The sequence below is a fragment of the Rutidosis leptorrhynchoides genome, chromosome 1 (assembly GCF_046630445.1).
Source record: "Rutidosis leptorrhynchoides isolate AG116_Rl617_1_P2 chromosome 1, CSIRO_AGI_Rlap_v1, whole genome shotgun sequence".
In the NCBI taxonomy this organism is placed as follows: Eukaryota; Viridiplantae; Streptophyta; class Magnoliopsida; order Asterales; family Asteraceae; genus Rutidosis; species Rutidosis leptorrhynchoides.
In genome coordinates, this window is record NC_092333.1 from 495591110 (window position 1) to 495663198 (window position 72089).

A 72089-nucleotide genomic window follows, 5' to 3' on the forward strand; every position below is an offset into this window, starting at 1 on the left:
GCACCCCACACGAGGATTTGGGTTAACTGCAGCACCTCTTGCAGCCTCGACCCATAACATTCTGTCGTTCACTCACTGATTGATGAGTTCCTGGATTTCTTGTTCCGTCATTCGGTTCAATCGCGCCATAATCTTCAATAAGAATGAAAAAAAATAATTATTCACATGGAATATTATAGATGTAGTATGTATTTACAGTACATCGTAGCTTATTAATAATATGAACCAGTTATTATTATAAAAGCCTTTTCTTCTTATTAGCATTTTATAATTATATCTAGGGTAGTACCTACCCGTTAAAGTTCATACTTAATAGCTTAGTACGAAAATCATTTACTACCACCCAAATAATACTTAACCATGGAAAATTATTGCATTTCACACTTCACTATTTTACATACGCTTATCTTACATCGAACATTAAGCAAACCACACTAATAATATTATACAAAACATTATATGATCCCATGGTTTAATACGGCAGCGCATCGTTTGGTCTATTTTCTAGGACGTTTAGGTTCAAGGAATGGCCTAACGCTTATCCTAGCTGTCTGCCTATATTTTGGCTGTGGGTCTGAAGAACTAGATGCCGGGATAGAACGAATAGGAATAGCGGGAATAGGGGTGGTAGTGTCTAGTGGAGTTGGTGCCACATCATCCTTACTAAACTCAGGATTTGAATTTTCTAATTCATTAGCCTTTCGTTTCTTTCCTAGTTCGAACTTGTCTTTCGTAATTTCTTGTATTTCTTCCTCGGGTTCACTTTCCTCCTCGGGTTCACTTTCCGGGTTCTTTATAGTTGGTTCATCCGGAATTTGTGAGTCTTCCCCAAAGATATTATTTTCGTCATCGGATAGGTTAATGACTGAAACACCATCTGAAGATTCTGATTCGGAGTCGCTGAATGTGATAATAAGTTTTGAGCCCGACATCTATCACACAACAACTAACCCATTAGTACTACATAATATTTACATATAAATTTTAACCAACAATGATAAGCAATGGTTTTTAAATCAGACCCGGTCAAAGTCCAGACTTACTAATGTATCCTAACGACTTATCAGTTAGACACACTAATGCAAACCTGGTTCGCTAAGACCACCGCTCTGATACCACATGTCATAACCCGTCCTTAACCATAAGAACGAGTTAGATGACGTATGATTTCATTGCGAGGTATTGACCTCTATATGCGACATTTTTAAAAGAACAACTGCATTTATTTTACATTACAAACCATAACTCTTATTTTAATACAAGCTTTAGACAATATAAAGATGATTATCGTTTAGCGATAATCTTAGACTTACAAACTTTACATGTGATGATAACAATACGATTTCTAGCATATTTTACATTACAATTCCTCGGATATGCAGTTTTATTTTTGACACAAATATGCATACTCAAGATCTTGCTTAAATTCAACATGTTGCAGCGGAAGCTTTTAGTTATCACCTGAGAATAAACATGCTTAAAACGTCAACATAAAGTTGGTGAGATATAGGTTTAATGCCGGCAGCAATATATATATATAGACCACAAGATTTCATATATAAACATTTTAATAAAAATATTCTAAGTGGTTGAGCACTTGGTAACCATACTTAACATTTAATCACGTCGTATATTCCCTTTATTATGAAATCTTACTACACCGTACCAAGTGTAGTCACGAAACGAAGTACTGTGCAACCGTTGAATACTGGTCGTCCAGTCCGGTTGGGGTTGTCAGGCCCGATAGATCTATCAACAGGATTCGCGTTTACAATACCGCTGTAAATAATAGTTACCAAGCTACAGGGAAGTATGCCAGTGGTACAACTCAACGTAGAATATATTTTTCAGTTACTTGTGTCCATATCGTAAGACATAAAATACATGTATTCTCATCCCGAAATATTTAGAGTTTAAAAGTGGGACTATATACTCACTTTTGTCTTGAAGATATGTAATTTCGACTTGGTCTCCGATTGATATCACGAACCTATCCATATATAATATATCAATACCTTTTCTTTTTAAAACAATCGTCACATATATATACTTATTATACTTTTAATACTTTTAATAATTTCTTAGTCCGTAGTTAGCAGTCCGATGTTAGTAATTCAATTTTAATGGTTCATTTTTAGGTGTTTAATAAACCCCCAATGAAATAAATAAAACCCCCATCGTATATGTATTGGTCGAGATTAATCTTGACCCACGGTACCGGTGTTGTCAAATGACGTGTTGCGTACATAAAGTACCGGTGTTGTCAAATGACGTGTTGCGTACAATCATGGGATCTTATGATTAATCTTCTCGTATTGTTTACGGGTGATCCTGAACCATATAAAATTAAATTATGAGTACATATATATAAAATATCATGTTATTTTAAAAAGATGTGATTTATTTAATTTTCTCCAATTATTTTCGTAGCTAAACTAGTCTTGGATATCCGATTTTGTTTTGGTCGTAGTTTCTTCGTTACAACTCCGTTTTCGTTGATTCAACTTGCCACTTCCTTGGATCGAGTCCCTCTTTAAGACTATGAACTGTAAATACCTTAGTTTGTATTCGAAATCACAGGTCATAGGTCAAACATTAGTGAAACTTATGAAGTTAATCATTTTCCATCATGTAAACAACCTTAAATGATTATTTTTCTAAAAATACTTATACTTTGAGTTAAATCATGAAATTTTTATGTGTTATCATATTCATAGTAAAAATCATTTTTCCAGAAAATAAACCTCCAATTCAAAGTTTAAGATGGTTTTTAATTATCCAACCCAAAACAGCCCCCGGTTGCACTCCGACGTCGTAAAAACAGTTTTTAAGATGTTCTTTGAAAAACCAAGTTATACCTTGTTAAATTAGCATATATTTAAGTTATATTACAGGTCTTGAAGTATTTTAAAAGTTAAGTTAGAAGGATCTATTTAGTTTGCAAACAAGTTTGAAAACATTCAAACTATGTTCTTGTTGTTAAAATTTTATACCACAAAATAAGATAGCTATATATATATGAATCGAATAAGGTTATGAACAAAGTTACTACCTCAAGTTACTTGGACAAGATTGCTGTAAAATAGGAGTAAGAACCTAGAACCAAAAGGGTGATGGAATTGGATGAAAGATTGGAAGTAAACTTGTGTTCTTGGAAGGATTCTTGAAGTGTTTTTGTAAGAGTTTTCTTATGGTGATTAAGTGATGTTTTTATGGCTAGATATTCATGGATATTAGCTGAATGGTTATGGAGGTTAAGGCTCTTAAAAGTGTGTGTGTTTTAGTTAAAGGAAATGTGTAGTAAAATGAAAATGGAATGGAGTATAAATGGTGGTGTAAAAGGTGTATAAGTTTGTAATTTTGTGAAAAAATCTTTTAATCATGTGAAATTGTCATACTAGATAACAAAAGTAGTTACCTTATACATAAGGCATTGAACAAGGGCTGGTTGGTGGTGATTTGATGCGTATATACCAATAGTAAATACGTATAGAGGTTAGGTATGATACGAGTACATGTACTCTAGATATACGTATAGAAATCTTGTGAAAAATGGAATGAGAATTCAAATATAGCTATCTTTTGTGAATATACTTATATTGTTTTATGTATTTAAGTCCTTAAAAGTGATTAAATACATTACTTATACGATATATGTATAAACATTATAGGTCATAAGTATTTATGTCAAATAACGTTACGTATGGTTATCGTTTTGAAAACTTAAGTTAGTAGTTTCAAAATATACTTGTAACTTATTGTTATTAATACAAAATGAGGTATTAAAACATTCTTAGATCATGTTAAATATGTATATATACATATATATACACAAACGTATAATTATCATATGTTATATAGTTCGTGATATCATCGGTCAAACTAGACGGTCAAACGTTGTGTAAAACTCTTTTCGAAGGCATAAGTCTCAACAATTTGGATTGCTTGTCATGTTGGTAAGGTTTAATTTATGTAAATATTAATCTTATAAGTATAGAATGATCGAAAAAGTGCGGGTCATTACAATATTGAATATTGCCAGTGTTTATTGTCGTGTCTAATACAAAGAGTGTTACATATAAATAGCAGAATGACCTACACAATGTAAAAGGGCTTGGCCCAATGGACTAGATACATGGACTAACAAATATCACTAAATAATATGTCTAACATCCCCCCCGCAGTGAAAGGACCCGTCCTAATCCATCCGGACGAAGTCCATATTGATTATAGACGATTCGTAAAAGTTGATTACATCGCGAGGTACTTGACCTCTATATGATAAATTTTACAAACATTGCATTCATTTTTAAAAGACAAACTTGCTTTACATCGAAAGTTGACGGCATGCATATCATTTAATAATATATCCAACTATAATTGCCTTAATAATAATCTTGATGAACTCAATGACTCGAATGCAACGTCTTTTGAAATATGTCACGAATGACTCCAAGTAATATCTCTAAAATGAGCAAATGCACAGCGGAAGATTTCTTTCATACCTGAGAATAAATATGCTTTAAAGTGTCAACCAAAAGGTTGGTGAGTTCATTAGTTTAATATAAATAATCATTTCTATCATTTTAATAGACCACAAGATTTTCATATTTTATAAACATCATTCTCATATCAGGCATGTCGCAAACTGCATAGAGATAAAAATCATTCATATGGATTGAACACCTGGTAACCGACGTTAACTTAATGCATAGAATATCCCCAAAACAGAACCTCTCGTCAGTATAATAATCTCGAAGTACTAAAGCATTCGTACCTCGAATGGGACTTGTCAAAGTCCATAGATCTATCTTTAGGATTCGCGTCAATCAGGGGCCATTTCCCTAAATTCTTAGGTTACCAGACTTGAAGGGCGATATTCGGTTAATAATCCAACCATAAAATGTAGTTTTAAGTACTTGTGTCTATTTCGTAAAACATTTATAAAAGCAGCGCATGTATTCTCAGTCCCAAAAATATATATTGCAAAAGCATTTAAAAAGGGAGCAAATGAAACTCACAATACAATATTTTGTAGTAAAAATATTCATACGACGGCACTGAACAAATGCAGGGTTGGCCTCGGATTCACGAACCTATATCATTTGTATATTTATTAATACACATAATCGTAATCGAACAAGTTTATGTATTATTAGTAATTGTTATTTTAGTAACTTGTATGTTTCATTAATAACTAAATTAGCTATATTTATTTGATATACTTTAGGTAAAAAATTATTATTTATTATAAAATATTAATGTTGTTTTATGATATGTATTAAATATATTCTTATATAGTTATTTATTTGACAAAATAATAATAATAATAATAAATAAATAAAAATTTGTATCTTTTTATGATAATAATAATACTAAAAATACTTAAATTTAGTAATGATACAGATATTAATAGTTTTGATAATAATACTATAATAATAATTTTAACATTAATGATAATGGTTTTAATCCTAATGATACTACTAATAATAACCTAATTGATAACGCTAATAATAATACATAAATAATAATAATAAAAAAATAAAATAATAATAAAAAAATAAAAAATAAAAAATAAAAAAAAATAAAAAATAAAAAAATAAAAAAAAAATGATAATTTTTCTAATAATGATAATAATAATATTAATGATATTTTTTTTTGTAATAATAATAATACTATCAATAATATTATTAATATTAATATTAATAAAACTAATAAAAATGATAAGATTTATACCCTCATGTATCATTATCGTATATCGTCGTTGTTATCATTATCCTCATCATTTCCATTATCATACTATCATCACCATCCCATGATGATCATCATCACCATTTATCTACCCATTATCATTATCATCAGTGTCATAACCCTCACTATCATAACATGTTTTATCATCCGTCATCTTGATCTTAATTCGTTCATCGTTACCTCTAATCCATCTATAAGTTTACTAATGTTCACGGGCTAGGACAAATATGGGCCTCGACCACAAGTTAGGCCCAAAATATACTGAATCATCTCGACCCAAAAAAAAAATGAATCATCATGGCCCAACAACACCAGTAAATACTCGGCCCCATTTACAAACAATAGAATGTCGATAGGTTTTCAGGAGAATTTGACTAGCAGACCAATAATCGATTTCTCTTATCTTTAATAATCAAGTGGGGTTCTTGTGGACAAATGAATCGAACAACCCTTCATTAATTTAAATCGCCCCACCAATTTAAGCGGATGCCAAAATGTCTACCACCTCTTCCTTTCTAATATACAAATGTGGCCACTTTTCTTTTTACTACAAAAATGTCGGCCATAGAGTATAAATGAGTTGCACTTGCAAATTGTATATTGTATACTGGGTTTTCTAAAGGAGCTTTAATTCCTCCAAATTGAGGACAACTTTGTGAACTTATATAACACGTGACCCACGTTTAAATATATAAGTCCAAAAGGTTTCGATAAAAAAAATAAAAAAAAACTACAGCTGCCGAATATAATTGCTCCCATCATCTTCTTTTAAACTCTATTCAAAATTCAAAAAGTGGAGAGAGAAAAAAAAAATATTCGATGGTGATCAAATGGTGGAGTTGTTTGCTTTTTTTTTATCGGCCAAGAAGAAAACACAGAAGCATGCTAAAGCATTTTTATTTGATAAAAGTTATTTGGAGGTTTTCCATTCATATATATATTGATAGTGTTGTGTGAGAGTTTATATAACTTCAACGGTTTTTGATTATAATAAGGTGGGTGGTCTTCGAATCCTAAACAGAAATAGATGGACGATAAAAAAAAATAGCAGCAACAATGGTATTCGTTCTTTTGGTTTTTGCAAGCGTATTCGTGGGTGGTGTTCCGGTTTTAAATAAGTAGACATCAGAAGGAGTAGCTCAACGTGATCAGAAACGAAATGGTTCAAAGTTTGCAAATGGAAATAGATAGCAAGGTAGTGGATTGTTACGGTTCATGATGGATGTTTACGAAAAGAAGCTGCATTCGTATAAACAGAAAACAGAAAAAGAAATGTAATAGCAGCAGGTAGGAATATAGGGGTCTGAACGAAGGTACGTTAATATATATTATGATGATATAGAATAAAGCAAGGAGTTAAAATAATATGCAAATCATAATTTAATAAACGTGTAAAAAAAAATCTTTGTATATATATGTATATGTATTTTATATAAATAGAGAAATTGATAATTGTTTTGAGATGATAGTGATGGGAAACAGAAAGATTTCATAAAGAAGATTGTGGGGATGTGTTGATGTTGTTTACTCAACAAAAAGAAAGATAATCAAGTAGACAAGGTGGGGTTTTCTTGGAAAGGATTAGCAACGGAAATGAGGTGGTGAAAGATGGTCCATTATGATGTTGCATATGTATATATATAATATTTAAGGTGTTTGATTAGATGGTGATTCATAATTAAATAGCACCAAATATATGCAAGTGGGGTTTGTAAGAGGTTTTGATTGTCAACCTGGAATCTCAGACATAAACATAATGACAGAAAAATAAAAGCTGAAACTGATAGGTAACATCACGGACGTAATTTAACAGATTAAAATAATGCTATAAAATTAATAATAGTTAATAATATTAATAATAAATAATATAATAATAATCAAAGATTTATAAACGTGTAACTTGTTAACCGTCTTCTACTATTGGTTTAATATTTCTTTCACGAACTGAAATTTGTACTCCGTTGATACTCAGTGGGGAATAAAAGTCTTCAGAAAAATTCCATATTTTTAAATTAATTATATTTTTTTATTTTAGTCATTATGGTATAAAACTCAATCATTAATTTAATAAATAAAAATTACATTAATTATTCACTCCCATCCCCCAAGTAAAATATAAAAAGTTTTAAAAGTTGACAAACAACTTCTAAATATATTATTAATAAGCCTAAAATTTATAAAACTCACTTTCGGATCATCGTTTATTTTAAAATCATATAAGTTCGAATTAAACTTCTCTAATATCAATCGGAACATCATACGAGTATTACAATCATTTAATATTTATTTTTAATATACTTTTATGTATATATAGATATGTTTTAAATAATAATAATTATTTTTACATAATTAGTTTCTAACAATTACATCGTAGATTATATTTCAAATCATATATATATATATATATATATATATATATATATATATATATATATATATATATATATATATATATAATATATATTTAAATATATACATACCTATTTACAAATAGTTGTTCGTGAATCGTCGGAAATAGTCAAAGGTCAAATAATTTTATGTAAACAGTTCAAAAATTTTGAGACTCAATATTATAGACTTTGTTTATCGTGTCGAAACCATATAAGATTTAAGTTTAAATTTGGTCGAAAATTTCTGGGTCATCACACGCAGTTGGGGCGGGAGTTCGCCGGACGCTCAAACTGGATCTGAACTCATCAAATAGTGCAAATGGGAGGCCCTTAGTGAAAATGTCAGCGAACTGAAATCTGGATGGAACGTGTAAGACCCGTACCTGTCTCTGAGCAACAAGATCGCGAACAAAGTGAATGTCAATCTCAATATGCTTGGTGCGCTGGTGCTGAACCGGATTTGTAGATAGATAGACAGAGCAGACATTATCACAATATACGAGAGTAGCAGATGAGAGAGGACAATGCAGTTCTCGAAGAAGGTTACGAATCCAACACATCACGGCAACAGCATTGGCAACCCCACGGTATTCTGCTTCTGCACTGGAGCGAGATGGCGTGAGCTGCCGCTTGGAAGACCACGAGAGGAGGTTGTTGTCGAGAAAAACACAATAGCCTGAAGTAGCTTATCTGGTGGTGGGGCATCCTGCCCAATCAGCATCAGAGTAGGCAACAAGACTGTCGGTGGTGGATGCATACAACTGGAGTCCAAGGTCGGTGGTGCCCTGGAGATACCGAATAATCCGTTTGAGATCAAGCATGTGCTGCTCGCGAGGATCGTGTATGAAGAGACAAATCTGCTGAACGGCATACGAGATATCCGGTCTAGTAAACGTGAGATACTGTAATGCTCCGGCAAGGCTCCGATAAAGAGTCGGATCCTTGACAGGAGAGCCATGGCTCGTAAGTTTGGCACCTGGTTCAACCGGGGTCCGACAGGGATGACAAGTGGACATATCAGCGCGCTCAATGATCTCAGTTGCGTACTGTCGCTGGGAGAGAAAAAGGCCTGTGGAAGAGCGAATAGCCTGAACCCCAAGAAAGTAATGAAGGGAACCCATATCTGTCATAGCAAATTCCTTATGCAAGGAAGAAATAATCTGCTGAAGTAAACCAGTGGAAGAAGCAGTCAAGATGATATCATCAACATATAAAAGTAGATACGCAATATCGGATCCCTGTCGGTATATAAACAATGATGTGTCACATCTACTCTGGTGAAAACCAATCCTCTGGGCATAGCCTGAAAAGCGCTGGAACCACGCGCGAGGTGCTTGTTTAAGGCCATATAAAGATTTCTGCAATAAGCAGGCATGATCCGGATATCTAGGATCCCGAAAACCTGGAGGCTGATGCATGTAGACAGTCTCTGAGAGCTGTCCGTGAAGGAAGGCGTTCTTGACATCTAGCTGATGAATGGGTTAGTGTCTGGAGACCGCCAAACTAAGCACAGTGCGTATCGATGCCGGATTGACAACCGGGCTAAACGTCTCATCACAATCAATACCGACCTGTTAGCTACGACCGTTAGCGACAAGTCGAGCCTTGTACCTGCTTAAACTACCGTCTGCATTATACTTGTGCTTGAATAGCCACATGGAGCGAACGATGTTCGTGTCCGATGGGCGAGGCACAAGTGTCCAAGTACTGTTATTAATTAAAGCATTATATTCATCAGTCATAGCTTGTTTCCAATTAGGGTCATGAAGGGCGTCAGGGTACGTGCGAGGAATGGGGGAGACAACAGAGATATGAAGGTTAAGGCGTTGTACAGGTTTGGTGGTACCTACACGGGTGTGGGTGATCATGGGATGGGTGGAAGTGGAAGAAGATGTAGCCTCGGAAGGAGGAGGCTGTGTCTCCGGTAGGTGCTGTTGAGTGGTGGCAGTGGCGGTAGCCTCAGTAGGAGGAGGCTGAGTCTCCGATGGGGGATCAGGAGAAGTAGTGGTGTCGGTAGCCTCAGTAGGAGGAGGCTGAGTCTCAGGTGGTGGAGTATGAGCGGGAGAAGATAGGTGGAAAGAGCGGGAGAATAGACTCGTGGAGGTGGAGGGTCAAGGAAGTCATATGAGTGTGGCTCAGTAGGCGTCATGGAGCCAAAGGGAAAGGAAGTCTCATCAAACGTAACGTGACGGGAGAGAATGATTCTGTTAGTGGTAAGATCGAGACAACGGTAGCCCCGGTGATTGGAGGGGTAACCGAGAAAAATGCAGGGAGTAGAACGAGGGGTGAGTTTGTGAGTTGTGGGTAGATGTGGATAGCAGAGACATCCAAACACACGAAGAGTAGTGTAGTTAGGTTTTTGGTTATATAGGCGAGTGTAAGGGATTTCGTGATTAATTGCGGATGAAGGGAGTATATTAAGGAGATATGCAGCCATATAAAGAGCTTCAACCGAGTAATTGGGTGGAAGATGAGCTTGAAAGAGGAGGGTGCGAATGAGGTTATTGATGGTTCGAAGCATGCGTTCTGACTTCCCATTTTGTTGAGAAGTGTAAGGACACGAGAGGCGAAATTGGATACCATTAGTTTGAAAAAGGTGATGAAAGGCATTGTTGTCAAATTCCCCCCCATTGTCACATTGAAAAGATTTAATTTCACGTTTAAATTGGGTTCGTACAAATGTGCGGAAGGTGATAAAAGTATCAAGTACATCAGATATATTGCGTAAAGGAAAAACCCAAACATAGTGCGAATAATGATCAAGAAAAATAACGTAATATTTTAAACCACTAAGGCTAGGCACAGGAGAAGTCCATAAATCAGAATGAATAATATCAAAAATAGCATTAACATTGGAACTAAAAACAGAAAAAAGAAGTCGCACATGTTTGCCAAGCTGACAGGCATGACAAAAAATTGGAGACGACATTTTATTACATATAATATCTTTATTAGAAATAAGCCTTCGGAAAACGTCTTGTCCAGGATGTCCAGGACGCTGATGCCAGGTGACAGGGTTGGTGATAAAATATAACGACCCGTCAAAGTACACTTGACGACCATCGTTATCTTGGTCCCACAGCTTGATCATAACTCTATATGAATTTGATAAATAACTTTGCATTCTTTATTTAAAAATAATTTCCCATAAAGGAAACCTACCAAAATATGTAAGTTTAGAAAAACCATACATTATTACTTAACCAAGAGTTGACCAAAACAAGTCAACAACATACACTATTAAATGTATCAAAATAGAATGCAAGTTAATGTTTAACAAAAGCTGTCATCATAAATATGCAGACTCTCTAAGCACAGCGGAAGCAATCAATCATGAACCTGAGAATAAAACATGCGAGTAACTGTCAACAAAAATGTTGAGTGAATTATAGGTTTAATATTGCAAACAAAATTTAATTTAAACCATAAAATTTTATGTTTGAAAACATAAAAACCTCTTTTTGGACCACAAAATTATATGCTAGAAAACATATAAAAACATTATTCCATTTACCGTGAGCCACCTGGTAACCACTTAACCATTTATTTACCCTTGCCAAACACAATAAATAATATACACCGAATAAGTGTATCTACAACAAATTATGAAGTACTAAACATTTCGATTATAAATTGCTAGCGCGACTAGCTCGAAATGGGGTTGTCAAACCCGATAGATGTATCCGTAGGATTCGCGTTCACCAGTAGAAACCAGTGATTACAATTACCAGATTAGAGAATATTTTTGTTCGACTCACAATGAATAATTTAAACCAACTTCCACTTGTCCAAAATATAAAATAAATTGCATGTATTCTCATCCCAAAAGATTTAAAATAGAAAAATGGGACTATAACTCACCTTAATAGCAAATGAAGTAACCACACAAATATGCGAACAGCAAATGAAGTAAAGTGATCAGGAATGATCACAACGCCGACCTATAAATAAAGCAGCTCGATATAAATAACTAACTTAGGTCAAGTCTTAGTATGATAGCTATTGTACATGTTGCAAGTAGACATAGAACAATACTCAACATGCATCGGTTTGATCGAAACAGCGTACAGACACACACTTTATATTTTTAGAAAGTTTCTATTTTTAGTAGGTTTCCATTTTTGGAAAGTTTCTATTTTTGGAAAGTTTCTATTTTTAGGAAAGTTTCTATTTTAGAAAAGTTTCTATTTTTGGAAAGTTTCCAAATTTAGAAAGTTTCCATATTTAGAAAGTTTCTATTTTTAGAAAGTTTTTAAGTTAGGAAAGTTTCCTTAATTAAAAAGTCAACAAAAGTCAACTGAAAGTCAAAGTCAACCAAAAGTCAACTCAAAAGTCAACCTTGGTCAAACATAGTCAACGTTAATTTTAAACGTATAAGTTATAATAATAATATAGGTTATAACGTTAATTAAAGTCATATATGTATAATTATGTCATAACATAAGTTTTAATTAAATTAAATGAATTATTAAAGTTAACATAAGTTTAAATGATATAATTAATATAACATAAGTATTGAATTAATTAATTATAAATTAGTCATAATATAAGTATTATTAATTAATAATAGATTTTAAATCATATCATAAGTATCATTAATTAATAATGAATTATTAATCATATCATAAGTTTCTAATTATAATTATTAAATCATAAGTATTTAATAATTAAATTATAATTAAATAATAACTAAGCCTTATAATAATTAAATAATTAATTAATTCTTATTATAAGTCTTATTATAATAATCTCATAATATAAGTTTAATACTTGCCATAAGTATTTTTCATTAATAATAAAAGTATTATTATTCATAAGTTTAGTTAAAGTTCCATTAATCATAATTAATTAATAAATGATATAATAAATATGTATATCATAAGTCTTAAATTAAAATAATTACTTTTTATATCATAAGTAATTTATTAATAATGAAAATCATTATTTTTATCATAAGTCTTAATTAATAACCATAAGTTTTAATTAAAAGTTCATCGGGTCATAACTTGAGCCCCGGGAATCTGTTTTCGGCGAGTCTTATATATATCTTCGCCTAACCAACTCATCCGACACTTTAGTGTGCTCAAGAACATCCCAAGAACAGCCACCAAGTCGTGACTTACAGCCATTAATCAGCTTGGAGCTTTAATCCGTTCAAAAACATGTTTTAGTCATAACGGGTGATCCGTGGCTCGGATTTCGATGACCCGAACATTAAAGTTCATCCCATCATCAATCCTAAAACACTAGTACACCCTAAATACTCTAAAAATGGTCACAAAGTCAGACCATACCTGTACCAATTCGTTTTCACATTTTAATTTCAATTAAACACCTTTTTGATCATAACTTATGTTCCGGGAATCGAAATAACATGAATTCGGAGTCTAAAATTAATGTCTTGATGAGAGGAACTCATATAGACACTTTAATTTCACTTTTATACCAGTTGGGTTTACAGAAACAATCAAACAAACCGCTGTCCCAAATTAATCAAACCGAAAACATGAATTAACGAGCATTTCTACGCATACTATCAATAATACAATAGCATACAATCATCATACTGTAATAATATCATATAAAACAGTAAAATTAAAGAAAAATCAAAAAGTTAGGGTTAGGGTTTATACCCTAATCAAGAATTGAGAAGAAGAGGATGGAAGAACGCGAAAATAGCAACCCGGTTATGTAACAAGCCTTGAGAAATGATGAAGAATTGTATTCTTGATGTTGGTGGCTGAAAATGATGATGAATATGATGAAGAAGTCGGCCAAGGTGAGGGGAGAAGGAAAAGAGAGGAGTTTCTAGGTTTAGGTTTTTAGAAAGTGGTTAAATGAAATTACAAAAATCAAAAATGGGAAAAAAAATGAGCCTAACACTCCCTCCCCATGGAGTGTTCGGCCAAAAATGGTATGGGGGTGGGCCTCACTAGCCCAAAATGGTAAAAAGTTAATTAGATTGTGGCCCGAACGCCCGATCGAAGCCCAAAACGCGAAAACACCGCTACGCGATAAAATCTTCGGAGAGATAACAAATACGCGACGAATAAAATATATAAACATTATATATAATCATATGACATCAAAATATCATATTTAAAATAATTTGGATTTAAAAATCCCAAAAGTTTGACCGTTGGTTTAAAAACCGAAAAGATTCGCCCGATAGAAATTCACGACACGTAGAAACGTACAACTTTAAATATGAATACAAATATTCATATAACACATTATAATTAATATATTATTACAAAAATAATAATATAGGTCATAGAAATGACGTGACATGAATAAAAATTAACGGGCGTTAAATAATAAACGGTAAAAGATAACGGAAAAAGTAGGGTCGTTACAGTACCTTCCCGTTACGGAAATTTCGTCCCGAAATTTAAGCAGGTGCAGGGGTTTCCTCGTCATTTGGGAACAAATGCGGGTACTTCTACCTCATCTAACCTTCACGCTCCCAAGTGAACTCGGGATCTCGTCTGGCGTTCCATCTAACTCGAACAATAGGAATTCTACTCTGCTTAAGAGTCTTAACCTCTCGATCCATAATCTCGACAGGTTTCTCAATAAAAATGGAATTATTTATCAACATGAATCTCCTCCAGAGGAATAGTCTAATCGGCCTCGACCAAACACTTCTTTAAATTCGATACATGAAAAATGTCATGAACAGCACTGAGTTCTTGTGGCAATTTCAAACGATAAGCCACGGATCCAACCCTCTCAATAATATCAAACGGTCCAACAAAATGAGGATTCAAGTTTCCACTTTTACCAAAACGTATCACGCCCTTCCAAGGTGATACCTTCAACATAACACGATCACCGACCTGAAGTTCAATATCATTCCTCCTCTTATTGGCATAGCTCTATTGCCGACTTCTGGTGGTTCTCAATCTTTCCTTAATCTGTACGATCTTCTCGGTAGTCTCATGAAAAATATCTGGGCATGTGAGTTGAGCATCCCCAACCCCATGCCAACATATAGGAGACCTACACTTCCTACCATACAGAGCCTCAAACGGTGCGGCCTTAATGCTTGCATGATAGCTATTATTATAAGAAAATTTTGCCAGCGGCAAATATCTATCCCAACCATTACCAAAATCAATAACGCACGCTCGTAACATGTTTTCTAACGTTTGAATGGTCCTTTCACTCTGACCATCTGACTGCGGATGATAAGCGGTGCTCATATCCAACTTAGTTCCCAAAGCTTCCTGTAAGGATTGCCAAAACCTCGATATAAATCGACTGTCTCGGTCTGAAATAATAGATACAGGAACACCATGTCTAGAAATAATCTCCTTCAAATACAAACGAGTAAGCTTCTCCATTGAATCCGTTTCTTTAATCGGCAAAAAGTGAGCCGACTTTGTGAGTCGATCTACAATCACCCAAATGGTATCATAGCCACCCGCAACTCTCGGTAACTTTGTAATAAAATCCATCGTAATCCCTTCCCACTTTCACTCGGGAATCTCAGGTTGCACCAAAAGTCCAGATGGTTTCTGATGTTCAACTTTAACCTTAGCGCAGGTCAAACACTTAGCCACATACGTAGCCACATCAGCTTTCAAATTAGGCCACCAATACAACTCCTTAAGATCATGATACATCTTTCCTGAACCAGGATGAATAGAGTACCTAGACTTATGAGCCTCAACTAAAACAATTTGTCGCAGATCACCAAACTTCGGAACCTAAAGGCGTCCCGTAAAATACCGAGTACCATCGGTTCGTACCTCTAACTGTTTACTCAAGCCTCGGACCTTCCCGTTACAAAATTCTCCTCCTTCAAGGCTTCTTATTGAGCTGCAAGAATCTGCCTTGCGAGGTTTGTTCGAATTGTCATATTCAAGGCTCTAAACCTGCGAGGTTCAGCCCTTTCTTTACAACTTAACGCACCGGCCACAACGTTGGCCTTTCCCGGATGATATAAAAGTTCACAATCATAATCATTCAACATCTCAATCCATCTTCGTTGCCTCATATTCAACTGTTTCTGATCAAGGATGTGTTGAAGACTTTTGTGATCAGTGTACACAGTACTTTTGACCCCATATAAGTAATGTCTCCAATCCTTGAGTGCAAACACAACAGCTCCCAATTCTACATCATGGGTTGTATAATTCTGTTCATGAATCTTCAACTGATGTGACGCGTAAGCAATGACTTTCTTTCGTTGCATCAAAACACAACCAAAGTCTTGACATGAAGCATCACAATAGATAACAAAATCATCGTTACCCCCAGGTAGTGATAATATCGGTGCAGAAGTTAACTTCTTCTTCAGAGTTTGGAAATCAGACTCTTGTTCACTCTTCCACTCATACTTCTTCCCCTCGTGCGTTAAAGCAGTCAGAGGTTTTGCTACTCTTGAAAAATCTTGAATGAACCTTCTATAATAACCTGCCAACCCTAGAAACTGACGAACTTGGGTAGGAGTTTTCGGAATTTCTCACTTTTCAATCGCCTCAATCTTAGCAGGATCAACTTGTGTTCCCTGTTTACTAACAATATGACCAAGGAATTGAACTTCTCTTAACTAGAAAGCACACTTAGAGAACTTAGCGTACAAATCTTCTTTCCTCAACAGATCAAGCACTAACTTCAAATGTTCTTCGTGATCTTCATCATTCTTAGAATAAATAAGGATGTCATCGTTGAAAACAATAACGAATTTGTCCAGATAGGGTCTACACACACAGTTCATGAGGTCCATGAACACAGCAGGTGCATTTGTCAATCCGAACGGCATAACAAGAAATTCAAAGTGACCGTAATGGGTGCGAAAATCAGTTTTCGAAACATCAGGTTCTTTAACACGCAACTGATGATAGCCGGATCGAAGATCGATCTTAGAATAAACGGACGAACCTTAAAGTTGATCGAACATATCATAAATTCTCGAAAGAGGATAACGATTCTTAACAGTAAGCTCGTTCATCTCGCGATAATCAATGCACAATCGGAACGAACCACCTTTCTTCTTAACAACAAAACAAAAGCTCCCCAAGGGGACGAACTGGGACGAATGAAATATAGTTGTAACAATGAAGGAAGAAATATATTGAGTAGTCACATCGGTGGTATAGATATTTAAGGCAATTCTCTCAAAGGAGATAACGAGGATCATGAACTTCAAAGTAAATTTTCAATTACATTTCCGAAAGGAAGACGTACGAAAGGGGTGATATTTCAGCGAGAGTGAACTTCCTTGTAAAATGAGCGAGGAAATCTAGGATTCATCCATATTCTTAAATTTATGTGTGGATGAAAAGAACGCGAATCGTGGGTTATAAAGAATGGTCGACTCCAGGTGAAATGAATCTTCCAAAAATAATTTCGTGCACCTCAAAGTATTGAATCCAAGGATTGATGTTTACGAGAGTGTTGCGGTTGACAGCGAATATTGAGAGTAGAAACTCCTCAAACAGTCTAGTGTAATATATATCCATGATACCCACTATAACAACAGTTGGGGTAGAAACCCACCTAGTACCTTTTGTACAATAGGGTGACCACCGAGTGTACCCCAGAAAATTGATTTATCGGTCAGCGTTTCGGCCATGACCAACCATAAGAGGGAAAATTTTATGAGCGCAAAGACTCTCCAACAAATTTTATTAAACCGACATCCAAAGTGGCGTATGGTTTTTTTTTTTTTTTATCGCTGAACTTAATGGCTGAACTTAATGGTAGATTTCATCCTTAAACGCAGGATGAGGATAATTGTGATCCAAACACACTGCAGAGTAATGCGAAAATTTTAATATAATCAATCAAAGAAGTTTTGAAAAAGCTCTAAACGTTTGATGTAACCCCATAAACGGAACGAAGTTCTTAGAAATTTTAGAAGTATGTACAACGTGTACCATTTTAGGTAAAATAATTTGACTTAGTTAATCAACGAAATAAAGGATTGGATTTAAAATAATTTGAAGGTATAATTTAGTATGTACTAACCAAAATAAGTTAAGGGTAAATTTATTCATTTGATTTTATATGTACAAATATGATTTTATAAATTGCATACATGACAGAAAATCTTACTACTTCTATTTGTCCATAAATCCCATGAGGGTCGCCCAATTGAACAAATATGTAAAAATTTTGATGAAAAGCAGGGTATCCGTATTTCAGGTGTTACGAGTTGAAGTAAGATCGTTGAAGATCGGGTGAAGGACATGAATCGTCTTGCGACATCTAATCAACAAATGCTACGAGGTCATGAAACCCAATGAGTTAAATATTGTTTTGACAATTATCAGGACATAAGTCCTTGGGCCAAAACTCTTCCCGAGCGAAGCTGTTGCTAACAAGTGAGTTATGAATGATAAAAGCATGGGATAAAACGAGTTTCCCGTATCTCAACAATTATGAAAATGAGTATCTTCCCTACCCATGTAATACATCGGAATTTCTGAATGAGTAGTGTAAAAATTTTCTTTGACTCACTTTCTATTCCTCATGTCACAATATTGAGACTTCTTTATGAATTAATGTAATATAATCATGTTGGCCTGACGCCATTATATTTCGCTAATTCATAGTTCCATTCCAATAGCACTACATGAGGTCAGGACACGCGATCAACCTCGAATTTTCACACAATTTCTCTAAAATGATTTCTTAAACAATGTGCTAAGGATAGCACAAGAGACAAAAACATCAAAAATAATGAATAGGAGTAACAATGATATAAAAATGTCTTCGAAGTACCAAAAATCTCTAAAAGTCAAAAATGACGTTTTTCGGTTCAAAAACCAAAGCACATAGGCACATCGGCACAAAGGCACGTAATATAACAAGAATGTTATATACCTAAACATAATAGCTAACATTGAAATGCCGAGCATTTAGAAGTCAAGAATAACATCTCGCGTAATATAACTCAAACGTTATATACATAACCATAATAGATGACATAGAAATGTCGAGAATTTTAGAAGTCAAGAATGACATCCCCCGGTTTCACTACCCGAGGTGTTCTTATATGGATAAGTTCGCACGAGTCTGAGAATACGTTTAAATCGAAATGGGAGTTTCTCCCGGATTCAGAACATAATAGAGATGTATGTATGATAACAACATACATACCAATACGGTACAAATAATCACATATAATAATATATTATAGGTCGGGCTGTAGACTAGACTCACTAATGCACCCTATTGATTGGGTAACGACATCAATGCAGCCTAATTCCCTACAACCAATGCTCTGATACCAACTATAACGACCCGTCAAAGTACACTTGACGACCATCGTTATCTTGGTCCCACAGCTTGATCATAACTCTATATGAATTTGATAAATAACTTTGCATTCTTTATTTAAAAATGATTTCCCATAAAGGAAACCTACCAAAATATGTAAGTTTAGAAAAACCATACATTATTACTTAACCAAGAGTTGACTAAATGTAACATCCCGTTTTTCCCGTACGTGACTAAAGGTACATATTTAACCATTTGTACGTTATGATTCGGAAGCTTATGCGTAATTGTATAGATAAACGTATATATATAATTTATTGTGTGCTAGTTAACATGTGCGTATATAAGTGTACAAATGAGCTTGTGTAGTGTTAGGTCTCGTGAGACTTAGATGTGAGGCTTAGACGTGTATTGGGAACGAGAATGAAGGAATTAGTTGTGGAAACCTTGGAAATTTGACTAACTAGTCGAAGTGGCCAGACCCAGGCATATGTCGCGCCGCGACAAACGGGTCCGCGCCGCGACCCATCAAGCGTTTCCAGATCAGAACAGGACATAAGCATGGTGAATTTTACTTTGATTCGTCGCGCCGCGACGTTTAGGGCCGCGCCGCGGCAGGCCTGCTGGTCAGGTTCCGGTTTTAGGTTAAATTAAGAGATTTTGAGGGGCAAAATGGTAAATGGACGTATAGATCAGATGGGTGCATTAAATCTGGTCCACTAGTTCATTTATTTCATTTTCCTTTTTCATTTTCTTTCAATTTCTCTCCCAAAACTCTAACACCCATTTGGATTCAAAGTGAGATTGAGAGAGGAAGGATTTAGGGTTGATCCTTGGAGCAAGTATTAAAGTTGTTCCTTGTGACTCTAGCTACGTGGTGATAGTCTCGGTAAGTTCTAACTCTAAGTTTCGAGTTTTAATTGATTATGGCTAGGGTTTTGGTTAATAGAAGCTTGTATGACCCATTTGGGAGTAAAATGGGTGAATTTGGGTTAGGTTGTTGTAATGAAACCCTAATGGCCATAATATAGGGTTTTGGTCTTGTAATTGTGAGTTTGAAAGTGTTAATGGTATTGTAAGCATTAAACACTTGTTAGAATTGAAAGAGATGTCATTTGGGTCAAGAATGTACTAGTTGACCTAGTTTGGGTAAAATGGGTGTAAATTACCCTAGGTGGATGTCAATTAAGGCTAGTAGACTTTAATGCACTAATGTTGGTAATTAAAGTCGAGTCTTGGCCATTAAGAGGGCGGTTGTGGTGTGGTTGGGTCATTTAATGCAAAATTGAGTCATTAAATGCCCAAGTAAATGTAATGTGGTTAATTCCACTAGTTTATGTATTGAATTGGTACTTAATGTATTAGGTACTTGGCTTTGAAGTGGAAGCGATTATTCATCATCCTTGCGTCAAGGTGAGTGGAATAATTATGCGTGAACGTATATAATGTATTTATTTGTGTGGTATGAATGTGGAAGTGTCGCGGTGTTCAAGACACCACATTCTAGGTAACGAGTAGTATTGTCGCGGTGCTTAAGACACTACTCCTTGTGTAATTGACTTGTGGGATTGTCGCGGTGTTTAAGACACCACAATGTCGTGAGAGTGGAAGTGTCGCGGTGTTCAAGACACCACTCATTGTATTGAATGAAGTGTGGATTCGTCGCGGTGTTTAAGACGCCACATTATTGTAAGGGTGAGTTAGTCGCGGTGTTCAAGACATCACCCGGGGGACTAGTGATTACGCGGTGTATAAGTAACACTAGTGGATGTTATGAACTCCAACGGACTTACATGTACCGTTCTCTTGTATACTTGGTTAACCATGGTTGTGCGAATTGTACTTAGCATATTATATTGTGAACTATATGCTATTATTGTTGCTAGCGTAATGTGGAACGTGGATAGTAGTTTATGCATGATGGATTGCATGTTTGTTGAATTGCTAGCTCGTATGTGGTATTGTGTAAGTGTATGCAAGTAAGTAGGTTATATATGATCATGTTTAATTATTGCATTCACTAAGCGTTAGCTTACCCCTCTCGTTGTTTATCTTTTAGTTGCAGGTGAGGATAAAGGGAAGGGGATTGTCGGGCACTAGATGCCCTTGATGATGTGCTTGTAGGAGCTTTTGGAAGTTGGCCACCTTTTGGGTAGTTTAGTCCCAAACCATGCTCGTCGGGTCGTTTGGTTAATAAACTACCATTGTATTCGGTCAAACTTGTATTAACTTAATTAACGGCCATTGTGCCTTTTGTAAACATCGGTAATGGTTGTACGGTTTAATGAAACTTGTGAGTTGGTCTACATATTTAATTGGCGCATAAATGTGTATGTTATAAAAAAAAAAATTATAGCGTACGGAGTACGGGTTGGGTTGTTTCAAGTGGTATCAGAGCATGGTCTAAGGGATTTAGGCGACTTGAGATAGGTGCCTAGACTTAGACTTTTATGTGTATGCGCTTTTAGGCGGGACTTGTACGACTTCGGGTCGAATCGGGAATTGTAGTGCGTAGGTTTATATGAACTAACCATGCACTAATTGATTTGTGTTGTAGATGGAATCATCGAGCGAGACAGACGTTGTACTAGCAAGTTAATGTGACGTGCTCGCGTAGTAATGACTAGCTACCCTTACTACGGGTGCAAATCGTGTCAAACAAGCGATGTACGACGATTGTCGAGCGAGATGGGGTGGTATGGTGTATATATATATATATGTGTGTCATGTCTCTGGGTTCGTTGTTTAATCTTTCCCGTTTTATAGAATGAAGATGAGAAACGGACACGACACCGATAATGGGGGCACGAGCGAGGACCCTGAGTTCACGGTCAAGGTTGAGGCCATCTTTCAACGCCAAAGGGCGGATTTTCTTGTTGATATTAAGAAGATGTTTCTAGACACTATTGAAGAACAAGTCATTGATATGGTTAAGGAACAAATTAAAATTGTTCTTCAAGAAGAGAATGTAGGGAGGCGAGACTTTTTCTTTAAGAACTTCAAGGATGCTCAACCTCCTACCTTTGATGGTGAACGGGACCCACTTAAGAGTGCCCGGTTTATCTCCGATATGGAGGGGGCTTTTCGTACATGTGAGTGCCCTAACGATAAAAAGACAAGGTATGGTTGTAGCATGCTAAGAGGTGATGCCAAGCTATGGTGGGATGCAAAGATTCAAGTCTATGGCGAAGAACAATGCATGGACTTTTCTTGGGATGAGTTTAAGGTGGAATTTTTCGAAGAATACCGAACTTCGGCCGATCTCACTAGGCTTAAGGACGAGCTACGTTCTTTGAGGCAAGGGTCAATGGATTTGAACACTCTCAAATCCGTGTTTTTGTCTAAGACTCAATTTTGCCCGGAGTATGTCGGGAATGATAAGATGTTAAAGGAAGATTTTTATCGGATCTTGAATGATAGTTATCAAGAGAAGATAAGTGTGAATGTGGTGAAAAGCTTTGATGAATTGTTTAACATGGCCAAGGGCTTCGAGGCGCTTGTGATGAGGAAGAATAGCCTTACCTTGGGCAAGAAAAAGTTTGAAGCTACTAGTCAATCTAATTTTTCTAGCAAGAAGTTTAAGAAAGGCTCCGAGAGTGTGGGGAGTGTGAAGAAAGGTGCTTCGGGGGATTTCCCCTATTCTTGTCATAATTGTGGGCGAAGGGGACATATGGCCCGTGATTGCACCAAACCATCCTCTACTACAAAATTCACTTGTTACAATTGTGGGAAAGAAGGACACAAGAAGACCGAGTGTCCCGAGTTGGTTAATGATCATGTCAAGCGGTTAGAGAAGGCGGCGGGTACGGGCCGGGGTCGAAATTATTTGATGACTAATGATGAAGCTAAGCAATCGAACGAGGTTGTCTCAGGTACTTTCTTGGTTAACTCTAAACCGGCCAAGATATTATTTGATAGCGGTGCTAATTTGTCTTTTGTGTCGCCTCGATTTGTATCTAAGTTAAATAAACCGCTAGTTAAGTTGAGTCGTCCGGTTGAAGTCGAAATAGCGGATGGCAAGACGACGCTAGTGGTTGATGCTTGTAAGAATTGTGATGTTGTGTTTGGTACCGAAACCTTTAAAATTGACCTCATTCCGATGACCTTGGGTGAGTTCGATATTGTTGTTGGTATGGATTGGCTCGATCGTTATAGAGCCGATATTGCATGCCATGATAAGTTCATTCGTGTTAGGACTCCAAGTGGGGGAGAGTTGATTATTCATGGCGATAGACGGAGGAGACTCGTACCATTGTGCACGTATGCAAGGGCACGACGTTTTCTCAAGAGCGGTGCCTTGTTTTATCTTGCTCACGTAGTTGATACTCGTGATGAGCCACCACCTATTCGTAAGATTCCGGTGGTTAATTAATTTGAAGATGTCTTTCCGGATGAATTACCGGGTGTTCCGGAGGAAAGACAAGTCGAATTTCGCATCGAGTTGGTTCCGGGAGCTACTCCCATTGCTAAAACCCCTTATCGTTTAGCGCCGACGGAGATGCAAGAATTGCTTAATCAAACCCAAGAGTTGCTTGAGAAGGGTTTCATTCGACCGAGCTCCTCGCCGTGGGGTGCTCCGGTTTTGTTTGTGAAAAAGAAAGATGGAAGCATGCGAATGTGCATCGACTATAGGGAGTTGAATAAAGTGAAGATCAAGAATCGTTATCCATTACCTCGGATCGACGATTTATTTGATCAACTCCAAGGTGCTACGTATTTTTCTAAGATCGATTTACGGTCCGGCTATCATCAAGTGCGGGTCCGTGAGGAAGACATCGAGAAAACGGCCTTTCGGACGCGTTACGGGCATTATGAGTTTGTGGTTATGCCTTTTGGTCTCACGAATGCACCGGCGGCATTCATGGATTTAATGAACCGAGTGTGCCAACCTATGTTGGACAAGTCGGTAATCATGTTCATTGATGACATACTCGTTTATTCCAAGAGTATGAAGGAACATGAACACCATTTACGTGAAGTGTTGAAGACGTTGCGAAGGGAGAAATTGTATGCTAAGTTCTCCAAATGTGAATTTTGGCTAAGGGAAGTTCAATTCCTTGGTCATATTGTGAATCAAGAAGGTATTATGGTAGACCCGGGGAAGATCAAAACGGTGAAAAGTTGGAGTCGACCGACTACGCCTACGGAAATCCGAAGTTTTCTCGAATTGGCCGGTTATTATCGTCGGTTTATTCAAGACTTTTCTAAGATTGCTTCTCCTTTGACGAAGTTGACGAGGAAGAATGTTAAATTTAATTGGGAAAATGAACAAGAAGTCGCCTTTCAATTGTTGAAAGAGAAGTTATGTCAAGCTCCGGTGTTGGTGTTACCGGAAGGGATTGAAGACATGGTGGTTTATTGTGATGCTTCGTTGAATGGACTCGGGTGTGTTCTGATGCAAAGAGGTAAAGTCATCGCTTATGCCTCTCGACAATTAAAAGAACACGAGACGAGGTACCCGACTCATGATTTAGAGATGGCGGCGGTTGTGCATGCGTTGAAAATTTGGCGCCATTACTTGTATGGTGTCAAGTGTACGATATATTCGGATCACAAGAATTTGAAACATCTCTTTACTCAACGAGATTTGAATTATCGTCAACGTAGGTGGATGGATGTAGTGAAAGATTATGATTGCGTGATACTTTATCATCCGGGTAAGGCGAACGTTGTTGCGGACGCCTTGAGTCGAAAGAGTACACATCCGGCGATAAAGGTGGGATCGTTACGTTTGATTATCACTAATGACTTTCTTGAAAAGATGGGTGAAGATCAAATAGAGGCTTATGTTCACAATAAGCACACGGAACGAATCGTTGGCCAATCGGAGTTCATTACAATGGGCTCGCGTGGCTTGTTGTCCTTTCAAGGAAGGGTGTGGGTACCCAAGATGGGGGATTGCCGGCGAATGCTACTTGATGAAGCACATAAGTCCAAGTATTCCATTCATCCGGGTGCAATGAAAATGTACTATGATTTGAAGAAAGATTATTGGTGGCCCGGCATGAAACGTGATGTGGTTAAGTATGTTGAACAATGCGTCACGTGCTTGCAAGTCAAAGCCGAACACCAAAAGCCTTACGGTAAGTTACAACCATTGGAAGTCCCGAAATGGAAATGGGAGCACATTACCATGGACTTTATTACCAAGTTACCGAAGACGGCGCGAACCCAATACGATACGATTTGGGTGATTGTTGATAGATTGACGAAGAGTGCCTTGTTTCTTCCCATTCGGGAAACGATATCATCGGAGACTTTAGCTAAGTTGTTTATAAAGGAGGTGATATCAAGACATGGGGTTCCGGTATCTATTGTTTCAGATCGAGATACTCGCTTTACATCTCGGTTTTGGAACAAGTTTCATGAAGATATGGGTACTCAATTGAAAATGAGCACGGCGTATCATCCTCAAACGGACGGTCAAACCGAGCGTACTAACCAAACGCTAGAGGATATGTTAAGGGCGTGTATTATTGATTTTGGTGGAAGTTGGGACTAGCACTTACCCTTGGTGGAATTCTCGTACAATAATAGTTATCATACTAGTATCGGGATGCCACCGTATGAAATGCTTTATGGACGAAGATGTCGAACTCCAATTTGTTGGGGTGAAGTGGGTCAAAAGGAAATCGGGAGTATCGATTTGGTTTTGGAGACGAATAGTAAAATTGAAATGATTCGGGCTCGACTTAAAGCGGCGCAAGATAGACAAAAGTCTTATGCCGATAAAAGTAGAAGAACGATTGAGTTTCAAGAAGGTGATATGGTAATGCTTAAGGTTTCTCCATGGAAGGGTGTGATTCGGTTTAAAAAGCGAGGAAAGTTAGCTCCTCGGTTTATTGGTCCTTTCAAGGTATTGGCACGTGTTGGTGAGGTTACTTATCGATTAGAGTTACCCGAAGAACTTGCGGGAATTCATAATACGTTCCATGTTTCCCATCTTCGCAAGTGTCTTGTGGATGACTCGACTTGGGTGCCATTGGATGAGATTACTTTGAATAACAAGTTAGAGTATGCGGAAGAACCGGTTGCAATCCTTGATGAAAAGGTTAAGATGTTGCGGAACAAGGAAGTTAGAACCTTCAAAGTGCAATGGCGACATCGAAAGGGTTCCGAGTTTACATGGGAATCCGAAGAGTTTGCTTTGGTTTATCTTCCGGCTTGTCATGCGGCTTGGATCGCGAGGACGCGCTCCGATCTAAGTGGGGGAGAGTTGTAACATCCCGTTTTTCCCGTACGTGACTAAAGGTACATATTTAACCATTTGTACGTTATGATTCTGAAGCTTATGCGTAATTGTATAGATAAACGTATATATATAATTTATTGTGTGCTAGTTAACATGTGCGTATATAAGTGTACAAATGAGCTTGTGTAGTGTTAGGTCTCGTGAGACTTAGATGTGAGGCTTAGACGTGTATTGGGAACGAGAATGAAGGAATTAGTTGTGGAAACCTTGGAAATTTGATTAACTAGTCGAAGTGGCCAGACCCAGGCGTATGTCGCGCCGCGACAAACGGGTCCGCGCCGCGACCCATCAAGCGTTTCCAGATCAGAACAGGACATAAGCATGGTGAATTTTACTTTGATTCGTCGCGCCGCGACGTTTAGGGCCGCGCCGCGGCAGGCCTGCTGGTCAGGTTCCGGTTTTAGGTTAAATTAAGAGATTTTGAGGGGCAAAATGGTAAATGGACGTATAGATCAGATGGGTGCATTAAATCTGGTCCACTAGTTCATTTATTTCATTTTCCTTTTTCATTTTCTTTCAATTTCTCTCCCAAAACTCTAACACCCATTTGGATTCAAAGTGAGATTGAGAGAGGAAGGATTTAGGGTTGATCCTTGGAGCAAGTATTAAAGTTGTTCCTTGTGACTCTAGCTACGTGGTGATAGTCTCGGTAAGTTCTAACTCTAAGTTTCGAGTTTTAATTGATTATGGCTAGGGTTTTGGTTAATAGAAGCTTGTATGACCCATTTGGGAGTAAAATGGGTGAATTTGGGTTAGGTTGTTGTAATGAAACCCTAATGGCCATAATCTAGGGTTTTGGTCTTGTAATTGTGAGTTTGAAAGTGTTAATGGTATTGTAAGCATTAAACACTTGTTAGAATTGAAAGAGATGTCATTTGGGTCAAGAATGTACTAGTTGACCTAGTTTGGGTAAAATGGGTGTAAATTACCCTAGGTGGATGTCAATTGAGGCTAGTAGACTTTAATTCACTAATGTTGGTAATTAAAGTCGAGTCTTGGCCATTAAGAGGGCGGTTGTGGTGTGGTTGGGTCATTTAATGCAAAATTGAGTCATTCAAATGCCCAAGTAAATGTAATGTGGTTAATTCCACTAGTTTATGTATTGAATTGGTACTTAATGTATTAGGTACTTGGCTTTGAAGTTTGGAAACGATTATTCATCATCCTTGCGTCAAGGTGAGTGGAATAATTATGCGTGAACGTATATAATGTATTTATTTGTGTGGTATGAATGTGGAAGTGTTGCGGTGTTCAAGACACCACATTCTAGGTAACGAGTAGTATTGTCGCGGTGCTTAAGACACTACTCCTTGTGTAATTGACTTGTGGGATTGTCGCGGTGTTTAAGACACCACAATGTCATGAGAGTGGAAGTGTCGCGGTGTTCAAGACACCACTCATTGTATTGAATGAAGTGTGGATTCGTCGCGGTGTTTAAGATGCCACATTGTTGTAAGGGTGAGTTAGTCGCGGTGTTCAAGACATCACCCGGGGGACTAGTGATTACGCGGTGTATAAGTAACACTAGTGGATGTTATGAACTCCAACGGACTTACATGTACCGTTCTCTTGTATACTTGGTTAACCATGGTTGTGCGAATTGTACTTAGCATATTATATTGTGAACTATATGCTATTATTGTTGCTAGCGTAATGTGGAATGTGGATAGTAGTTTATGCATGATGGATTGCATGTTTGTTGAATTGCTAGCTCGTATGTGGTATTGTGTAAGTGTATGCAAGTAAGTAGGTTATATATGATCATGTATAATTATTGCATTCACTAAGCGTTAGCTTACCCCTCTCGTTGTTTATCTTTTAGTTGCAGGTGAGGATAAAGGGAAGGGGATTGTCGGGCACTAGATGCCCTTGATGATGTGCTTGTAGGAGCTTTTGGAAGTTGGCCACCTTTTGGGTAGTTTAGTCCCAAACCATGCTCGTCGGGTCGTTTGGTTAATAAACTACCATTGTATTCGGTCAAACTTGTATTAACTTAATTAACGGCTATTGTGCCTTTTGTAAACATCGGTAATGGTTGTACGGTTTAATGAAACTTGTGAGTTGGTCTACATATTTAATTGGCGCATAAATGTGTATGTTATAAAAAAAAAAATTTATAGCGTACGGAGTACGGGTTGGGTTGTTTCACTAAAACAAGTCAACAACATCCACTATTAAATGTATCAAAATAGAATGCAAGTTAATGTTTAACAAAAGCTGTCATCATAAATATGCAGACTCTCTAAGCACAGCGGAAGCAATCAATCATGAACCTGAGAATAAAACATGCGAGTAACTGTCAAAAAAAATGTTGAGTGAATTATAGGTTTAATATTGCAAACAAAATTTAATTTAGACCATAAAATTTTATGTTTGAAAACATAAAACCCCCTTTTTGGACCACAAAATTATATGCTAGAAAACATATAAAAACATTATTCCATTTACCTTGAGCCACCTGGTAACCACTTAACCATTTATTTACCCTTGCCAAACACAATAAATAATATACACCGAACAAGTGTATCTACAACAAATTACGAAGTACTAAACATTCCGATTATAAATTGCTAGCGCGACTAGCTCGAAATGGGGTTGTCAAATCCGATAGATCTATTCGTAGGATTCGCGTTCACCAGTAGAAACCAGTGATTACAATTACCAGATTAGGGAATATTTTTGTTCGACTCACAATGAATAATTTAAACCAACTTACACTTGTCCAAAATATAAAATAAATTGCATGTATTCTCATCCCAAAAGATTTAAAATAGAAAAATGGGACTATAACTCACCTTAATAGCAAACGAAGTAACCACACAAATATGCGAACAGCAAATGAAGTAAAGTGATCAGGAATGATCACAACGCCGACCTATAAATAAAGCTGGTCGATATAAATAACTAACTTAGGTCAAGTCTTAGTATGATAGCTATTGTACATGTTACAAGTAGACATAGAACAATACTCAACATGCATCGGTTTGATCGAAACAGCGTACATACACACACTTTCTATTTTTAGAAAGTTTCTATTTTTAGCAAGTTTCCATTTTTGGAAAGTTTCTATTTTTGGAAAGTTTCTATTTTTGAAAAGTTTCTATTTTTGGAAAGTTTCTATTTTAGGAAAGTTTCTATTTTTGGAAAGTTTCCAAATTTAGAAAGTTTCCATATTTAGAAAGTTTCTATTTTTAGAAAGTTTTTAAGTTAGGAAAGTTTCCTTAATTAGAAAGTCAACAAAAGTCAACTGAAAGTCAAAGTCAACCGAAAGTCAACTCAAAAGTCAACCTTGGTCAAACATAGTCAACGTTAATTTTAAAAGTATAAGTTATAATAATAATATAGGTTATAACGTTAATTAAAGTCATATATGTATAATTATGTCATAACATAAGTTTTAATTAAATTAAATGAATTATTAAAGTTAACATAAGTTTAAATGATATACTTAATATAACATAAGTATTGAATTAATTAATTATAAATTAGTCATAATATAAGTATTATTAATTAATAATAGATTTTAAATCATATCATAAGTATCATTAATTAATAATGAATTATTAATCATATCATAAATTTCTAATTATAATTATTAAATCATAAGTATTTAATAATTAAATTATAATTAAATAATAACTAAGCCTTATAATAATTAAATAATTAATTAATTCTTATTATAAGTCTTATTATAATAATCTCATAATATAAGTTTAATACTTGCCATAAGTATTTTTCATTAATAATAAAAGTATTATTATTCATAAGTTTAGTTAAAGTTCCATTAATCATAATTAATTAATAAATGATATAATAAATATGTATATCATAAGTCTTAAATTAAAATAATTACTTTTTATATCATAAGTAATTTATTAATAATGAAAATCATTATTTTTATCATAAGTCTTAATTAATAACCATAAGTTTTAATTAAAAGTTCATCGGGTCATAACTTGAGCCCCGGGAATCAGTTTTCGGCGAGTCTTATATATATCTTCGCCTAACCAACCCACCCGACACTTTAGTGTGCTCAAGAACATCCCAAGAACAGCCACCAAGTCATGACTTACAGCCATTAATCAGCTTGGAGCTTTAATCCGTTCAAAAACATGTTTTAGTCATAACGGGTGATCCGTGGCTCGGATTTCGATGACCCGAACATGAAAGTTCATCCCATCATTAATCCTAACACACTAGTACACCCTAAAGACTCTAAAAATGGTCACAAAGTCAGACCATACCTGTACCAATTCGTTTTCACATTTTAATTTCAATTAAACACCTTTTTGATCATAACTTATGTTCCGGGAATCGAAATAACATGAATCCGGAGTCTAAAATTAATGTATTGATGAGAGGAACTCATCTAGACACTTTAATTTCACTTTTATATCAGTTGGGTTTACAGAAACAATCAAACAAACCGCTGTCCCAAATTAATCAAACCGAAAACATGAATTAACGAGCATTTCTACGCATACTATCAATAATACAATAGCATACAATCATCATACTATCATAATCATAATATCATATAAAACAGTAAAATTAAAGAAAAATCAAAAAGTTATGGTTAGGGTTTATACCCTAATCAAGAATTGAGAAGAAGAGGATGGAAGAACGCGAAAATAGCAACCCGGTTATGTAACAAGCCTTGAGAAATGATGAAGAATTGTATTCTTGATGTTGGTGGCTGAAAATGATGATGAATATGATGAAGAAGTCGGCCAAGGTGAGGGGAGAAGGAAAAGAGAGGAGTTTCTAGGTTTAGGTTTTTAGAAAGTGTTTAAATGAAATTACAAAAATCAAAAATGGGGAAAAAAATGAGCCTAACACTCCCTCCCCATGGAGTGTTCAGCCAAAAATGGTATGGGGGTGGTCCCCACTAGCCCAAAATGGTAAAAAGTTAATTAGATTGTGGCCTGAATGCCCGATCGAAGCCCAAAACGCGAAAACACCGCTACGCGATTAAATCTTCGGAGAGATAACAAATACGCGACGAATAAAATATATAAACATTATATATAATCATATGACATCAGAATATCATATTTAAAATAATTTGGATTTAAAAATCCCAAAAGTTTGACCGTTGGTTTGAAAACCGAAAAGATTCGCCCGATAGAAATTCACGACACGTAGAAACGTACAACTTTAAATATGAATACAAATATTCATATAACACATTATAATTAATATATTATTACAAAAATAACAATATAGGTCATAGAAATGACGTGACATGAATAACAATTAACGGGCGTTAAATAATAAACGGTAAAAGATAACGGAAAAAGTAGGGTCGTTACATAAAAGCTTGATGAGGAGAGGTGGGTGTTGTAATTGGGTAGAGATCTCTGGAGCTATCACATCGGAGAAGGAGACGACGCATCTGGTAATCCTTCACAGAAAAACCAAAAGGATCAAATTCAACAGAAACAGTATTATCGCGAGTAAATTGACGGACATATATAAGGTTTTTAACGATATTGGGAGTTACGAGTACATTGTTTAAGTGTAAGGGTCGATGGGCGGTAGGTAACAAGCTATGGCCGGTGTTGGTGACGGGAATCGTGTTCCCGTTGCCAACGGCTACTGATGGATATTTACAATGATTAAAAACATTACTAAGATTATTAATGCAGGAGGTAAGATGTGTGGATGCACCAGTATTCATGTGCCATCCGGCAGCCCCCTAATCCTGAAGAATCATTGCACTGAACGCATTAGGAAGTACAGTCTCTTGTGTTTGGGTCCGTGGGTCAACCGTGAAAGAACCAAGGGTGGTGGGATGGACAGTGGCTGAACCATAAGTATTGGGCTGTCCAGCATAAAATGCCTGCGGCCCAAGTGATATATTCGGCTGCTGAGATCCAGTAGTGGCGTTCGTAGGCCTGTTAAAGCCTGGTGGAGTGGGCAGAAGGCCTGCCTGAGCTAGTGGACGCATAGTAGTGCCCTGTCCATAGTAATTAAAATGTGCAGTAGGTGGATTGAAGGGAGCCCGATTAGCGGATTGGGCTAGCTCTTGCTGTTGGGCTGCTATAATTTGCAGCAACTAGGCTTGACTGACACTGTTGGGCCTGTTATTTCTTGGGTTGTTTGATCCAGAGTTGGGTCGCCTGGGGTTGCCCTGGTGAACATAGTGGCAGCGAGATTCAAATCGGCAAAACCCCTTCAAAATATTCATGCACAATTCATGTTGATTGGGCTGTGGTTGTGGCGGTGGTGTAACCACAAGAGCCGACGGATGAGATGGTGTGGGTGCCACATCAGTTGAGAGCCACTGTTTTCGAGTCAAGGATATTTCCTCCATTAAAAGCATAGATCTTGATGTATCTAAATCTGGAAAGGGCTGTCGATGGAGTATTATATGTTTAGCATGGAGGTACTTGTCATTCAACCCATTAACAGCGTGCATAACAAGATCATTATCTTCAAGCTTTGAACCGAGATTGAGGAGATGAGTGGCAATATGATCAATCTTTCGAAAGTATTCCTCCACAGTTTGATCACCAATTTTAAGGGCACGAAGCTCAGCGTTTAATTCCATAGTTTTAGAAAGTTTTTATCTTTGAAGATCTTTTCCAGGAAGGTCCAAGCTTCATGTGATGTGGAGGATTCTGAGTTGAGAACACGTTCGAGTAATGGTTCCGAGATCGTGTTGAAGATCCAAGTGAGAACAACGGCATCGGACTTAGCCCATTCTGGGTTTGCCTTTTCTTCATTGGTAGAAGTGCCTTTGATAAACTTTAGAACGTCAAAGCCCGCACAATGGGTGGTAAAAAGCTTTTGCCAATGAGCATAGTTAAGTTTTGTGAGGTCTAATTTAACAGGAATAAGATGAGAAATAGATGTTACTGTATAGATTTTGTCATATTCGGTTGGAGCCATGAAGGAGAAGAGAGGAGGCTGCAGTCGAATGGAGCTGCAGATGGAAAAAAAAAATATTTTAGGGTTTGTGGTGCCTGGCGATTGATACCATGATATAAAGTGAATATTGAATATTGCCAGTGTTTATTGTCGTGTCTAATACAAAGAGTGTTACATATAAATAGCAGAATGACCTACACAATGTAAAAGGGCTTGGCCCAATGGACTAGATGCATGGACTAACAAATATCACTAAATAATATGTCTAACAGTCTGTGATGTAGACTACACTGAAAATATTTATGCTTCTGAACAACATAAATCAACTAAGTGTTTTGTGTTGCTTCTGCACCTTCTGCTGGTTCTTCTTCGGTCTTCTGTTGGGTCAACATTCATTCATAATGTTGGCTATGAAGAACCTTTATACTTAACCTATCTTGAGCTAATAGTTATGGCAGCACACTTCTAATACTAAAGACCAGCGTACATCATTGTTGGTTACATATAATTAACCTATGATGGTTGTTAAACAACTTAGTGCTGGTGGTGGCTCTGTCATAATTAAATCCTTAATTTTGTAGGGGACTCAACATGTTACCTATGAAGTCTGTTAGTGCGGCTAATGACAAGTATAAAAACACGTTAGATGGTTATTTCCTTGGACATCGAGCAGTGTTTCCAATGGTTAAAAATTATGTGTTGAATGTTCGTAAAAATTACGGGATCGGAAGGTAATGATGAACGCGAAAGGGTTATTTTCCTTAAAATTAAATTCTGATTTGAGGCTCGTGGGTGTGTTAGAGAACAGTCCTTGAATAATCAAAAATATACCGATCATATTGAATAAATGGACAACAAATGTATCGTTGACGAAAGAGGACCTTATAAAGCTGCCAATGTGGGTTAAGTTGTATGACCTCCCGTTAGCATGGTTTAACGAAGAAGGGCGGAGCATTATTGTTTCTAATCTTGGAAGATCGATGATGTTTGACTCCTACACGAGCACTATGTGTATGGAAGCCTGGGGGAGACCAAACGTTGCTCGGGCTCTAATTGAAGTATCGACTAAATGGGATTTGAAGGAAAGTTTGTGGGCAGCGACCCCGTGTCGACAACCATATGGAAGGACGTAAACATGCACGGATGAGTAGTACACAATGGTTGTTGTCTAATTTTGTTTGAGAGTTTTTCTTTTGTATATCATTTTAACCACCTTAACGAAATCCCTTAAAACTGTTGATAGAAATATTAATGTATTTTTGTACGATCTGTTTTTCCTATCTTTATCTTTTTATTTTTCCTAGATTTTTAATGGTGACAGTAATAATTAACGAAAGTATTAAAGTTATGTGAGTTTAAGTATATATAATTAACTACTTGAATTTAATAAGTTGAATCTTGTTTTTTTATTAAATTTTATTTTGTTAATATCATTACGATTAAATTAAAATATTATTAAATATATTAACGAGAAAGAGAGTTTATCTCTTATTTAAAAATTTAATTAATATTTAAAAGGACTATAATAATCTTTTTATTTTCGGATTTTTCTCTCTATAAAAACAATGCATGGTAAAAAAAATTATATAAAGCACGGAGGTGGACTCCGCCTCTCCAATTCATTCATCCCTAAAATCTACGAATCATCAAATCATTAACCGCTACTTTCGATTTTCGATTGCTTCCGTTCATCATCATATCATCATACTCTTATATAATATAATTGCAGGTACTTTATAATTATAATAAGTTCATCTAATTTATTGTTTCGAGCAATAATTTTGATTTATCGCAATCCGATTCCACAGTTAGGTTTTGATTGAAAAACTTCTGTTTGTTTAATTTTTAGGGTTTCTGTTATATTTATATCTATTGTTCTGTTTTAATCGCTGTGTCATGCTTATACATGTATGCTATTGTATAATAACCGTGTTAGTAGTAAACTAGGGTTTGACTAATATATCTGATTTTACGTTTTATGTGTATTTATGTGTAGGTATATATATATAAATATATATATATATATATCTATATGTTGTATACTTGTATGTTACTCTGTATATATCATACATATGTGTATATATACACATCTTTATGTATATTTAAGTATGGTTGAAGGGGATTACTAGTACTTGCTATGCTGTTTATGTACTGTAATCATTCAATAAAGTGTTGTTATTGATTACCTGTTGTTGTTTGTATCAGTAAGGTTGCTTTAGGGTTTTAAATATGTGAACTACTTAAATATGTGATTGACTTGTTGAGTAAGGATTATAAGTAATTTGGGTGTTTGGTTGAGGGTATTAGGGGGTGGGGAAGGGGAATGGTAATGAATGACGGTGCTCGGTTTTCTGTAATCCGATTCTTCATTAACCTCCTACCTCTTGCTCCACCTGCATCCACTTTTTTCTTGATTAATCCTACATATGTATTCATGTGTTTCTTATTAAATACGAGGTCAAGGTTTGGGTTAATAGTCAACTGGTCAGTCTAAAGGTATCCCAATAAATTTGTCCTGTTTGACACAAAACTAACTTACCAATCAATATTAACTTAAAACTCGCCAAACTGTCCAAATATTGGGTCATGGGTCAAACTGCAACCGAAAGGTAACCCAATTAGTTTAACTTGCTTGACGCAGAATAAATCATGACAGCTGATAATAATGATGGTGTACGGGTTGGGTACTTTCTGTCTCTCAAACCATGCATGCTTTAGTATATTCTATGTTTGTATATAGTATATTCTATGCATGCTTTACTATAGTATATGGTGTACTTAAACATACAGTTTTGTTTTTCTGATGATTCTTATGACAATTGTATTAACTTTTCGTGCATCAGTTGCTTTCTGTTTGTGCTGACGTAGAGAAAATGACGCTGTCCCAAGCGAAAACTATGGAGTTGGATGAAGGATGGAGTTTCATGCAGAATGGGATAACAAAGCTGAAGAAAATTTTGGAAGGGCATCCCGAACAGTTCAGCTCAGAGGAATACATGATGCTTTACACGTATCTATCTATACTCACAAAAACATTTGCATCTTCTTATTTTGTTAAATTCTCACCATTTTTTGTTATTGCTTTTGACTTATTCTATCCTTTTTACTATTGTCAACAGGACAATCTATAACATGTGCACTCAAAAGCCTCCACATGACTATTCTCAACAACTGTATGACAAATACAAAGAAGCATTTGAAGAATATATTCGTTCCACGGTAACCTTCTTATATGAGATATAAGAGAAAATAGTATGTTATGTGTAACTAGGATTAATGGTTCAACTTATACTTTGTTCTAGTATGCAAATAATGTGAATTGCATCAGCTGTATCTGATTTCTTTTTTTTTTCTTCTTTTTTTTAAGGTTTTGCCATCATTGAGAGAGAAGCATGATGAGTTTTTGCTGCGGGAGCTTGTGAAGCGATGGGCGAATCATAAAATAATGGTTAGGTGGCTTTCTCGGTTTTTCCATTACCTTGATCGTTACTTTATCTCTCGAAGGTCCTTACCCGCTTTGAACGAAGTTGGTCTGACGTGCTTTCGCGATTCGGTTAGTATACATTAAATTTAAGCAATTCATTAAAGGTTTTAGTTTCTGTGTTGCTAATCAGAGCTTTTTTTCACACAGGTTTATGAGGAGACTAAGGGTAAAGCCAGAGATGCTGTTATTGCCCTTGTAAGCTTTTTTTTTTTTGTCTTTTGTTTAAGATTCTTGTTGTCTGCTATGTGATGTTGAAGTTAACATTGTCTATTATCCAGATTGATCAAGAGCGAGAAGGCGATCAGATTGACAGAGCATTATTGAAAAATGTTCTTGATATATATGTTGAGATCGGGATGGGACAAATGGATTATTATGTAAATGACTTTGAAAGTTTCATGCTTTCTGATACAGCTGCTTATTATTCCCGAAAAGCATCTAGCTGGATCGTGAATGATACTTGTCCTGATTATATGTTGAAGGTAAAAGTCCTTAAAAACTTAAGTGATGTTCTATCTTTAACGGGTAAATGGGTTAAGCTAATAATATAATTTAAAAAGAAATTTGTTTGGATGGGATGAACAGGTTGGAAAGCATCCCGGAGTGTACTTAAAATGAATAAAAATTTTATTTAGTTTATTTAATAAGAAGGTTAACATATTGTTGTAAATAATATATCCAACATATTGATTATTTTATTCATAATAATTTATAAGAAACGTATTGTATAGTTGTAACTGTTACTATTATCATATTATGTGTTTGTTTCATCTTGTTTGACTAACAATTATGACACAGGCTGAGGATTGTTTAAAAAGGGAGAAAGAGAGAGTCATAAACTATTTGCATTCAAGCAGTGATCCAAAGCTCATAGAGGTTAGTTTTTCATGATATATGTATGATGTTGCAATATCACATAATATAAGGATTTTTGGGTTAGGCCAACTCATCAGGTGTGATTTATACAATATATATTCATTACTCATTTTCGATTTTATATTAACAGTGTTCTTCAATTGAACATAATTTTTTTGTAATTGTTTACTTGTTTGATTATGGTTGATAAAATTTGTAGAGAATTGCTTGATTTTTCCATTTATGGCTATGGCAAAAAGTATACAAATGCAGTAATCAGTTTTTTATGCTATGTATATTCACCTTTTTCTATTTTGTTTCTACAGAACGTTCAAAATGAATTGTTGGTTGCATATAGTAGTCAACTACTAGAGAAAGAGCATTCTGGATGTCGTACTTTACTTCGAGATGATAAGGTTAGTTTGGTTTCTTGCATCTTGGATTGCATATCAATTATCGAGTAATATTTTACTTAACTGAAATATCTTATTTACTAAACAAACAGGTGGATGATCTTACTAGAATGTATAGACTCTTCAGCAAAATCCCTAAAGGATTGGATCCCGTTTCTAATATGTTCAAACAGGTAATACTTTGCTCATTTGAATTATTCTACTCTAAGCTCATTGTTACATTGCTGACACTTTGATTATCCTTTTGGGCCCCAGCATGTTACTGCTGAAGGAATGACTTTAGTCCAACAGGCTGAGGACGCTGCAAGTAGCAAGGTAATGTTTAGTGTTCTAAAGTTTTAAATGGGTTGAATGCTACCTAAAGTGCAAGTGAATATATAAGACATATATCATGTTAAATTGTTTTATTCAAAACCAGATTATGCATGACTTAGTCTAATGTGTATAAACATATCTGACATATTAATTGACAAACATGCTTATGTGATCACACACTTTTCTTACTTCTATGCTTGCAAAGTCCAGTTTGTTTTATTGAATTTGCCTAATGGTCAAGTCTGGGGTTTTTTGCAGACTGAGAATGTTGGTGGTGGTCCTCAGGAGCAGATTTTTGTCCGGAAAGTAATAGAATTGCATGACAAGTTCATGAAATATGTTACTGACTGCTTCTCAAATCACACACTGTTTCACAAGGTTAGTTTAGTTTTTTTATTGTCTAGTTGTTTCTGTATTATATAAACCAATACTTACCTTATTATTCTTTTCTTTCTTAGGCTCTGAAAGAGGCCTTCGAGGTTTTCTGCAATAAATTGGTAGCTGGTAGCACAAGTGCAGAGCTGTTGGCTTCGTATTGTGACAATATTCTCAAAAAGGGTGGTAGCGAAAAGTTGAGTGATGAAGCTATTGAGGAAACGTTGGATAAGGTATATATATTTGTAATATGCTAACATTTGTTTTTGTTAATGGGCATGTATTCATCAATGTATTCACTCTGGTGACGTGTCTTTTTTGCAGGTGGTTAAGCTTCTTGCTTACATCAGCGATAAAGACCTGTTTGCAGAGTTCTACAGGTGTGTGTAAATTAGTTTATAAAAACATTCAGTATTGTTGTAGACCAGTATCTTAAAGGAATTCGTCTCATCTGTTTGTAGGAAAAAACTTTCGCGACGTTTACTTTTCGATAAGAGTGCTAACGATGAACATGAGAGGGTAATTTTGTCAAAGTTAAAGCAGCAATGTGGTGGACAGTTCACATCAAAGATGGAGGGCATGGTAATTAATTTAAAGATTAAGATTCATATATTTATGAATGAGTGCATTTGGGGTGATTTTGTCAAATGAGTAAAATAGTAGTTAACTGAAAGAGTAATGGGACCAATTGATTCAAAGTAATTTTTTACTAACCTTTCTAATAATATAGATTTGATGACATTACTTTTGTAAGTATAGAGTAATAGAGTAATGCTAGATGATTGTAAGCTTCTTATGAATCCTCTTAATTGGCACAAGAATCTATGATCCAACAAATGTCACTTGACCCGTTTCATCATCTAGTTCACATGATTGTTTATGTTCTGTGTTGACTTACTTTGGATTGTGGTCATAGGTGACGGATTTGACGTTGGCAAAGGATAACCAGACTCAGTTCAGTGAGTACCTTTCTAATAATCCTAATGTCAACCCTGGGATCGACTTGACAGTCACTGTTTTGACTACGGGCTTCTGGCCCACTTATAAATCCTATGATCTTTGCCTACCTCAAGAAATGGTATGCTCTGCTTTTTTACTCTAGATTGAAACATATACTGATGATGTATGTGTAGTATTTATTATTTATTATTCACTGTTGTTTGAATTTTAGGTAAAAGGCGTTGAAGTTTTTAAGGAGTTTTATCAGACCATAACCAAGCACAGAAAGCTCACTTGGATCTACTCCTTAGGGACATGCAATGTGAATGGAAAATTTGATCAAAAAACCATTGAGCTGATTCTGGGAACTTATCAGGTAATACTAAAGCCAATAACTGAAAATTGGGACTGGACCAGACCAGACCAAAACTTGGTTCTGTAATGTTTTTAACTATCTGCCCTTTGATTTGGTTCCGTTTTGTTTCCACTATAATCATGTTTTGATGCTTCTGTTCTTGATCATTTTTTTTTTGGGGTTCAGGCTGCTGTGCTGTTGTTGTTTAATGGTTCAGAGAGATTAAGCTATTCAGATATCAAGCAACAGTTAAATCTTGCTGATGAGGATTTGGTTCGGTTACTCCAATCGCTATCATGTGCCAAGTACAAGATTCTCACCAAGGAGCCAGTCTCAAAAACTGTGTCAGACACTGATTACTTCCAGTTCAACTCAAAGTTCACCGATAGGATGAGGAGGATTAGAGTATGCGTCCCACCTAAAATCCTTCTATGTTTTTTTATATTCACATGATAGTTTTTAAGCTATTTAATTTTTGTATGTTTTGATGACTTTTTTTTCTTAAACCAATCAGATTCCTTTGCCACCTGTGGACGAGAGGAAAAAGGTTGTGGAAGATGTTGACAAGGATCGGAGATACGCTATTGATGCTTCTATTGTCCGTATTATGAAGTCCCGAAAAGTTCTTAATCATCAACAGCTAGTCACTGAGTGTGTGGAGCAGCTAGGTCGCATGTTCAAGGTTTGTCATTCATTCCTTGTATATATATTATAATTGTGTTGAATGGTCCCAAATTTTTCCTATGAAAATGGATATAGTCTTCTTCATAAGTATAATATTAAAAATTTTGGACATTGACTGTAACTAATACTCTGTTTTTGTAATCGTAAGTAACATTACGTTTTTCTTATCTATACAAACTTGAAAATTGCATGCAATGCAACTCAACCTACCCAGGGTTATTTGACTCATACGATAGATGGACGCATTTTAACCCAAACCTCTTTTGACTAGTTGCTCAACCCACATTTTGCACATGGGACGTGATGGTCGAGATATATTTTCAAAACACACAACTCTAGTAATGTTTTAATACTAAAAGAGATGTGACATTTCGCACATAGGATGGATAATTTTTGCACAACAAAACTCTATTAATGTTTTGTAATTGATACATAAACAATGTACATGCTTTACGCCAAGGTTAGGACCAAAGGTGAATTCCCTGAAACTGAATATATATATATATATATATATATATATATATATATATATATATATATATATATATATATATATATATATATATATATATATATATTGCAAAATGTAAACAGTACATTAGTTGACAGGTGGTGTTTTAATTATTTAGTCAAACTTTGACTATGGGTTACTAATGGTGTTATCTATTGGTATGCAGCCTGATTTTAAGGCAATCAAGAAGAGGATCGAGGATCTGATCACACGTGAGTACTTGGAAAGAGACAAGGAGAACCCTCAGCTCTTCAGATATTTGGCATAATCTAAAAAAGCAACCGGGAGCGCTATTATTAGTATTGGAAATCACATTTTGGTGTGAAGGAGTACAGAAACTACTATAAACTTTTGTATTTTCTTGTTGCTATTGAAACATGTTCTTTTCCCCCACTTTGGATCACTCACTTTAAATAGCAACCGTTATCCTAGATTTTGTGCAGTGGACGTATTGAAAATAATAATTAAGTATGACTTTAAAAATTATCTAATCCTTTAGTGGGTTGAATCTATATCTCATTTGAACCATTGCCTGTGCATTTAAAATTAACCATAAAATGGTGCCATTTGAGATTGTTATGGGTTTGGTACTTTTATTGGAACAATCAACAGCTTAACATGAAAACTTTCAATCAACAGCTTAACATGAAAACTTTCTTTTTGCACTCTTCCAAGATCCCCAATTTTTTTAGAAAAAACATTTTATCGACTTTCGATGAAACCCCTCTGTTTGCTTAAAGTAAACAAGGCTGATGATTGCATTTGTTTGGTGTTTCTAGGGACGCTAAAAGTAATCGCCTTTTTAGTAAACGGTCACGGAACTTGGCTAGGCCGTGCATCTAAGTAAAAAATAATCGCCTTTTTTCAGTAACCTGAAAAGGAAAAAAAAATATATACTATAGTTACTTGTTTGCGTAAGCAGAGTTGCGCTTGAGTTTTTTAATAATGCTTAATATAGGCAAGCAGACAGCAAGCTTTGCTTCCGATAGATTTTACCAGCTGAGCTAAGTGCAAGCCATTTGTTAGGCTAGAAAAATGTTCTAGAATGTTACAACCATAACTCATAACTCGTCTAACTTCAAGGCTGTGAGTTCGAGTTTTGTCATGGATTATTTAATGAGTGTAATTACCGGCCGAATGCGGGGTATGGGAATGCTATAACAATCTTGACTTTTATTTCAGTATTGCGAACTTATTTTGTATAACATCCAGTGATAATGGATATAATATAATCAATGGACCCATAAAAGTTATCTTGGGTTATTTCTAGAAAAAAGTTTTATGAAACTTAATAATTGTTACTTGTGGAAAAGTTTGTTTTTTATTTTATTGTATTTAATTTTTTTTTTTTTTTTGACCGGAGGTCCTCACGGAAGCAAGGAGTAGAGATGGATGACTTTCTTTTCCTGTGGCTGGATAATTTTCTCAACTAAACGACTTCTCTTCTAGTCTAAGGTAGAGGAAAGTTTGTCTACACCTCCTCTCTCTCATACCTCGCATATGCGAGATTGGGTTGAATGTGAGCACGTGACACATGATCCATTGTTTTATGTCCTACTTCTTAGTTCATGTTTTCCTACTCGGGCCGGCCGTACTTCCTTTGACTACTCCAGAGATATAGTGGAAACATTTTAAGACAACCCTAGGAGAATAAAAGGTTTGTAACTATCCACTTTTAGAGTGATGGCAGATTTAAGTAAGTCCCTGAAAGCCCCCGCATCACAGCATGCTCTTATACAATTCCAAAGCATTCTTTTTATAAGCGGACTAACTACTGGATACAAGATAGGGTATACTTATTCTAAGCCTAAGGGTGCCACGACAACCTTTATCAAGTCTGAACGATTGTTGACCACCAGATCTGAGGTAATTTATCAGCTAGAGCAGAAGTGGACGAACAACACCTTTCCTTGCATTAGCGTCAGTTTTTCCACATCCACGAACACTTCATGGAGAGAGCAAGTATAAATAATAGCTTTAGGCTTTCGAGCCTATCCGATTGTTAACAAATAAACTTGCTGTGAGCATATGTTCATTTGACTAACGTGAAACAAAGCTTTTAAAAGCAACATTTACCGATATCATTTTCTCATACACACACATGTTCCATGGTCCATATTGTGGACCTCTCTTTTATACAATTGATAAATATATCGATACATATCTCATCATCATTCAGGCATTTCCTATCAATCATCTGAACCAAATAAAGATAAAAAAAAAAAAAAAAAATCAGTATAAGTTTGCAAGCATAAGAACATACAAAGGGAAAATTACGAAAAAATTGGCGAACTTTGACAAATGCTCTATATAGGCACAATGAATTCTTCATTTATACGATAAAAGGAAGACATAATTACGCAGATAGTCCTTGTGGAAAGATCTCAACTTTATGTTAAGTTTAGGTACTATATCCGCAAATTACGCGTATAGCCCCTGTGGAAAGATCTTAATTACGCGGATGAATTCTTCCTTCGAAATTACGTTAAGTTTAGGGACTATATCTGCAAATTAGAGTAAACCACAGGGACCATTTGCGTAATTATGTCTAAACGGAAAAATACTTCAATGTTGATCATAAAAAGGTTTACACAAAATGGAAAGATCTCAACTTTATTCTAGCATCGGTTTCTTTTAATAAAAAACTTGTGTTACCAATTTTGCGTACACAAAAATATCAATGATAATTAACAAAGCTAAATTCTTTAACTTCAAAGAAAGTTGCACTAAATAGTTACCTGTAAAACCTTCTTCAACGCTAGATTAAGCATTCACTTAACGGTTTCTGCCACTGCCTAACGTAATCTTTGCTCAACGATACCATTATATACAGAACACTATCAACTGCAAACAAAACCAAATGTCAATTAGGACATATTATAAAGTTTTCTCCTACAAAAAAAAATAGTAATAAATAAACTTACAATTACATTATGTGCAGTTTACGTACCTCGAAGACAAACTTGACGTCAACACTTTGAAAATGACAATCAAGAAAACAAATTAAAAACTCATGAAACAATCTTTGTTTCAAAACTATCCTCACTAAAACGAACAATAATCTGATCTAAAATCTTTAATTTGCAACGTTTATTTGATCAGTGTGGATCTTGGCTCCTTATTTGTATCAAAGTAATGCAGTTACTGTACAGTTGTACAAAAGGTTCGTATGCAAAATCCCCAGTATATCCTCTCCCCAGATGATCAAATTAACCGAAATCATCTACTAATTACTTCCATTGCGACCCGTACGAGTTGTAACAACCCTTCGATGTTTTGAAAGTGGAAATCGAGAGCTGGTTTAACTATTTCCTGTAGTGAACCCGAGGCAGCAAAAGCAACCTGAGATCTTCTATGAGCTTCCATTGCAAAGTTGACATCTTGCGCCTAAAAATATCACGGGTCAGGTCAGGTTGGGTTGACCCGTTACTCGTTATGTCCAACTCTTAACTTTACAGAATAATAATAATGTATTGAAATGATTATGAAAAGCTCTATCATTGACTACTGTACTTACAGCAAGATTTAAGTGGTTTTTAAGTGTGCACTTACAAAGTTAAGGATCCGCAAGAAGTTAGGTTTGTTACGAGCAGCAATTACATGGGTCCCACCAATTTGATGATCGTTAACACTCTTTGCAACGGCAGCTTTCTCAACAGCCAATGGGTTGTTCAAGTTATCGATATCAGAGGCAGATGAAGACGGAGACTCACCTACAAATTAAATCCAAAAATGATCACTAAGAAACAAGAAATTTAATAAAAAAATACAGTTTTTATATATTTTTACGAAAGTGGGATGCTTTTAATAACAATCTTTAAAATCAAGTCAACAAAGTAGAAATTGAAGTTTAGGGAAATGGCTTGATATTTATTACAACTTGCCAAAAAAAAAAAAAAAAAAAAAGACGAACTTACGTTTTTTCACCAAAAAAAAAAGAAAAGAAAAAAAGTAGTAACCAACATACCGGTGGGACCCGTTAAAGTTGTTTGTAGTTCTTGCCTATCCTTGGAGGCACTGGGATGTGCAGAATAAACAACTTTCAAATATGCCACCTCAGCTAATTTGTATGCCAGCGCTGCAGCTGCCATTTCTTTTGATTTCTCATATTCATGAGCAACGTACCTATTACCATTAAAAAAAAAATATTAATTTATTATTCTCAATAAATTCAAATTTAACGATGATCATATTAATGTTAATACTGCCACTTACTCGCAAAGTTTTGCAGTGCTACTATACAAGTCCGTTGACTGAAGTAGATCAGCATGTTTGCCACTCTCGGCATAGTTGGATTCTAATATCGAAGATCCGAAAAGAAACTTAAGGGCAGCTTGGAAATATAGCGAATTACTCTCGTTATTGGATCCAGAATTCTGCAAAAATTAGCCGAGTTACATCATAAATCACAAATACATAGATATGTTTACGATGTGGCTTTTGATGTTTAAAGTCGTAATAATTACTGAATCAGATGTTAGTGTATTTGGCATATTCCGATTACTATATGAAATTATGAATCATTTATTTAAAGATTACTAACTTATTAAAACAATTAAAAGTCGTATAATCATATTTGAAACATTAATTGTACGGGTCAACCCAATTTCACCCGAAGAAGCTTGGCCATATTGCCACTTCTAAAAATCACTCACAAAATGGAAGTTACTAATAATATTTATATACCTTAAGACGATCAGCCATGTGTTTAAGAGCTTTCGCCTCTTTTATAGCACTTGAAGCCTGAGATGACGATTCTCGTCTAAGCGGACTCGGTGTTCCTTTGTGAACGTTAGGTGTCGGATGTCTTACGCTTACCGACTGATTCCCGTTCTGATTTTCATCTTTCTTTTTCGGCTTCGTTTCTTTTGATCCATCACCAGTTTCAACATTACCAACTAACAAACCGTTTCCCGCATTTTCTTTTTGTGAAAAAGGTTGCGGAGGACGTGAAATGTCGTTTTGAACTTTACCCGAAGGCGGTAACGAGTGGGGTCTACCCTTTACTGCCACATCTTTCTTTGACAATCGTTTACCATCACTTTCAATTGACACATTTTGTGGTTTTTCGGAAGATTCTTTCTTTAAAGCCGAAACCTTTTCGCGCTTATCGGGATTATTAACAGACGGTTTATCTTGAGAACGATTTCGTCCCCGTTTTGACTTCTCTTCATTTACATTTATATGCTCAGATATCTTATGATTAGCCGCTTCCATATCGGACTTGTGACTTCGGTGTTTGTCTTTAGATCTCGACGAAGATGGTCCTTTCCCGCTTTTTTTCCTTTCCCCGTTATGGCCTTTAGCGAACGGTAACGATTCAAATTCAAGAGAAGGCACAGTTTCCGTTACATCTAAATCCTTTCTTCGATCTTTATTAGGATCTTGAGAATTGTCAGCACTTTCGTAGGTCCTTCTAGAAGACGTTAGCTTATCGGGATTTAAAATCCTTAACGGAGATGATGAAACTGATTCCACAGGAGACCCTTTTGATTCCCGATTTTCAGTTTTCGTTTTACGAGATCCAGAAACCTTAGAAGAACTCGAAGTGGCTGCTAACGAAGCCACATTTCTTCTAGAAGATTCTACAAGTCTGCCTTTTTCTTCCTCACGAGATTCGGGTACTTTAGCTTTTTTTCCCGTCCTCCGTCCATTTTCACTCGTTTCTTCTTTTTGAGCATCATCAAATTCACTAGATTTTCTCTTTTTCGCACCCTCACACTTTCCATTTTCAATTTTTGGATTTATACTAGAAACTTTTGAGAAAGATTTTGGATCATCATATTTACGAGGCTGGTCCTTTAAAGGGAAATCAGTAACGGAGCCGTTAACTGCCTTAACGATAGCTCCATCATGGTCAGAAACCCTATCTTTATCCTTCCCACGTTGACCATCCGTTTTGACTTTCTTCGAATCCCTAGAATAATCTTCACTAGTCTCTCTGCTGTTTCTAATCCTTACTTGAAGAGCGTCATTACCTGAGCAAGTGTAGACACCAACAAATTACACATTTAACACTTGATGAGAAAAATAACCTCAAAAGGAGTTCGGTACAAGTCAAATGATGGTAAGCTGATTTGACCGAGATGGGCCACCAAGCAACCAAAAGTTTCCTTTTTTAACGAAAAAGAAAGTGCCAAAAAAAATTAAATGTTTTTTATCATTACCAAAAAATTGAATGCATTCAACGTGTATGTTCTAGATTAACTCTTTTTACCCATTGGAAGAATCAAATATACCTTCATCTACAACGTTTTCACGCGATTTCTTCTTTGCTTTATGCTTAAATCTGTGTTTTTCTGCAATCATGCTGCTAGACTGTCCAGAATCTTGAAATTCTAATTCATTTACGCGAGGAGACTGGTTTAAACTTCTAGTTGTATGTGATGTTTGAAGGTTCTTTTTTGTAGAGTTAGATGACAAAGAGGGTCTCTCGAGCTTGGGTTCGTTCAATACGTCTTTCATTCCGTTTTTTTTCTTCGCACCAACTTGTTGACCAAAAGGTTGTTGGTGTCTTTGAGGGTCAACAGCCATTTCTCCTGTTTGAAAAGCACTCGGCTGAAAACCGTTCACGGCAGGAGCCGTGGGGCCCAGAAACTGGGTGGTCATAGCTTTTGTTGTTTCCTCCTGACTGATGCTGCACTTGTTCATTCCAGGCCTATTATATTTGACAATTAATTAGACCAGACCCAATCTCGTTTGACCCGTTCCTCTAAATTAAATATTATATTCGACACTTGTTCTCTTAGTTCTCATTTTTCATTTTCATAAAGTAGCGATAGTTATTTCGAAAATCAATAAAAAAGGGAAACAAATAAACTTATAATAAATTGTGAAAAAAGGAGAACTCACAGCCAATCAAGCATGCTACAGAGCCACTTTTCGGGAAGGCTGCCCGGATTGACACCTGGCGGAAGAAGCCTCCATTTTTCACATTTGTCACAACAAACCCAATCTTCATTGACTACTGCAGCAGCCACTGTTGCAGGAGCAGCATCAGGAACAGGCACACCGTTTCCCGTTGTAGGTGGGCCATGGCCCACAGATCCGGTTACCGCAAATCCCGAAGAAGATGGTTTTGGATCTTTCTTTCCATTTAGTCCATCTTTTGACAAACCACTACTTTGTAAAGTATAACCTTTTTCGGTAACTTTGTTGACCTTTGACTTGTTTTCAAGAGGCTTATCATCCAATGCCATGTCATCACCATCTTCAAGTTCGTCCCCAAAGAAATCTTTATACATTTCTCTCACCTTTCCATTATTGTTTTTTGGATCTTCAATTTTCAATTTATTATTGTTCTTATTTTTTATAGACGAATCGTTCTTTACACCAACTTTAGAGACCTCTGTACTTTGATAACCATTTTCCACACTTTTGCTTACTTTTGATTTCTTTTTACCTCCAGATGATGATGTCGTCAATTTTATGCCATCTTTTTCATCTTTCGGATCAGGCTTCTGCATTCGAGGCTTTACTCCAGATTTTGATACATCCGATTCAGATTTTGTAGGAAACGTTACGAACTTTTCATCAGGATTTACATTTACAACCAAACCCTCTTTTTTAACATCATGGGTCGAAACCGGATTTAAAGATGCTTCTTTTGGTACAAAAGCCGGTTCACTCTTCACGGCCGGAACTTCTTTAAAAGCCGGTTCAATTGAAGTGTTATATTTCTCGGTCTTTGGCTTCTTCGCAGATAAAACATCTCGGTCAACTTTAGAATTAGACTTTTTAACCTTGAAACTACTTTCTTGGCTTTGTTTATGCACGGACCCACAACTACTATCCTCCTTTTTATCTTTTTCAGTCAAGCACAAAAGATCATCTGGAAGGGGGGATAACAATAAACCTCCAAGAATTGGAAATGATGTCATCATCTGTAGAAGAATCAAAATGCATATTGTATCTTTAAGAAATTTTACATGATGAATAGAGGTAGAAGAACCTAAAAACGGGTTGTATTGATCTCCAATGTTTCCATTTAGACCTTTGAAAACTTATCCAAAACAAGTTAAAAGGGTCAAAAAGTTGCTCATGGTGTATTCAAAGTAGAGTATATTATTAAACCTATAAGATTAATTATTTACGGAGTATTATTTTTAAAAACAAGCGACGGTAGATGTTTGACATATTACTAGACAAACCCATCTTGTCACCTCTAGGGAAAAATATATGAACATATACACGTACATATACGCGTATATATATGTATATATATACATATATATCTATATATGTGTATACTTTGTGTATATTATGTGTATATATGTATATATATGTATGTGTATATATAATGGGCATTACAAACCTCAAGAATACTAGTGGGAGAATCATCATGAGGGCTGTTATGACAGAATTCATCGTTATTTACGGGACTAGCTTCCAATGAAGATGAAGGAGAGTCGTCAAGACCAAGTCCACTGTAAAGTTCGGCCTTTTTTCGAGTCGACAAGTTATCTGATCCAACTTTGATTCGAACCTTTAGCGACTTCGGGTCACATGCGTTAGCAAAGTTGTTTAAAGATTGTCCATTTGAAGTTAACCTATCACCAGCCTTAACAGATGACATGTGCATATCTTGTTTTAATTTACCATTCATTGATGGACCCACCATTGGTGCACCGCTACTCGAAACTGGTCCATGTCTTGTTGGTTGAGATGTACTTGACCCCGAGACCCGACCACCCTGTGTGCTAAGATAAATGAATATTGTGTGTGCAAAATGTAGCCCAAGTTCTCTTGTTGAAAATCACAATTTTGATGAAAATTTACATCATTCAATCAAATTGTGTTAATCATATGTTCATAGCATCTAAAAAACCTAATAGACGAACCACATTGCATCTCCTAATGGGTGTAAATCAGTATTATAAGGGGGGATACATAGTTCAGTTTAAAAGTTTTTAAAACACTACAAAAATGTATTAACAGCACTAACTTTCAAGATTATTACAAAATTCAAACGAAAATATAATAAATCTACAGTTATACAAAAAAAAAAAAAAATAAATAAAAGGTAGTACCTCTATTAGCAGAGCATTTGGGGATATGGATGCATTATTGGTATGAGGTTTGGGTGGCGTTTTTGGATGAGGACAAACAGGAGATCGCTGATAAGACGGCAAGAAAGAACCGTATCCCCCAAACTTTGCCCCTGTAAATATGTACAAATGCTAGAATCAGCATTCGAGAACTTCGGTTTTCGGAGTTATTAATGCTCCGCTATTTGTTTATTTGTTTAGCTTACCCAAATTTTCAGCTGAGACCCCCCCTTCAAAATCCTTCTGAAAATGTCCCAATACATCTTGAAGTTTCTCGTCCTTGAAAGATCAACCAACAAGATACATTAAAACAAAGAATTACACATTTTAATAGGATACAATGAGAACCAAATGCCATACAAGTTATTTGGTAAAAACATCCCGATATGTACATCATTTAATCAGATTAAACATGTTACTGTACATCAGAAGAAGAAGAATGCACCCCAACTATTACACTAAATAGCTATACAAACTTGAGAGATGATGCCAAGGAACCATAAGAATTTTTGTTAATGCGAAAAGAACAATGAAGGTTATAATATCTATGTATTATAATCTTTATCTATATCTATATCTATGTATGCATATGAATGCACCCCTATAGCATAATAACATTAATCTAATATATACACACATTTCATTCGCGACTTTTGAATTGTGTAAATACAATAGGTCAGGATTCAAACGCCAATCCAAATACTAACTGGTCTATAAATTCACACATTACAATCCGAAGCTATATACGATTAGAAAATATTTACTAAGTTTCCAATGATCTTCAGTAAAAGGAAGGTATAAACCAAAGGTACTAAGGTAGCAAACAATAATTCAAGTTGTTACATATAGATCTAACCATACAAAAATCATGAAAACTGCTTCAAAACAATGCCTATCAAGTATCAAGTATCAAGTATATATATTATAACAATTATTGAGTAACAGAATTCAGATGATGAATAATTGAAACAACATAAATATAGTAATTGAGATGAATTGTTCCTTACAAGATAAGAGAGAGCAACATCAGGATCAATTGTTGAATTATCATCATCATCTTCTTCATCATAATCATCATTCTTATAATGATTATGATTATTATAATTGTAATTATTATTATTATTACTGTTTTGAAAATAAGCCTCTCCTTCTTCAAGTTCAGCTTCTAAATTCATATTTCCACCTTCAACACCATACCTCAAACTTAACCCCTTCCTACCATCATCTCTATTCCCAACAGAAATCATCCAAAAAAAAACCCACAAAAAGGAAACAATCTAATACACTTTATATTTTCTTTATGAATTTTAATTTTTTTTTATCAAAAATTAAAAAAAGGAGAGAGAAAAAGCTAATATATCACAATCAACAAAAACTTGCAATGAAACTTAAAAAATCTCATCGACCCATTTTAGATAATCGAAAACCCACCAAAACCCATCAATGAATTAACCCGAAACATTAAGATCGGAAACAACGATAATTATCACCAAATAGAATAATTACAAAATATTAAAGAAATAATAATAAAAATAAAATTATAAAAATTATGAGCTCAGCTTCCGATCTACGTTGAAAATTGGTTAAAATTTGGTGACCTGATTGTGTTAAAAAAGATTGATGATCTTTTGTTAATTAATTAAGCTCAAATCGATGAGCGATGATGAAAGAAACAAAAACGGAGGAGACTCTGCTTTAGGTGTACAGCTGCCGCTTTTCTATTTTTTTATTTATTTATTTTTATTCATATTTACCACTTCCATTTTTTTATGTTTTGTTTGGAGTGATACAAGTTTATTTTATTTTATCTAAGTTTAGTTTCAAGAAAAATAGGATATAGTTACTATAAATAGATATAAAAACGTTCTATAATTACTCCATATCTATTTCTGATTTATGATAATACGAGGGTTTTTCGTCAGGAATAATCTAAGAAACTACTTTATGAATTTTAAGATATCAAGATCAAGATATTACTAACATTATTCAGTAATTAGTAATTACTATTAATATAAACACTTGATTTTCTACATTTGTTAAATTTAAACCAAATAAAATTTTTAGTAGTAATCTATTACTTCATCTGTTCCCAAAAAAGTATACAATTTATTGTTTTTATTTGTCCCAACAATATTGTGTTTTACTTTAAATAATCACAAAAAATCATTGAAGTTCCAATTAATTACTTTTATTATTGAAAATGTAGCATTAAATATGTCTAACTATTTCAATAATTACTCTTTAGAACAGTTTTATTTAATTAAAATATTCTATTTAAAGAATGACAAATTAAACAATTTAAACTCAACAAAAAGTGAAACCAGACAATTTTTGGGAGACGATGGGGAGTATTGTTAAATATGTGAGACGTTAAAAATATTTTTATATAATGGAGAAAAAGAAATAAGCAGTTTAAGAACATCATTATTACATTGAATTTTTTGTCACCTTTCTTTTTATTTTTATATATCTTTTTGTCTTTTACCTCATTAAATTGTTCATTTATTATAATAATGATTACCAAACACCTTATTGTCATTTAAAATCAAATTTATTCATAACATTTGAATAATTCAGATTATGAACAATTTAGTGATTCATCATTTTATTTTATCAAATGCACCCTTAGTCATTTGTAATGTATGTATCTGTATATACAATATAACGAAATATTCTGTATTTTTAAATTAAATTTACCTGCGTATGTTTATAAGGGTTGGTATATATCACATCTATCATTTGTAAATCATTATCTATCTATGAATCAATTTACAAGAAAAGCTACGCAAAATTACTTACGTTCTCTACATAAGCATCTTTACAAATTTGTCTCTTAAAACCTTGTTGTTACGGTTTGTTTTCGATATAATTACTTGAATGTTAAACATTAAATATATATATGCAATAAACGTGTATGAAATGTATAAGCACAAAATCTTGGTGAACTCTTGCACTTTCTAATAAAATATACAATAATGTCATGAAAATGTTCCTTATATGACCCATGTAAATCAATAAGTATCATATATTTTGTACTTTATTTGTACCTATTTTACATATAATTTATCTAAACTTATATGCTATTGTATTATATAATTTTTCATGTGTTCAAGTTCAACACGATGTACATCTATCCGAGTACAAATTTTCAATATCACTCTTTTGGATACTATTTCCATAGGGTTCATTTTAGGATTTGGGAACAATAGTACTACAAGTACACTTTATAAGCATGTCATTAAAGTTAAAAAAATATATGGAATATTCAACAATAAAAGCTAAATTGGATGGTGACGTAAGCATAATCTTTTTGACTGATTTCATTGCATAAATCCAAAAATGTGGTTCTTATCCAAGATGAGGAAGCATATGCCATTTTCAGAGACCTCCACCACATGTAAATTCCATTTTACATCGTTTAAACCAAATTCTGTGAACTGTGAATTGAACTAATTTTACAAGTAATTTATAATCTCGACACCTATCCAGGGCCGAATATAGGGCATGCAAGGCGTGATACCGCACATATTCTAATATTTATAAGAACCCAAAAATGATATATACCTAGCCTATTTTTACATACATAGTATAAGAAAATAATTCTTCACAATTGTGGAATGATATTATTGATATATTTATATACAACACATATCTTGAAGAAAAAGATAAAAAGTATATGGAAATAATATATACAGTATAAAATAACTAAATGTGATCTCCAAGTACGTGATCATTACCATGATCAACTAATCACGTGATCTTGTCTCTAATACCCCCTCAAGCGAACTGGTGGAGGACCAACATGAAGCTTGATACGAAACGATTCAAACAATGGACGAGGAAGACTTTTGGTAAAGATGTCCGCAAGTTGAAGTGCCGTTGGAACAAACTTGGTGTAGATCGAGCTTTCCGGAAGATACGAGCTCACGAACAAAGTGATGATCAATGTCAATATGTTTTGACCTCTTGTTAGAAACAGGATTTTGACTTAGAAAGATTGCACTCTTGTTGTCACATAGAATGGTCGGTCTTTCCGGAGGCAATACATAAAGTTCACGAAGAAGATGTGTAATCCATACGATTTCGGCAGCAATGTTAGCTAAAGCACGATACTCCGATTCACAACTAGACCTAGCCACGGTTGGCTGCTTCTTGGCACTCCATGAAATAAGGTTAGCACCAAGAAATATAGAATAACCATACGTAGAACGTCTTGTCTCAATACATCGGGCCCAGTCAGCATCAGAATATCCAAGTAACGAAGGTTTTGAAGCATGATGAAAAGACAAACCATAGACAAGTGTACCTTTGACATACCGTATAATCCGCTCCACGGCTTTAAAATGATCAGTGGTAGGTGCATAAAGAAACTGACTAACTTGATTGACTGCATAAGAAATGTCGGGGCGGGTAATCGTTAGATATTGTAATGCACCAACAAGCGAGCGATAGAAGGTAGGATCCTTGAAAAGAGTACCATGTGATAATGCTAAAAACGAACATATATTTCATAGCATTATTCCTCAAGAAAGACAAGCTTTTAGTTGCAATTGTTCTATTTACAAGAGATATTCGTTTAAATAATAAAAGGTGAAGACAAAAGACAGATTCGACGAATTGAAGACGCAAACGACCAAAAAGCTCAAAAGTACAAAAGACAATCAAAAAGGTTCCAATTATTGATAAGAAACGTCTCGAAATTACAAGAGTACAAGATTCAAAACGCAAAGTACAAGATATTAAATTGTACGCGAGGACGTTCGAAAATCCGGAACCGGGACCAGAGTCAACTCTTAACGCTCGACGCAACGGACTAAAAATTACAAGTTAACTATGTATATAAATATAATATAATATATAATTAATTATATTAATTATATATATATTATATTTATAAATAAAAAACCGTCGGCAGAGAAAAACTCCAAGGACTGAGCTGTAAAAGTAACCTCCGCGACTCGCGGAGTTTGAAGAGGTTTTCACCGCGAGTCGCGGAGCCCCAAATTTCAACTCTGCCTATAAAGCAAACCGAATTCTGATCAAAAACCATATCTTTTTCTTCTCTTATCATACGTAAAATTTATATATATATATAATTTATATTTTAATTTTAATTATAATTCTAATAATAAGGGTATGTTAGCGAATATTGTAAGGGTGTAAGTCGAAATTCTGTCCGTGTAACGCTACGCTATTTTTAAATCATTGTAAGTTATGTTCAACCTTTTTATATTAATGTCTCGTAGCTAAGTTATTATTATGCTTATTTAAAACGAAGTAATCATGATGTTGGGCTAATTACTAAAATTGAGTAATTGGGCTTTGTACCATAATTGGGGTTTGGACAAAAGAACGACACTTGTGGAAATTAGACTATGGGCTATTAATGGGCTTTATATTTGTTTAACTAAATGATAGTTTGTTAATGTTAATATAAAGATTTACAATTGGGCGTCCCTATAAATTACCATATACACTCGATCGGACACGATGGGCGGGGTATTTATATGTACGAATAATCGTTCATTTAACCGGACACGGGAATGGATTAATAGCCACTAGAATAATTAAAACAGGGGTGAAATTACATTCAAGGGTAATTGGTGTAATTGTTAACAAAGTAGTAAAACCTTGGTTTACACGCAGTCGATAACCTGGTGTATTCATTAAACAAAGTATTAAAACCTTGTTACAATTCGAATCCCCAATTAGTTGGAATATTTAACTTCGAGTATAAGAATAATTTGATGAGGACACTCGCACTTTATATTTATGACTGATGGACTGTTATGGACAAAAACCAGACGGACATATTAAATAATCCAGGACAAAGGACAATTAACCCATGGGCATAAAACTAAAATCAACACGTCAAACATCATGATTACGGAAGTTTAAATAAGCATAATTCTTTTATTTCATATTTAATTTCCTTTATTTTATATTTAATTGCACTTCTAATTATCGCACTTTTATTTATTGTTATTTAATCGCACTTTTAATTATCATACTTTTTAATTATCGTAAGTTTATTTTATCGCACTTTTATTATTCGCAATTTCATTATCGTTATTTACTTTACGCTTTAATTTAAGTCTTGTATTTATTTTATATTTTACATTAGGTTTTAACTGCGACTAAAGTCTTAAAATCGACAAACCGGTCATTAAACGGTAAAAACCCCCCTTTATAATAATAATATTACTTATATATATATTTGTATTTTTAATAAAAGTAAAGTAATATAGCGTTGAGCTTTGTTTAAAGATTTCCCTGTGGAACGAACCGGACTTACTAAAAACTACACTACTGTACGATTAGGTACACTGCCTATAAGTGTTGTAGCAAGGTTTAAGTATATCCATTCTATAAATAAATAAATATCTTGTGTAAAATTGTATCGTATTTAATAGTATTTCCTGCTAAAATTAATAACTATTTTATATACACCTCGCATAACATCAAGCATTTTTGGCGCCGCTGCCGGGGAACTATCTTAAAAGCCGGAAGCGCAACGCTAATATAAAAAAAAAAAAGATTTTTAGCTTACTTCTATTAAAAATTCGTTTTTATAAAAATACGTTTTAATTATTCAAAAATATAAAAAGAAAAACAAAAATTTATATATTTTTAAGAGTTTGTTAAAAGTTTTATAAGTTTCTTTATCTTTATTTTAGTTTATAATAATATAAATTTTATTAAATATCTTTTATATATAGAAAAAAACAGAAAACAGAAAAAAAAAAAAAATATAAAAACGCGTAAAATTTCAAACCTGTCAGCTGAATTCTGGAACCCCGCGAGTCGCGGGGTTTGATGCTTTAATTGCCGCGACTCGCGGAGCTTCTCTGACACGCGAACAGGAAGCCCTAATTCAGCATTAATTACGGTAATTATTAATTAATTATTATTAAACCCTAATTATGTATTATTATTATAATTAGTTTTATTTTTACTTTTACTTTTTATTTAATTTATGTATTTAGTATTAATTAGTTTTTATTAAATTGTAAAATTAGTAGTTTTATTAAAAAAATAATATAAAAATAATATTTTTATAAAAATTGTACTTTTTACAACTTTTTGTATATTTTTATATTTTGTCCCTTTTTAATCGTTGTAGCGTAATATTTGTATTTTTAGCTCATATTTAATTTTAAACTTAGTTTTTGCTATAGTTATTTTTACTCCTAGATTTTTAGGCTTTGCCGTAGAATTCCTTAAGTGCTTTTTCTTTAGACTAAGATTTAGGTGCTTTAGAATTTTGCGACGCCTTTTTAAGTTTTAGTTTCTTTTTAAGTTATTTCCATTTGGGATTTAGTTTTTCCTGTAAGCTTTAATATTTTTAGACACCTTTTACTATGTATCAATTATCATTCCAATTAGTAATCTCAATTTGCGATTATAATTTTAAGTTAGTTGTAGTAATAAGGTTAGGTTAGTATTTTTAAGTTTTTATAAGTTTCTTTTATTTTTCCGTCACCTTTTATTTTTCAACCATTTTTTCTTTTTCGACCTTTTTCGACGAACTCTTTTTCTCTCTTATTTCTCGCTATTCTAGTTTTTAGGACATAGATTTTTATTCTACTTCTTATCTAAATTTCTTAAAATTACGAAAATTTATTTTAAGTGGTTAAATTGATAGACATCAAAATTTTCTGGTTCGTAGTAATAGTTGGATTTGTACGTGGATCGGGTTATTGGAGCCAAACAGTCCTCAATTATATTGAGACCAAACGAATCCTGCCCCTCTGCTGCATCTTTTGGCTATTCGAAACGTGGGCAAAATCAGAAAAGTCTATTAATTGGATAACTTATTATAATTTTTCTTTCCTTTTAAAAACTAATAGGATATTCAGTGAATGCACCGAGCAAGACGTTCATCACCTTTTGTACGTTCACCACCTGTAACTAGATCAAGACATCGTTTAACAAATATAACCGCCGTTGATTTTTCTTTAGAATCGTCATCCAGTCGACCAAGTACTTCAGTTCAAATTTCCGATAATCCATTTTTTGAACCCGACCTCACAATTGAGAATCCGGAAAATATTCAGGAACGGTTCGTAGATCCTGAACCATTAAACTTTCCTCCGGAACCACCAATCATTCAAACAGAGATTGTTGAGTAACGAACCATTAAATCTGAATCCTCTAGTGATACCGATTCAACAAATTCAATTATGGAGAATCTGGAACCCTTAAGTATGGAAGACCGAATGAGAGCTAAACGCACTGACCAAGGTCACGCAATTACTCATCCAGACATTAATGCGCCAGATTATGAAATCAAAGGACAAATTCTACACATGGTGACTAATCAATGCCAATTTAGTGGTGCGCCGAAGGAAGATCCAAATGAACATCTACGTACCTTTAATAGGATCTGCACACTATTTAAAATCCGAGAAGTGGAGGATGAACAGATATATCTCATGTTATTTCCCTGGACTTTAAAGGGAGAAGCCAAAGATTGGTTGGAATCGTTACCTGAAGGGGCGATCGATACATGGGACGTTTTAGTTGACAAATTTCTTAAACAATTCTTTCCTGCATCTAAAGCCGTAAGACTTCAAGCAGAAATTGTTACGTTCACACAGAAACCAAATGAAACTCTATATGAGGCGTGGACAAGATATGGAAAGTTATTAAGAGGATGTCCGCAACATGGTTTAGACACCTGTCAAATAGTACAAATATTCTACCAAGGATGCGACATCACTACAAGAAAAGACATAGATATAGCAGCTGGTGGTTCTATTATGAAGAAAACCGAAACTGATGCTTACAAAATTATTGATAATACTGCTTCCCACTCACATGAGTGGCACCAAGAAAAAGACATCATTAGATCATCTAAAGCAGCTAGAGCCGATTCTAGCCATGACTTAGATTCCATTTCCGCAAAGATAGATGCTGTGGAGAGACGAATGGAAAAGATGACTAAAGATATTCACTCAATACGAATTAGTTGTGAGCAGTGTGGAGGACCACATTTGATAAAAGATTGTCTCAGTATTGAATTAACAATGGAACAAAGAGAGAATATTTCATACATAAACCAAAGGCCTGGAAATAATTATCAGAATAATTATCAACCGCCAAGACCGATTTACAATCAAAACCAGAATTATAACCGAAATATTCCATACAACAACCAACAAGGTCCTAGCAATCAACAAGTATCCAATAATACTTATAATCAGCAAAGACCTAATTTTCAAAACAAACCACCACAACAAACCGATGATAAAAAGCCGAATTTAGAAGATATGATGACGAAGCTAGTTGAAACTCAAACGCAGTTTTTCACATCTCAAAAACAAACAAATGAACAAAATGCTCAAGCATTTAGAAATCAACAAGCTTCTATTCAAAATCTGGAACAAGAAGTAAGTAACCTAGCAAGGTTGATAGGTGAAAGAAAACCGGGAAGTCTACCTAGTGATACAAATGCTAACCCCCGGAATGAAACAGCTAAAGCCATTACCACAAGAAGTGGTACAACACTTAAGCCACCTGAAATACCTGTAACTTCTGATGAAACCATTCCTACTCCACAAGAACCACAACCTGATCAAGATAAGGAAAAAGAACCGGTAGTTGAAAAGGTTAATGAAAATAACACAGTTAAGGATAAACCTTATGTTAAACCATACCAACCACCACTTCCTTACCCGAGTAAAATGAAGAAAGAAAAACTTGAAGCCGAGCAATCCAAATTCTTGGATATGTTTAAACAGATAAATGTAAATCTTCCTTTCATTGATGTGATTTCAGGAATGCCAAGATATGCTAAATTCTTGAAAGATCTAATCTCAAATAGAAAGAAAATGGAAGAACTCTCGGCTGTTACTATGAATGCTAATTGTTCAGCAGTGCTGTTGAATAAGATACCAGAAAAATTATCTGATCCAGGAAGTTTCACAATTCCATGTTTTCTGGGTAGTCTTAGTTCAATAGAAGCATTGGCAGACTTAGGTGCTAGTATAAATCTAATGCCGTATTCACTATACGCTAAACTAGACCTTGGAGAATTGAAACCAACCAGAATAAGCATACAACTAGCCGATAGATCAATAAAATATCCTAGAGGGATAATGGAGAACATGCTAGTTAAAGTTGGTACTTTAGTATTTCCAGTAGATTTTGTTGTTTTGGACATGGAAGAAGATTCTCAAGTTCCTCTCATATTAGGAAGACCATTCTTAAACACGGCTAAAGCAATGATAGACGTGTTCGGTAAGAAACTGACCCTAAGTATAGAGGATGAGAGTGTTACCTTTTCAGTTGATAGAGCAATGCAACAACCACAATCTGCAGATGATACATGTTATTATATTCAAACTATAGATGCACATGCAGAATTATTAGAAGAATTTCCAGAATTAAAAGGAACAGGAGAATGTTCTTTAGGAGAAGGTAATGAACCAATTGATGAAGCTGAAATGTTAGCTACACTTATAGCTAATGGATATGAACCAACAACAGAAGAAATTCAAATGCTAAAAGAAGAAGACAGATATCGATATAAATCATCGATAGAAGAACCTCCGAAATTAGAGTTAAAGCCACTTCCAAACCATTTGGAATACGCTTATTTACATGGTGAATCTGAATTACCTGTAATAATACCGTCTTCTCTTACTGAAAATGAGAAATCACAACTCATTTCTGTGTTGAAAGCTCATAAACCAGCCATTGCATGGAAGATTCATGATATTAAAGGAATAAGTCCTTCGTATTGCACACATAAAATCCTTATGGAAGAAGGTCATAAAACGTATGTGCAACGCCAACGAAGACTAAATCCTAATATGCAAGATGTAGTTAAGAAAGAGATTATTAAACTGCTAGATGCAGGTTTAATTTATCCAATCTCTGATAGTCCATGGGTAAGCCCAGTTCAATGCGTGCCTAAAAAGGGTGGCATGACTGTCATTACAAATGAGAAAAATGAGCTTATTCCTACTAGGACTGTAACAGGATGGCGTGTATGTATTGATTATAGAAAATTAAATGACGCCACCAGAAAAGATCACTTTCCCTTACCTTTCATAGATCAAATGTTGGAAAGATTAGCCGGAAATAGTTACTATTGTTTTCTAGATGGATTTTCCGGATATTTTCAAATTCCAATAGCACCCGAAGATCAAGAGAAAACCACATTCACGTGCCCTTATGGTACTTTTGCTTACAAACGCATGCCATTTGGACTTTGTAACGCCCCTGCAACCTTTCAAAGGTGTATGATGGCGATTTTTCACGACATGATAGAAGAATGCATGGAAGTATTCATGGATGACTTTTCAGTCTTCGGTAATACATTTAAATCATGTCTAGTTAATCTGGAACGAATGCTAATTAGATGCGAAAAATCAAATCTAGTACTTAATTGGGAGAAATGCCATTTCATGGTTAAAGAAGGCATCGTTCTTGGACATAAAATTTCAAAAGAAGGAATTGAAGTGGATAGAGCTAAAGCAGATGTAATTGCTAAACTTCCACATCCCACCAATGTTAGAGGAGTTAGGAGTTTTCTAGGGCATGCCGGTTTTTACCGACGTTTCATAAAAGATTTTTCTAAAATTGCCACTCCTATGAATAAACTCCTAGAAAAGGATGCGCCATTCATCTTTTCAGATGAGTGTATCAAATCTTTTAATATTCTTAAAGAAAAACTCACTAATGCACCGATCATGATAACACCAAATTGGAATCTACCATTTGAACTAATGTGCGATGCAAGTGATTTTGCAATGGGAGCCGTTTTAGGACAAAGGATTGAAAAACGATTTCAACCTATATATTATGCTAGTAAGACATTACAAGGAGCACAAACGAACTATACAACTACTGAAAAAGAACTCCTTGCTATTGTCTTTGCTTTTGACAAATTTCGATCATATCTCGTTCTAGCAAAAACGTTGGTCTATACCGACCATTCTGCTCTTAGATACCTATTTTCAAAACAAGATGCTAAACCAAGATTAATCCGTTGGATCTTACTCTTACAAGAGTTTGATATTGAAATCCGAGATAAAAGAGGAGCAGAAAATCTCGCCGCTGATCATCTTTCTCGTCTTGAAAATCCCGAATTAGAAGTTCTGAATGAATCGGCCATACAAGACAACTTTCCTGATGAATATCTATTGAAGATAGATTATAAAGAAATCCCATGGTTTGCAGACTATGCAAACTACTTAGTTTGTGGATTCCTTGAAAAAGGATTATCGTACCAAAGACGAAAGAAATTCTTCAGTGATATAAAACACTATTTCTGGGAAGATCCACATCTGTTTAAAAGTTGTCCCGATGGAATAATACGCCGATGTGTATTTGGAGATGAAGCTAGTAAAATTTTAAACCATTGTCACACAGGACCAACAGGAGGGCATTATGGGCCTCAACTAACAGCAAGAAAAGTTTATGAAGCTGGATTCTATTGGCCTACAATTTACAAAGACGCACACCTTCTTTGCAAATCTTGTGATGCATGTCAAAGGGCCGGAAAAATAAGTCAACGTGATGAAATGCCACAAAATGTCATCCAAGTATGTGAAGTATTTGACATTTGGGGTATTGACTTTATGAGTCCATTTCCAAAATCTCATAATAATCTATATATACTCGTAGCCATTGATTATGTATCTAAATGGGCGGAAGCACAAGCTCTCCCAACTAACGATGCACGAGTTGTAGTCAACTTTTTAAAACGTCTTTTTGCAAGGTTTGGAACACCGAAAGCTTTAATAAGTGATCGGGGTACTCATTTTTGTAATAATCAACTTGAGAAAGTTCTTAAAAGATATGGAGTAACTCATAAAATCTCCACCGCATATCATCCACAAACAAGTGGACAAGTTGAAAATACAAACCGAGCTTTAAAACGTATTCTAGAGAAAACCGTAGGATCAAATCCGAAGGAATGGTCCATTAAATTGGAGGATGCACTCTGGGCTTTTAGAACAGCCTACAAAACTCCAATTGGAACCACACCTTTTAGACTTGTTTATGGAAAAGCATGTCATCTTCCAGTAGAAATTGAACACAAAGCATTTTGGGCTTTGAAAACATGTAATCTTGATTTACATGAAGCCGGACGTCTACGATTAAGTCAACTAAACGAATTAGAAGAATTAAGACATGAAGCATACGAAAATTCGTTAATCTATAAAGAAAGAACGAAGAAATGGCATGATAAAAGAATCAGAAGTTCAAAAGAATTTAAAGAAGGAGACAGAGTTCTTCTTTTCAATTCACGATTCAAGCTATTTCCTGGAAAATTGAAATCAAGATGGTCTGGACCATTCATAGTCAAAAGAGTTTTCCCATACGGAACGATAGAATTGATAAATTCAAATGGGATTGAATTTAAAGTTAATGGTCACAGAGTTAAACATTACATACATGGTCCGATGGAAGTCGACAACAAAGTTAATCACAATTTCGACACCACAGCTAACTAAGTGTGGGGAGAATCAAGTCTTTAAAGGATAATATGTATTTCTGTTAGAGTTAGATTGTCTGTTTTCGTGTAGTTCTCGAAAATGGAACCCGAATGGTCTTTCCCTAGCAGACCCTAAAGAACTAGTCTTCTTCCCCCATTCTGAATTTTTATTTTTTTTAGGTTTTTACGAAATGAAGACTGCCTGTGAACTAAACCATGGTCTAATGCTACACGCTTTGATCACTAAACGTAATAATGACATACTACCGAGCGAATTAGTATCAGTAATCAGAGAAAGAATGGACGGAGTTAGAAAAGAATCCAGATGCGAAGATAATAAGTTACAATTTGGTAAAGAAAAATCAAAATCCGCAGCGAAAAGAAGAGCACGACACCTAGAACGATGTCACAAATGCGGAAAATGGTCACATGGAGGTAAATGTTCAAATAATCAAACCTATTCAAATACCGAATTTGTTACTTTATGCAGAGACGGACCGTTCATATGTTTAGAAGAAAAGATACTGAATGCTCGAGGTTACGCCTATGTAGCCATGGAAAACCAATTAAACCGACTATCTTATGAATGGGATAGATCATATAACTAAGAAATCTATTTCACAGGTATGTCTGTACAGTTTTAATTTTTATTTTTTTTTATTTTTAACCTTTTGATAATAAACGCTAATTTGTTCGCTAAAAAGTATTAAATTGGTATTAAATAAAATTAGGTTTGGCGACCGAAATTATTGATATCATTCAAAAATTTATTACATCACTGCGAAATTTAACGTTTATTCTTAAGGTATAAATATCTTTAATCAATCAACCCAAAATATTTCAAAAATTCGTCATGAGTTAAATTAGGTCTTGGAACCGAAATTACTTTACCAAAAAGAGGGGCGCATATTTTTGATAATATTTGATTGATTAAAGTGGGATAAAAAGACAAAAAGATTTTTAATTTTATTTTTACCATGTTTTTAATCTTAATATTTAAATCTTAAATTAATATTGTAAACTCTGTAAAAACAATATATTTAAAATTGTAAATATTTGAAAAATTAATATAAGTTTGATATAAATTTATAAATTTTTAAATTAAGTTTGGTGTGAACTTTTAATTTTTAAAATATAAATTTTTAATTTTATGCATTTCAAATTTTAAGTTTGGTGTGAATTTTTAATATTAATTTTGAATTTTATATTTAAGTTGTGTGAATTTAAAAACAAAAATTTACTTTATCTCATTAAGTTAAGAATATGATTTTTAAAATTCGTCGTAAGTTGAAGACTAGGTCTTTGAACCGAAATTGCTTTACCCAAGGGAGGGACGAGAACTTTTATTATCATTATTTTTAATCTTATTAATTTAAAGTATGCCAAAAACATTAAAAAACCCAAAAATCTTAGCTTTTAAAACAATCGCTACAAAAAGACAAATTTTAAAATTTTGTCGAAGGACGGACTAGGACATCGATCCGAAACGACCTCGTCCTAAATAACAAGGGAAACAAAATTTTAAAATTAAATACTTAATTGTTTTATAAGTTAAAGATTATAAAAAAAAAAAAAAAAAAAAGAGCAAACTCCGCGAGTCGCGGAGTTTGGAGGGTAAATCCCCGCGACTCGCGGAGGTACCGAAAATCAGAAAAAAAAATAAAAAGAGCTGAACGATCAGTACACTCCACAACTCAAAAACACAGTGAATTTCACAGCGAAAAAACCCGAGAAAAAACCCCAAAAATCACAATTTTTAACCGTTAATCACCAAATCTTTTGCTAAAATCATGTTGAGAAGGATGCTATCTAAGAATTACTCAAGAAAAACGGTAAATTTCTACACCTAAACACCATTTAATTCGAAATTTAGTGTTCTTGAGCTATTTTTCCCCCAATTTGATTTTGATGCTTTTTAGTGTAATTAAGCTTAAATTGTTTATGTATTATGCTTGTATAACCTAGATTGATGCTGTTTAACATGATTAGAAGCCTTAAACTTCAAATTTTGAGTAATCTAGGGTTTGTGTTCTTGAGCAAATTTGGGGCTTTTTGATATAAACAGGTTATGGCCGATTTTTATCATGAATTGTTACTAAATTGAGTAGTGTAACATGTCTAGGTAGTTAAATGATCCAAACTTTGAGCCTAAACATGATTTTGAGAATTAAAGTGGACTTTTTCAAGTCTAAAATTCATGAACTTGATTTTTGAAAGATAATGCCATTTGAGACTTGTTTGATTGCTAGTAATGATTATTTTGACATGTTATTTGAGTTGAATGCTTATGAACTTGGCGAACATTTTCGTATATGCTTATATGAAAAAGTGTAGATTTGATAAAAATGTGAAAATGAGCTTAAGTTTGATATAAATTGATAATGTCATTGTAATTATTTTGATTGATGATTTTGCTGACACTAATGCATATTTGGATGCACAAAAATTGTGTTTGATGTGTTTTGCAGAATGAAAGGGGTGAATCTTCATCCCAAGCCCGCAATGCTCCTGCTGAGAATTTGGAACAACAGGAGGTGGATAACTACTACAAGCAGGATGTACCTCATCCAGTCATGACCTTTTCCGATATGCATTTGGAAGAGTTGCACCCGAACCTGAGATTTGACAGACTTTGGATAGATTATCCAAAATATCAACGGGGTTGCATACTCTTCATTCCAAGGTTGTTGAGGTACCGAGGGTCATAGAATGGGGACCCTTAGAAGCTGTAGAATTGGCCGGGCCAATTAGGGAATTACTTGTACAGAGGTATGGTAATTCTTCTTTTAATGACTGGATATGTTTATTCACCATACGCAGACCTGTATATAAAGTATGGTGTGAAGAATTGTTATGTAGTATAGAGTTGAATGATCGGGTAGCTAGTTTAACCGATCGTTCTTTTATTAGATTTTTGTTAGGCGGTTCGATGCGCCACATGTCTTTACTGGACATGGCTCAGGCTTTACGTATATATACGCCTGAGGAGTTAGCGTCTGCCGATTGTAGAGGATTGATACTAAACGGTAGAAAGATAGATGAGAATTTTGATACACACGGTGTGTGGAGTCAAATGACAAGCCATCACCGTTTCAAAGGGGGAAACTACTCTTATTTGGATATAGATAGAGCCGAATTAAGAGTGATACATAGGTTTTTAGCTAATTCGATTACACAAAGGGGTAAAAACAAAGAAAAAGTAAATGAACAAGATTTGTTTTACCATATGTGTATTCGAGACCCACAAAGCGCTGTAAGTATACCATATTGTGTGGGTTATTATTTATCAGCTATGGTTCGGGGGATGCGACCACATAGCATAATAGGAGGTGGTATTTTTATTACTTTGATTGGTGAATATCTCGGTGTGGATATAAGTCGGGGGGGATTATTACTAGAAGAGCCGGAACCCCGCGACACTATAGGTTTAAATGTATACCATGGTGCGAAAGTTTTGAAGAGGCGAAATAACGCCGCAGTACGATACCATGGTAGACATCCACAGGTGGAGAGAAACCAACAACAAGGTAATGTAGGAGGGGGGAATGAGATGCAAGAAATGCATAGGTTTATAGCTTCTCAGGAAATCGAAAATGCTAGACAGAGAGTATTTGAAGATTGGCAAGTTCATCAGAACCAGATCATAGCTCATTGCCAACATATAGGTAGAAACTATATTCCTACACCGAAACCCATCTTCCCTCCTTGGTCTATAGAGATGCAGCCACCATATCCTACGTATGATCCTGCCGAAGCATTCTATAGCACTTATGGTTATGCCTGGAACCCCTATTGGTACCAATATCATCCTTAGTATACTTATTTTTTTTTTATTTTGTAATTTGTAATTATTGATACGTTTAATACTTTTGTTAATATTGTAATCATTAATTATCTAACTTTTATTCTTAAATTTTAATAATTTTTGAATGTGGGGTAATATACCAAACTTCAAAAATATGTATATATGTTTGCAGTTTATCTTATGTACACAACAGGGTAAAACAACGCATTTTCAAAGACTGGCATTAAGTTTAGCAAAAGCAACTAATTTTGACGACAAGATGCAAAATATATGTGAAATAACAACAAGACGGAATGAACAAATGATGTGCACGATTTATCATTCAGCAAACAAACGCCAATATATTTGGAAACTTTGGTAAAATTTAATCATTTTCACACTAATCACCCTCAATAATTTAAATTGTTACTGATTTCTTGCAAATGAGGGCATTGCAAGATCTTAAGTGTGGGAAGGGGTTAAATTCTTTCGGATTTTAAAAATTTTTACTTTATACACTTGGTTACCATTAAAAATACTAGTAAAGCAGTAGTTGTATTAGAATCTAGTGCTCTCTGATAAAAAAAGAACAGCCCTAGTCTTATATACTGACTACCCAATTCTAGTACGATTTTTCAAAATTTTCAATTAAATGAATTCAAATCATGTTTATACATATTTATGAACGATAAAACTAGGTTTTAACACCGAAATTATTGTTATATCAGAAAGAACATAAATTAAGAAACAAACTAAAATGTCAAAATTCATTTAAAATGGAATAGAGGACGATAAAAAGAAAAATAAAAAGCCAAGTGTGGGAAAATTTACCAAGTTATTTTAAACATATGTCACATATATCTGTAACAAATAACTGAAAATACTTTTGCTTTAGACTAAACTAAACTGTTTTACCCGATGAAAGAAAAGAAGAGATGGATCTACATGATGAATCAATTCCATCATTAAAAGGAAGTAAAGTCTTCCGAAAAAGACACGCGCTTCTTGATTTAGGTCATGAAGTTGTCGTCCAGACCAGCTGTAGGTTGACGAAAAATCTAGAAAAGTCATCACTAAAATCAGCAGGAAATCCACGGACCTCAGCATTAAACAGGGTCGCCAAGTGGTCAGATTTATCCTAACCATGAGAAGGATTTATCTCGTACAATGGGGGGGCACCATGCAAATTAGCTGGATAAGACTAATAAATCAGATCCCCAGAAAGGATAATCTCCTTAAAGATTAAAAATCAGCTTTTAAGACTGATATTACTCAATCCTAGAGATTGACCTTAAAGATTGAGAATTCAAACTCATGGAATTCAATGATATCTAAACTCGAGCTTAAACGAGAAAATATTTTGATCAAAATTACAAACCGATTTGTTTTCTGAAAACCCTATTTTTAATGCGTTCATTACCATTGAACGTAAAATCCTAGGAATTCACCTGGAATTCATTAGGTCACCTGAACTAAATCGGGTGTCAACCGTAAGAACGGTGGTTGCATAGTGGTCAAAGACAGGACCTTGTGCCAGACCGAAAAATTATAAGGGTGAGCTTTACTATTGCTCCTACCAAGGATAGTAATTGCGTCCGACACGTTATAGACCATAATCAAAAGCATGTCACGGGACATTGCCTTAACAGTTGCTTGTTCAACGCTTTCCTTTACAACCGGACGGTAGTTTGCCGAAAGGTAATATACGGAACAAGTAAACTGGACGTGTTGCTTTCCAAATACAAGGTTAGCAAGTGGGTGACACAAAACCGCAAGTTTGAGCTAAAATTTTCAAATCTGAAACCCACCAAACCCACAAAAATATTTTGCAAACACCGGTAAAGGGTTATTCCGGAAAACTTATCTAGGGTAAAAACTAGATTTAATTTTCAAAAGATCAAATGTTTTCATAAAGATCCAATTTCCTTAATGGATCTAAATTTTTATAGTCATGTGGGACTGTAAACCATATCGTTACTACCATTGTTTATACCGCCGTATAGAAATCACTGATGTACAAAGTGTGAAGAATAAAGAAGTGATTCTAGTATTTCAAGACGATATTGCTTGAGGACAAGCAACGCTCAAGTGTGGGAATATTTGATAATGCTAAAAACGAACATATATTTCATAGCATTATTCCTCAAGAAAGACAAGCTTTTAGTTGCAATTGTTCTATTTACAAGAGATATTCGTTTAAATAATAAAAGGTGAAGACAAAAGACAGATTCGACGAATTGAAGACGCAAACGACCAAAAAGCTCAAAAGTACAAAAGACAATCAAAAAGGTTCCAATTATTGATAAGAAACGTCTCGAAATTACAAGAGTACAAGATTCAAAACGCAAAGTACAAGATATTAAATTGTACGCGAGGACGTTCGAAAATCCGGAACCGGGACCAGAGTCAACTCTTAACGCTCGACGCAACGGACTAAAAATTACAAGTTAACTATGTATATAAATATAATATAATATATAATTAATTATATTAATTATATATATATTATATTTATAAATAAAAAACCGTCGGCAGAGAAAAACTCCAAGGACTGAGCTGTAAAAGTAACCTCCGCGACTCGCGGAGTTTGAAGAGGTTTTCACCGCGAGTCGCGGAGCCCCAAATTTCAACTCTGCCTATAAAGCAAACCGAATTCTGATCAAAAACCATATCTTTTTCTTCTCTTATCATACGTAAAATTTATATATATATATAATTTATATTTTAATTTTAATTATAATTCTAATAATAAGGGTATGTTAGCGAATATTGTAAGGGTGTAAGTCGAAATTCTGTCCGTGTAACGCTACGCTATTTTTAAATCATTGTAAGTTATGTTCAACCTTTTTATATTAATGTCTCGTAGCTAAGTTATTATTATGCTTATTTAAAACGAAGTAATCATGATGTTGGGCTAATTACTAAAATTGGGTAATTGGGCTTTGTACCATAATTGGGGTTTGGACAAAAGAACGACACTTGTGGAAATTAGACTATGGGCTATTAATGGGCTTTATATTTGTTTAACTAAATGATAGTTTGTTAATGTTAATATAAAGATTTACAATTGGGTGTCCTTATAAATTACCATATACACTCGATCGGACACGATGGGCGGGGTATTTATATGTACGAATAATCGTTCATTTAACCGGACACGGGAATGGATTAATAGCCACTAGAATAATTAAAACAGGGGTGAAATTACATTCAAGGGTAATTGGTGTAATTGTTAACAAAGTAGTAAAACCTTGGTTTACACGCAGTCGATAACCTGGTGTATTCATTAAACAAAGTATTAAAACCTTGTTACAATTCGAATCCCCAATTAGTTGGAATATTTAACTTCGGGTATAAGAATAATTTGATGAGGACACTCGCACTTTATATTTATGACTGATGGACTGTTATGGACAAAAACCAGACGGACATATTAAATAATCCAGGACAAAGGACAATTAACCCATGGGCATAAAACTAAAATCAACACGTCAAACATCATGATTACGGAAGTTTAAATAAGCATAATTCTTTTATTTCATATTTAATTTCCTTTATTTTATATTTAATTACACTTCTAATTATCGCACTTTTATTTATTGTTATTTAATCGCACTTTTAATTATCGTACTTTTTAATTATCGTAAGTTTATTTTATCGCACTTTTATTATTCGCAATTTCATTATCGTTATTTACTTTACGCTTTAATTTAAGTCTTGTATTTATTTTATATTTTACATTAGGTTTTAACTGCGACTAAAGTCTTAAAATCGACAAACCGGTCATTAAACGGTAAAAACCCCCCTTTATAATAATAATATTACTTATATATATATTTGTATTTTTAATAAAAGTAAACTAATATAGCGTTGAGCTTTGTTTAAAGATTTCCCTGTGGAACGAACCGGACTTACTAAAAACTACACTACTGTACGATTAGGTACACTGCCTATAAGTGTTGTAGCAAGGTTTAAGTATATCCATTCTATAAATAAATAAATATCTTGTGTAAAATTGTATCGTATTTAATAGTATTTCCTGCTAAAATTAATAACTATTTTATATACACCTCGCATAACATCACCATGCGATGTAAAGCTCTCGGCCGTAGCTAGTGGTGTTGTAGCTGGTTTGGAGTCCATTAAACCAGCTCGAACCAAAATATCATGAGCATATTTGGTTTGACTCAAGAATAAACCAGAATTTGTGTAAGCTACTTCGAGCCCCAAGAAATAGCTGAGATGACCAAGATCTTTAATGGAAAATTCCTCATTCAGGCGAGAGATGAACTTGCGAATGGTGCTACTGTGATTTCCTGTAATGATTAAATCATCCACATATACAAGCAAGTAAAGAAGGCAGGAACCTTTTTTGTAG

General features: G+C 34.8%; 2 protein-coding genes across 2 annotated transcripts; one reads left to right on the top strand and one right to left on the bottom strand.

The window, feature by feature from the left end:
• The first annotated feature begins 35088 nt into the window (after positions 1–35088).
• LOC139875605 (cullin-1-like) lies at positions 35089–41916 on the top strand. The gene is made up of 19 exons (XM_071862934.1): positions 35089–35228; positions 36343–36509; positions 36619–36718; positions 36867–37052; positions 37131–37178; positions 37262–37465; positions 37782–37859; positions 38165–38254; positions 38344–38424; positions 38507–38566; positions 38825–38944; positions 39025–39174; positions 39266–39321; positions 39403–39523; positions 39858–40019; positions 40113–40256; positions 40422–40640; positions 40750–40917; positions 41597–41916. Exons 2-19 carry the CDS (start codon positions 36373–36375, stop codon positions 41696–41698), a joined length of 2226 nt encoding a protein of 741 aa, XP_071719035.1. The 5' UTR covers positions 35089–35228; positions 36343–36372; the 3' UTR covers positions 41699–41916.
• Positions 41917–43475: 1559 nt separating this feature from the next.
• On the bottom strand, positions 43476–52143 carry LOC139886626 (cysteine-tryptophan domain-containing zinc finger protein 3). The gene is made up of 13 exons (XM_071870549.1): positions 51485–52143; positions 50684–50756; positions 50460–50590; positions 49745–50122; positions 48283–49313; positions 47670–48088; positions 46117–47408; positions 45646–45806; positions 45398–45555; positions 44983–45143; positions 44381–44817; positions 44169–44274; positions 43476–43627 (listed from the first exon to the last, which is right to left on the bottom strand). The coding sequence occupies exons 1-11, from the start codon at positions 51722–51724 to the stop codon at positions 44650–44652; spliced, it is 4212 nt and encodes a 1403-aa protein (XP_071726650.1). The 5' UTR covers positions 51725–52143; the 3' UTR covers positions 43476–43627; positions 44169–44274; positions 44381–44649.
• Between the last annotated feature and the right edge of the window lie 19946 nt (positions 52144–72089).

Excerpts from the sequence above, each read along its gene's own strand:
- LOC139875605 (XM_071862934.1), top strand. The coding sequence starts at position 36,373 with ATGACGCTGTCCCAAGCGAAAACTATGGAGTTGGATGAAGGATGGAGT. Across the intron at positions 38,567-38,824 it reads AGGACGCTGCAAGTAGCAAG|ACTGAGAATGTTGGTGGTGG; the intron begins GTAATGTTTAGT and ends GGTTTTTTGCAG. Across the intron at positions 40,020-40,112 it reads TTTGCCTACCTCAAGAAATG|GTAAAAGGCGTTGAAGTTTT; the intron begins GTATGCTCTGCT and ends TTTGAATTTTAG.
- LOC139886626 (XM_071870549.1), bottom strand. The coding sequence starts at position 51,724 with ATGATTTCTGTTGGGAATAGAGATGATGGTAGGAAGGGGTTAAGTTTG. Across the intron at positions 50,591-50,683 it reads GGTCTCAGCTGAAAATTTGG|GGGCAAAGTTTGGGGGATAC; the intron begins GTAAGCTAAACA and ends ACATATTTACAG. Across the intron at positions 45,144-45,397 it reads AACTTTAACGGGTCCCACCG|GTGAGTCTCCGTCTTCATCT; the intron begins GTATGTTGGTTA and ends TTTAATTTGTAG.